Genomic DNA, 72089 nt, shown 5'->3' with positions numbered 1-72089 from the left:
GAAGTCCCGTAGTGCTTAGAGCCATTTCAACCATTTTTTAAAACTCGTGGTCAAGACGAAAGGTCTATTACATATGTAGTAAGCTTCTGCAAGAGGTAAAGAAGGTGAGGTTGAGGCCTTTCCAATGTGTAAAAGTCCATTCCTTGTAGCGACACTTAATTGTGTCTGACGGATATAATTCATAAAAAAATTTTCGCATAAAAAGTCATGAACGGAGCTATTTCGCATATAAAAGATATTATTCATCGGATGAAGTAGCTGCATTCTACATCAGAAGTATCGCGTGAACTAATTTGCAACGAACCGCTCATTAGACCATTATATAATAACAATGAATTTTACTAACAAATTTATGGGCAGCCACGCTAGGTCAGCAGTTTGCAACGGCGCCTAACGGTTACTGCTGTTTAGTTGTTCTAACTAGAAGTTCATACGAGCAAATCAGTTGCAACTTTGCCTGATATTGCTTTTACCTTAGATTTTTGGGCTATACACGCTTCTGTTTAAATCGAATAACTCGATGTAGTCATATGGTCGAGCCTCGAAGTGCTACTTTTATGCCTCACAGCTAATTCGCTGCAGATAACCTTTAGCTGTGATCATGCAGTCGGATGTCAATGCTCTGGCTAGGAATTACGAGTTAATGAAGTACACATGTATACAAAGTGAAAGTTAAGTGAATAATTAAATAACAAGCGTTCTATTCTAACGTCTGTAATTGATGTAGGCAACAGATAATTACGTTGAATAATGTTTCTTCAATAAAGAATATCTGAAACATGAAGTGGTCCTACAACACTCACTTAAAATATAGACAGAAAATAACTTTATCATATGCAATATAGTTACGATGAGAGCTTTATGTGAACAGTAGCAAAATCTAACTATTCTCAAAGATACGCGAAGTCTAAGTCCATTTTGCAATCATAATATATGAAATATTCATTTGCTCAAGACAGTTCAGAGTTAAACATGATGATTCACAAATTTACATAGTTCTGTACAAATGCAGAAAGTTAAGAGTCCTACACAGGAGCCTATTCAGACCTCTCGAAATATAGAATCCCTTGAGAAATTAAAGTATTTTAGCGGCTATCATCGCCCGAAATCTATCAGCCACACGACAGAATAAAGCTCTATATATCAAAGACATGTCTGTCTTTTTCAAGAATGAACATAAAAGTGTCCTGAATTGTTACCTTGAGCTCTCCACTCCGAAAGTCCCAGTCTCCTTTTGATTCATATAGTGTTCCACTACTCTCTGGTTCTCCATTGGCTGAAGGTTGTCTCCACCAAAAATGTATCCTTCTTACGTTTTGCATTAATCATTTGACTCAACATTGCCACTTCCTGGGCTAAACTAACATATTATAATAATATTTAAATGAAGAACTATTATAAACGTTCCGCAACACTCACACAACCCGCAGTAACTACAAAGAAACGAGCGTTCAACAATAAATAAGCTAGTATTCTTGCGTATGTCGACTCGCGTTAAATGACAACAAATTAATCGTGGTCTTATTTAAACAATTATTTATGCCTTCTATACAGACAGATCTTTTGGTCAATGTTCCATTGTGGTGTATGCTTCCAAATGCGATTCACCGCTTTAAATTAGCACAGCTTTTTAATACCACATGCACCATACATTTAAATAAAGTTACTGGGAAATTGTAAACTGTTCACTAAATAACTACTCGGGCGTAACACTATGTGAGGTATTTATACTGTATTCATTGGTTGTCTCATTGTGGGGTATATAATGTCCTGACGAACATTTGCATAATAAAAAATATATAAAGGACATTATAAACGAATAAATAAAACTGGTACCGATGGATAGCTTTCTGGGACGAGGGGTATTCTGCAACGCTATCATCTGAGATATCATTTGTTAGAATCGCATGAAGCGTTTAAAGTGGTTAAATCAGAGGTTAATTGTGAAAATGAGTATGAAATATTAATAATTGTAGTTTTAAAGATATTGAAAATATTGTTGTGTCGTTGGATGTGCCTCATTTTTCTAGGACCACAAATGTATTCACATTTGCATCAGTATTTGACTGTGAGTTATTGCTGCAACTTAAAGAGCTGCAGCTTAACCTTGTTGAAGATTCTCTGACACTCCGCCAGTGTTTATGCATCTCTCGAACAAAGTCCATGCAAGCATCAACCATCCAAATACCTAGCGTTGGAATTTAGCTATTTCCGGCAACGCTGCTTGTCTCAGTACCTGAATTCGCCAGGAGTGGCCGCGTGGAGTCATTCTCCCACCGACTCACACCCAGCCAAGCAAGCTAATCAGCTGACCTGAATAACAGTCCTAGATGGACGAATAACTAGCCTGCATGCTCCTAACACTACAAGTTGACAACTTAGTTACTTTTGAACAGAAATATGTTGTCATGAAGGAAAGGGGGATTTGGATGTTCATTTCTTGTAAGGCCCGACTGTTTTTCTTGTCCTCTTTGGTACTGCGTTTGTATTTATGATGGTTCCTCTCAACGAAGGTGTTTCATACACAGCATTTTCCTGCCAGATATAGTAGCTTCATTTATTTACTGTCTCAGTACAATCTACTTGCGGTGCAGCAATGAATTATACGAGCAAATTGACTGAGTGGCCTTGGCAACCTTCTTAGTGCGGTTGTCGCTAAATTGTTTATCGATGTTTTCTAACAACCGGTGCTGCACACATCCAAAAAAGAACGGCTAAGTGGTATTGTTATGAGGTTGAGAGAATTCGTAGAGCCTGGGTTTTGCGCCAATTGAAATTGACTGTTTCGGCATAACTGAAGGATAAGCCATCTTCCTTTTTGTAATGAATTAGTAGGTTGCCTTGTCGGTACATAGTACTGGTATATTTCAATAGTATCAACCTAAAACTCAACTCGTGATGCAGAAAGAAAGCAATGGACAACTTATTTTTATGGATATATCTGTGATCAAAGGGGTGGACTATCATTTGAAGCTTTTGTCCTAGGTACAAAAGAAGGGAACATTTCAAGCTGAACTTCTAAATTTCACCTTTAATGAAGCATTCACACTGAAGAACGCTACAGACACACTATCGTTTCGCCGCCGCAAAAGGTCCCACCTGGAAGATATAGAAACAAACATTCTCGACGTAGAAAAACTTAAATTGTTGAAAACAAAGAAATCGACAAGGCTGGAGCGAATAATATTTGAATTTTGTAGAGGGTTACCATCGGTTTGCTGTAGAATTCTTGAGCGTTTTCTAAATTCAAATACAATAAATTTCCTTGAAAAGACGAAAGCTTCTATTCAGAAATCATGTCACATTTACTAAACATCACTCACGTGGAACTCCGAACTTATCTTGTTTAATATCCTGCGAATCATGAATGAACAGCAAGAGGGCTGTTTAATTTTTCCGGAAAGCGTTTTATACACTGGCCACACTGAGAACTGTTACAAAGAATATGCTAAATAAGTTACCACATACACTGACGGAAAAATAATCGCAGCACCAAGAAGTAATTAACGTAGAATAATGAAACTTCGGTGATACACTTGTCTACGTAACATACCTGTCTATGTAACATACCTGTAACATACCAGTTTTTAATACTGTAAGATTAGACGTTAATGTAAGCGCAGGAAAAGCCATTGCTAATGTGAATGGCTGGTACATCAATAGCCACTATCATGTTGAATGCAAGCATGCAAACGTCCATACATCGTGTCGTACATGTGGATGATGATAGTTTGTGGAATGGAATTATGTGCCTGTTGCAGTTGGTTGGTCGACACAGGGACGATTAATGCAGTTCGTGCTAGAAACTGATGTTGTTGTCAGATGAAGTCCCACACATGATCGATTAGAGACATATCTGGTGATAGAGCAGGCCAAGGCAACATGTCGAAGCTCTGTATAGTATGTTGGATCACAACATCGGCTTGTAAAACACCACCTGGAATGCTGTTCATGAAAGGCAGCACAAAAGGTCGAATCACCAGACAAACAGAAAAATTTGGTGTCAGAATTCATGGGATAATCAAGAGAGTGCTCCTGCTGTCATACGAAATGGCATCCCAGATCAGGTGAAGGCCCAGAGCGTATAGGCCCCAGAGAGATCGCTTGCAAGCTCTCACCTGACATCTTTCTGATCAACGCAAGGCCATCACTGACACCGAAGCAGAACCGCCTTCCGTCAGGAAACATAACAGACTTCCACTTCACCCTGCAATAAGCCCTCCTTTGTCACCACTGAAGTCGCAAACTGTGGTAGTTTGGGGTCTGTGGAACGCACGGTACAACCGATTTAGGTGGTGTCACTGTGGGGCACCAAATGCCGCTCGAGTTGCTGCTGGAGACGCAGTAGGGAGCGCCACACTCATGCACCGAACACGACGTTCCTCCCTCCCGGTAGTGCCGTTCAGTCCGTTCTTCTTGCGACTGTAGCTTCCCGTGGTCACCGCTGCCAGCAATCATGAACAGTGGCTACGTTCCTACCAAGTATTTCTGCAATAACACGGAAGGAACATCAAGTTTCTTGCAGTCCTGTTATACGACCCCTTTCAAACTAAATTTACTTCTTTGACCGGGAACTATGAATCAATTCTATTGATTAGTTTCCTGACCAGTTGTGCGTAACTGATTCTGTTTTCTTTTTATTCTTATTTATGTAATTTTTACTAGCATCAAGATTATTATTACAATTTATTTCATTGTGTAATGTAATGTTCTGGAGGTTTATTATTCCGCTTTGTTTTCTATTAATACGGCCTGCCTTTCGGATATTTTATGATACAATGGGAGTGACTCAGATCTCCAGCTGAATACAAATATTATATAAATAAGAAAAGATTTGCGTTAGAAAAGGGGAAGAAACAAACGTCTGGTTTCAATGACATTTAATGAACAATTACACTACTGGTAATTAAAATTGCTACACCAAGAAGAAATGCAGATGATAAACGGGTATTCATTTTACAAATATATTACACTAGAACTGACATGTGATTACATTTTCACGCAATTTGGGTGTATAGATCCTGAGAAATCAGTACCCAGAACATCCTCCTCTGGCCGTAACAACAGCCTTGATACGCCTGAGCATTGAGTCAGAGCTTGGATGGCGTCTACAGGAACAGCTGCCGATGCAGCTTCAACACGATACCACAGTTCATCACGAGTAGTGACTGGCGTATTGTGACGAGCCAGTCGCTCGGCCACCATTGACCAGACATCTTCAATTGGTGAGAGTTCTGGAGAATGTGCTGGCCAGGGCAGCAGTCGAACATTTTCTGAATCCAGAAAGGCCCATACAGGACCTGCATCATGCGGTCGTGCATTATCCTGCTGAAATGCAGGGTTTGGCAGGGATCGAATGAAAGGTAGAGCCACGGGTCGTAACACATCCGAAATCTAACGTCCACAGTTCAAAGTTCCGTGAATGCGCACAAGAGGTGACCGAGACGTGTAACCAGTACCACCCCATACCACTACGCCGGGTGATACGCCAGTATGGCGATGACGAATACACGCTTCCACTGTGAGTTCACCGCCATGACGCCAAACACGGATGCGACCATCATGATGCTGTAAACAGAACCTGGATTCATCGGAATAAATGACGTTTTGCCGTTCGTGCACCCAGGTTCGTCGTTGAGTACATCATCGCAGGCGCTCCTGTCTGTGATGCGGCGTCAAGGGTAACCGTAGCCATGGTCTCCGAGCTGATAGTCCGTGCTGCTGCAAACGTCGTCGAACAGTTAGTGCAGATGGTAGTTTTCTTACAAACGTCCCCATCTGTGGACTCAGGGATCGAGACGTGGCTGCACGATCCGTTCCAGGCATGGGGATAAGATGCCTGTCATATCGACTGCTAGTGATATGAGGCCGTTGGGATCCAGCACGGCGTTCCGTATTACCCTCCTGAACGCACCGATTCCATATTCTGCTAACAGTCATAGGATCTCGACCAACACGAATAGCAGTTGTCGCGATACGATAAACCGCAATCGCGATAGGCTACAATCCGACCTTTATCAAAGTCGGAAACGTGATGGTAGGCATTTCTCCTCCTTACACGAGGCATCACAACAACGTTTCACTAGGCAACGCCGGTCAACTGCTGCTTGTGTATGAGAAATCGGTTGTAAACTTTCCTCATGTCAGCACGTTGTAGGTGTCGCCACCGGCGCCTACCTTGTGTGAATGCTCTGAAAAGCTAATCATTTGCATATCACAGCATCTTCTTCCTGTCTGTTAAATTTCTTGTCTGTAGCACGTCATCTTCGTGGTGTAGCAATTTTAATGGCCAGTAGTGTACATGTAAGTGATGCAAAGAACAAAAGAGAAAGAAAAAGCGGTGTTTGGTAGGCAGTGTCGACCAGAGGTGACAGTCACCAGGAATGCAACGGGATTATTTGCGTAGGTGGTTTCAGCGCCGTGGGAGTGGCGGTAGCGCGGTGTGCGGTTTGGGGCAGGGAGAGCGCAGCGAGCGAGCGAAATGGGAGGGCGTAATGCATTGCCGGCGGATGGCTCGGCCATCAGAGAGAGAGCTCGCTTAGCAGAGACCAGCTCCACGTAATTAGGCCAGAGCCGCGCCGCTGCGAGTGCCTAACTCACTTAGGCGCGTGGCGTAGAAAAGGGAATGAAGTTACTGCCGGCGGAACAGTGAGACTCTCCAGGTGAGCGACGAACCAGCCGTTCACTGGCGGATTATCGTTCTCAGCGGAGACTACTCGGATTACGCCTGTGAGCTCGAAGATGGCATAGATAAGCAAAAAGATAAGTAAATAACTCATAATACGATACACAAAATAATAGATCTCCTCACATTTCTAGCTTGACAACCTGTCATAAATCAGACCAGTAAGGTGAATTAACTTAATCTTGAGTTCCGAAAAACACTTGGTTCATTACCACACCATGTTTGTTAAATAGAATATGATCATTTGGGTAACAAACGAAATTGGTATTTGAATTTATTCGCTCAAAGGATGCAGTGCGTTATTTTCAATCTACACACTGGCCGATATATGGCCAAGGATGTGTATTGCGACTAGAGTTGTAAGACTACCGCAGGTAGACTATCGTGAGTAAGAGTAGAGTACGGTAGTTTTCCAAATATCAGAGTCAGCTAAAATCGTAACCGCGTTACCTGAACGTTAAGTGTGTTGTATACCTATCGGGCGTTACCTCATTTCGTTAGCTTTGTTTGCATATGAGACGGCTGGAACTAACCATGAATGCCTGTGAGCGTTACACCTGCAACATTCGCCGATATGATCATGTTAGTGCTTCATACTCCCAGGTAGGGTGGCTGCGGCCGGACAAATTGCGTGACTACCACACTCTATGTCTACTTCACCGACTCCTCGTCACGTAGGCACCGCAGTACCTTGCTTCAGAGATTAAACACCTTTCATGCCATCATAAACGAAACACGAGGTCACTCTTATTTGGTATCCTAACTGTGCACACTCACAAAACAAAATCTTTGGCAAACTCCTTTTCAGTTGCCGCTGTTCGCCTCTGGAACTAACTGCCCCTTGCCTTGCGCAAAATTCAATCCCCTGCTGCTTTTAAGAAGAAGTTGAGTCATTTTCTACTATCATCCTCATAACGTGTTCCACAAAATTAATGTACAAGCCCAATCCTCTCCTCTGTCAAATAGCAAAGCTAGTGTCTCCTATCTTGCTCCTTTCTCTTCTTCCTCTTCATCTATCTCTATTAGCCATGCAATCTTCTTTTCCTTTATATTTCCTTAATTATGTTTCACCATGTCTCTATTCTTCTCCTCCCTTCACCATTAGTCCTCCTCATACTCCCTGCTGTTAGCACTCGTATTAAAATCTGTCTCTTTCATATTGTCTAATTACAACAGTACTTATCATCTACGAATATAAACTCTATATCTATTTATTTTTCCATGTGTTCCTTTGTAATTGCTTATTTCAATTTTTCACTAGATGTAGTTTAACATGCCTACTAAAACATATGAATGTAAAATAAGTAGAATGCCTGGTTAGATGTAAGAGAGGGCCTGATGGCCCTAATCTTGCCAGGTTAAATAAACCAATAAATAAATAAAATAAATAAATAGAAATGAGATCAGTGTCTTTCCACAGTCTCCTAGAAACCGAAGGCGGAGTCCATCCAGAAACTAAGTGAGCATATATAAAGGGCCGTGTAACCTACAGAATATTTCTGTTCTGCATAGCTGTCCTCCGATGTGTTACTTAAAAATAAACAGTATTTATAGCAAAATTGAGACTGTCCATTTTTAATTCAGATTTTATTTAAAAAATGGGAATATAGCAAATCTCGTTTGAACACTCCATCGAGCTTGTATACAAAACGTTTTCTGTTATTTATAAACAACCTTCACACTTATCAATAATAACAAGAAACTCTTGTATTTGATCGCGATGAAGAACGCTCTATTGAGTACGAAATACCAACAATATTTATATAGATTTTTTTTCATATTTGTGGATGTAAACTGTGCTTGTATCAAAAGTAATTGCTCTGGTTACATTAAAGCGCAGAAGTCGCGTAATCAACTACTTTTTATTATATTTTGTAAGGACATAAAATTTTAAAATGGAAATTTTCACCACCGGGTCTGACAGTTAATAAAATATTCCTGGCTATTACGTCGTGGTCTAAGAAATTTCACTTCAAAACCCTAGGTTTCGTCCACATCTGTGGAGGACATTTTCAAGGAGGACCGTAGCTTTCTTCAATGTCCGACTCACACCCTGCCTCGCTACTGTGACAGGGTGTGAATCGGACATTCAACATAGCTAAGGTCCTTCTTGAAACTGTAAGGACATAAAATACACGGTGGACTAGCAATGAACGATATGTGGTTCTAATTATGAGCAAAAGAAAAAAAAGAAAGAGAAGTCGTCGACTCACTGTTTCTCCCTCACACATTGATTTATGTTTCGTTCCCTACCAATGCTACCAATACTACCAGTAATCCTATCATTTACTATGACATACACCTAGTGTACCAAAACTACGGAGCCGAAGTGTTACTTGAGCGCCATTCCAATCGTTACACTTGCTATTAATGTTCCGTATTAATGACCTTTAAAAACATTAAAAGCAACGTCAGACATTATGCAGTTTAGTTATCTGCTAATCTAATTTTCATGTCACCCGACCCGCACGCATCAACATTTTGCGTCAGCCCTCTATCTCCCATGGGAGATCTTTCATAGCACTCCTGAGCGACTCAATACGTGGTGGAAAGTCTCCTGGCTCTGATGCAGGCTTAAATACGTCGTGGCATACCATCGACGAGATAATCAACATACCTCAAGTCCAAACTGTCCCATTCATCAATGGCGACTATGAGGAACTTGCGTACAGTATGTTGTCGATGACCAAAAACAGATCGTTTAAATCGATCTCACATGTGTTCGAGTGCCTTAATCTTCACGGAACAGGCAGTGTCAACTCTGGTGATACCAGCATGCTGCAGGAACGTGTGCACGAGAATAGCACGATGTGCATGTGAGTTATCATTCTTCAGGATTAAATTGTCACCTAAATGTGGGCGATATGGTCCTAATACTGGTGGTAGAATCTTGTCAACAACCACGATAGGTGTGTGATTGCCCAATGTAACACCATCCCAGAACATCCCAGAACGCCTTGTTGTACGTGTGGGCCACTATGTTGGGGACGCTGGATATTCTCGGATTGTCCCAGATCACGGTGTCTGCGTTTATCAGGGTACAAACCGACCCGAGTTGAATCCGTAAACAACACCAGACACCAATACTGGAGCGTCCATTCTTGCATGATTTCTTGCCTTTCTGTAATGCAGTCTACGGTACTGTAACGTATAATCTAAAGCTCGCCATGGTCGTCGGAAATGGAGACTGACATCATGCAATCGACTCCTAACGTTTTCACTCTATATATGACGTCCTGCAGTCCCTTCGAAAGCCGAATTCATTTCTGGAGCACTCAGCCCACAGTTCCTTTGACTCAGAAGTTGTAGATATCCACCATCACGTGCGCTTCTCGAATGTGGACGGCCTCTGCGGAGTAAGTCATGAATTCTACGTCCGCACCACATCGGTTTGACTCCATGTACACCTCAAGCAAATCTAGTGGTTCAGAAGCCTTCGTCGAGCAACGTCATGATCCTGACCAGTGAGTACCCTTGGTGGCATGAGGGATGTTTGCTCTACCGTTCCACAGACGTCACTAACGCTTACACATTGGTTCTTTACTTTCAACTGGGACGGAGCAGTCTATTCGAATGCATTCCAACCGTAGGTTGTGCTCATTGTAATTATGTATATGTTTACAAACATCGTCAGGGGTGACCCTCCGATCAGTATAGGGTCATTCACAACAGCAATACATCCGCATGACATATCGGTGTGATACAAAGCATTTGTTGATATGCGTAATTCGACTACATCTCATTAAATGTCTTCTTTATTTCGATGGTTGTCGTATTACGGCTTTTTCATTCTCCGTGCTTTCTACATAGCGAATCTTCCAAGTCCCATGTCGTGTCTAACTTAATTACAATGTTATCGGCCACACTTAAAGATTTTATTTCTTCTCTCTGAGCTCCAATTTTTTCACAAATTCCTCATCGTTTTTCAATAATGCTTACTAATATAAAAGTTGATTGATATTGTGACAGGCTACAATCCCATCTAAGTCCTTGTCCTTCGACTCTTAGTCCTGCTGAATGGTTTCTGTTCAAGAAGTAGATTATCTTACGCACCACATATTTTATCACTTTTAGCTTCACAATATGAAAGAGTGTATCCCAATTACTACGTCAAAAGACTTTTCCTAATGTATAAATGCTGTAAACGTCAGTTTGTCTTTATTTACCCAATTTTCGAGGATAAGTACTAGGGCCAGTATTGCTCATTCTCAGGCTCCAATAGAAGCTGTTGCTTATATCAGTGCGTATCTCCAGTTTCGTGTCTATCGTCGACGGAATGATTCCCCATTCACCTCTCGTCCGTTCATATGGAGACCTCGGTAATACAGAATGGTAACAGAGATGCTAATGTCACATGAACATGCGCAGCGAAGTTTCAGTAACATGTCATACTCAAGACAGTTCAAGTACATACAACACGATTTTTTACCCAGATATGTAATTGTTTCCAAATACATTTACAGTAACGACACATTTGTAAAACAGTGATTTCCATCTAGAACTTTATATTTAGAAATCCATCATTGAACATTGCAACTAAACAAACTGAGTGCATTTAACACGGGTTATCATTGACATGCGAATGTTCACTTTCAGGGCGAATTAACGAAGCTTTACTTAGAAAACTGTCAAAATTACAAACTTAAAAATTCTCAGGTCTTTCAATATCTGACACTAAGATGTGCTTTAACAATTTTTCACTCAGAACTATAACAAGCTTAGAAAGTAGTTTCTGATTCTCCACAATATAAAATTAATTTAGCAAGCACCTCACTACAGCATATAAGAAATGTTAGGGATGACCTTCAACGGTTCTGCTACAACCTGGTCAACTATGGTAAGGGGCACAACATTGTTTACTTGACTAAATAAACTCCACATTTATCTGATTTGCAGCAAGTTTTTAAGTGCATCTGCGTTGAGGAACGTATTGGTTACCCTTTTCAAGGAATCCACATCGCCCTGAGATTGATTCAAGTCTTTCCTGAAAAGTGTTTTCCTGGTGCGAGCGCTATAATACGATATTGTATTTAGATGTGTCAGTGCTAAGCCAATTAGCTAACGGTTCAGCGACCTTGTTAAGGTGAAAATTCGTAAAATGCAGTAATTAACACATTTAACCTGGGAGAGAAATGCGTTTACTTCGTGATGTGCATATTGGTCCAGGATATAAAAAAAATAAAAAAAAAATAAAAAATAAAGGTATCCGCGAGGACCCTGTTACCAAAGTTTGGAGCTGAATTATCTGACGAGAACAGAAAGAGATAGAGGACCCATTGGTGATTCTGCAATAATATACTGATTAATATACTGATACGTTGAAAGGTAATTTTACCAGTCTTAATTACTGCCAGAATTTCAATTTGTGGAAAGTGGATTAATGCCAAGATTCTGTAAAGGATTCGGACATTTGGTTAGTGATGTTTGTTGGTGAATTTGCAAGCACAGTCATGAACATTCGGGTAGTGCTTTCCTGCAATTAATATAAATCTGTTTTATGGCTACGCATCATACAGGGTGAAAAGTATTTAAACCGACAAACTCAGTGAGGTTGTAGGAGACATCAAAACAAATATGTTTCCCTAATGTCATTTTTTCCTATGAGGATTATTTAAACCGGTGGAGCCCGTATTACTCTCTTTTGTTGTTAGAGGCCGTATTACGATCTTCAGCTGTTAGAAGGCGTATTACGCTCTTCAGTTGTAGGCAACTGCTGTCCACCTGTGTAGTAGTGCATTGTCTCTGTTTACTAATGGAGTGATACACCTGGAGTGAGTACACTGATATGGTTGGTGCGTACTACGTAGCGCACCACAACGGACGAGCTGCACAGCGGGTTTATCAACAAAAATATCCTAGTCGCCGTATCCCGCATCATACGACCTTTGCTGGTGAGTACCAGCGTCTGCGTGAGACCGGGTCATTTAGCAGATTATCTGGACAGGGACGCCGTCGCACGGTAAGAACTCTCCAATTTGAGGAAGCTGTCTTGCAGCATGTGGAGCGGGATCCTTCAATCAGCACTCGTGCAATTGCACGTAACATGGGGAAGATTCAGACGAATGTAAGAACAGTACTTCGAGAGCAATTCTTACGTCCATTTCACGTACAGCTGGTCCACAACCTGGAACCAGTTTATTATCCACCCAGAGAACAGTTTTCGCTGTGGTACCTGGAATAGTGTGAAATGCATCCTACATTTCCATCCTCTGTGCTGTTTACTGATGAAGCAACGTTCGGGCGTGATGGAGTCTTCAACATGCACAATTCGCATGTTTGGAGTGAGGATAACCCACATGCCACAGTTACTAGCGCTCATCAAGTGCGGTTCTTCTTTCATGTGTTGGTCAGTGTTGTTGGGGACTGTTTAATTGGGCCATATCTGCTATCTAGGCCATTAAATGGTAGGCAATATCACAAGTTTCTCGCCAGAGCATTACCAGAATGGCTGGAAGAGGTCCCGCTCTCGGCAAGACAACGCACGTGATTCCAACATGAGGGGGCGCCGGCACATTTCAGTCGTCGTGTGCGTCGATTCCTGGACTGGCGGTTCCGAGAAAAGTGGATTGGCAGAGATGGTCCTGTACCATGGCCTGTTCGATCCCCAGATTTGTCCCCTCTGGACTTTTTTGTGTGGGGAGAGATGCGCAACCTTGTTTACGCAATTCATCTTGCATCAGAGGAGGACCTGGTTGCCCGCTTAGTAGCAGCAGCAGGAAAAATTCAGGATACTCCTGGGGGTTTTTGCCCGTGTCAGAACATGATCCGATGGTGTAACCTTTGTTTAGGTGTCAATGGAGGCAGTTTTGAAAATCTACTGTAATTTAAAGTGGGTTGTGTTAATGTGTTGTCTCCTAGTCATAAAAAACTGGAAAATTGTTTGCTGGTTTAATTAATTTGCCGCCAGAGAAATCTTCCTCTACCGGTTTAAATACTCCTCATAGGAAGAAATGACATAAGGGAAAAACATTTGTTTTGATGTCCCCTACAAGCTCCCAGAGTTTGTCTGTTTAAATACTTTTCACCCTGTATAACCAAAAATCAACTGAATGAAACCGAATCAGTATCCAAGGATTCAATGTAACTTCCTATGTGTGAACAGGAGATTCACATGCGACCAGAGATAAACGACGGGTGTTTCTCACTATGAGATCGATGTGTTTACCTAAACCCAGTTTTGCTATTAAATGGTTCAAATGGCTCTGAGCACTATGGGACTCAACTTCTAAGGTCACCAGTCCCCTAGAACTAATTAAACCTAACTAACCTAAGGACATCACACACATCCATGCCCGAGGCAGGATTCGAACCTGCGACCGTAGCGGTCTCGCGGTTCCAGACTGCAGCGCCTAGAAACGCACGGCCACTTCGGCCGGCCGTCCTTAGTAATCCAAAGTTAAATTAGTTCTAATGTATCACTCACACTGCATGGGACTTCGTACGGGCGCTGATGACAGTGCAGTTGAGCGCCCCACAAACCAAACATCAGCATCATCACATACATTACATACGACCGTACATCTATACCAGCTAGGATGATATTTTAACAGTCGTGGCGGAACTAGAAGCAATGGTTTTCGTTTTTCACGTTTACAGATTACTTAAACATTTACATTATAGTATTATGTTTTGTAAATCATTGTGGTAGTTGTATCGTGAATGTGTTGTGTGTGTATTAATCCCTGTCTGTGTACAATTTAAAGTATAATCGTGGGAGGTACCTTAAATCTGCGTAAGCTGCATACGAGCTTTCTAGCCAGCAACGTGGAAAAGGATCCATCAGTTTTAGAATCTGGCCCCTGCAGCCTGAGACTGGTCATGTGTGTGTGTGTGGGAGCTGCGTTTGCGTCCGTGTGTATGTTTATTTAGTCAGTTTCAGAAAGAGGCTATCTGGCAGAATGCTTACCTGTTTAGTAGTCTTTTCGTTGTGCCTATCAGCGACTCAAAATCTCTGCTATATGTTACGTAACAACCTACCCTTTTCATAAAACTATCATTAGTTAGAGAGGTGATGTTTGTTGATATAGTTTGTAGACGTAACTGATATGGAAAGTTGGTGTTTTTAGTAATCCTAGGTAAAGACTAAGGGAATTTTGTCATCTTATGGCGAAAAGCAAATCCTACTATAAAATGCAGAGGAAATAAGAAGCCAACGGTCAGAATATTGGTGTGGAACACAGCTCAAAGCAAGCAGCAGATACAAAGCAGGGAGAGGACGATTATTCTCTGACGGAGCTATTGCAATAGATGAAACACTTAATGCCACCAGTAACAAATTTAGCTACCGAGCAGTCGAGTATTTCGACTGCAGGAACAACTTTAGCTACCTAGCAGTTGAATATTTCGATTACAGTAACAAATGTAGCCACTGAGCAGGCAAGTACGTTGGTCACAGTACACAATATACACTATGTGATCAAAAGTATGCGTCCATCTGGCTGAAATTGACTTACAAGTTCGTGGCACCATCCATAGGTAATGCTGGAAATCAGTATGGCTTAGGCCCACCCTTAGTCTTCATCAGAACCTCCACCCTCGCAGGTATACATTCAATCAGGTGTTGGAAGATACATTGGGGAATGACTGCACTGAGGAGAGGTATCGATGTCGGTTGGTGAGGCCTCGCACGAAGTCGGCGTTCCAAAACATCCCAAAGGAGTTCCATAGGATTCAGCTCAGGACTGTGTGCCGGCCAGTTCATTACAAGGATGTTATTGTCGTGTAACTACCCCGCCATAGGCCATGCATTATGAGTAAGTGCTCGATCGTGTTAAAAGATGCAGTCGCCATCCCCGAATTGCTCTTCAAGAGTTGGAAGCAAGAATCTGCCTGTAACATCAATGTAAGCCTGTGCTGTGAAAGTGCCGCCCAAAACAACAAGGGGTGCAAGCTCCCTTCCATGAAAAACACAACCATACCGTAACACCACCGCCTCCGAGCTTTACTGTTGGCACTATACACGCTGGCAGATGACGTTCACCGGGCATTCACCATACCAACACATCGGATCGCCACATTTCGTGCCGTGATTCGTCACTCCACAAAACGTATTTCCAGTGTTCAATCGTCCAATGTTTACGCTCCTGACTCCAAGCGAGGCGTCGTTTGGCATTTACCGACGTGATGTGTGGCTTATGAGCTGCTGCTCGACCATGAAATCCAAGTTTTCTCACCTCCCGCCTAACTGTCATAGTACTTGCAGTGGATCCTGATGCAGTTTGGTATACGACCCTCTTCCAATATCGGCGGTCTCTGTCAGTCAACAGACGAGGTCGGCCTGTACACTTTTCTGCTGTACGCGTCCCTTCGCGTTTCCATTTCACTATCACATCGTAAAGAGCGAACGCAGGGATGCTTAGGAGTGTGGAAATCTCGCGTATAGACGTATGACGCAAGTGACACCAAGTTACCTGACTACGTTCGAAATTCGTGACTTCCGTGGAGCGTCCCATTCTGCTGTCTAGCGAAGTTTAATGACTACGGAGGTCGCTGATATGGAGCACCTAGCAGTAGGTGACAGCACAATGACCCAATATGAAAAACTTATGTTTTTGGGGTATCCGGATACTTTTGATCACATAGTGTACTTTTGTGCAGTGCAATTCTAAAATCATCCTACCTGCCGGAGTGGCCGTGCGGTTGTAGGTGCTACAGTGTGGAGCCGAGCGACCGCTACGGTCGCAGGCTCGAATCCTGCCTCGGGCATGGATGTGTGTGATGTCCTTAGGTTAGTTAGGTTTAATTAGTTCTAAATTCTAGGCGATTGATGACCTCAAAAGTTGTCGCATAGTGCTCGGAGCCATTTGAACCATAAAATCATCCAATAGATGCATATCCATGCCAGAATCTCTTTGTTGTTATATTACATAGGATATATAGAGATTTGTTCGGCTGTTGTAAGTTGAAAGAATTATCACGTGGTTCGTACGGCAGTAAGTGATAAACGGTTTGCTTCGTCAACTGCTAGGTTTGGTTTTGAGTTCGAGGGGGTGGGGGAGGCAGATGTCAGATAGCTGATGTTCTCTTAATTAGCTGCTGGGAGAAGCGATATTATTAGAAAACATATCACTGAAAACCAATTACACGAATAAGCTAGATGCAGTATTTCGAACAGCATTGCAGTTATGGATTTTTATACTAGTGTTTAAATTTCGTATAGTCACTTCGTTGTATGTTGTTTGACAGTACATAATTATTTATATTGGGTTCAATGTGAATATCCCAGCTGCTACTTCTTCAAATTTTTGTGACAAAAATTATACTTTTGACAAGCAATTTAACAAGCGAAGTAAGAAAATGAGCAAACATTTATTCAGAAATTTTGCTGTGACTTCGACTTACATACAAAAAGCTGCTACGCTGTTCCCTACCCCCTTCCGATAACGATTTAACGTCATTACGAAGACCTCGAAGAAGCGTTTTCCTTCCATCTTCTAGAAATGAACTCATTAGTTTGAATATCTAATGAGACATTTCCAGTGGGAACGGAAATGTCTTGATTGCGCTTTCTTTCCTTCGTCGATCGTACTGGTGGAAATATTTCTCCTGAGTATTGGCCTCAGAATTTTGTCAACTGCGTAGTTTGTACTGGGCTTCACTCGGTCTGCTTCTGAAGACAGCGCTTGTCATTCAGTAATCTTCTATTCAGGTTTGCGTACGATGTCGAATGGTCATTTCGTTGCAAGTTGCAGGCGGTTTACGATAACATGCGCAGTAATTTTGAGATAGTTCCCACAAATAAGTCTTCCTGTGTGTTGTTTAAAACTCTTACTCTTTCCTAAAAAATATATTTGCTCGGCTTCTGTCACTTAAGTAAACGCACTAAAGGAAAAACTGCCATGAAAATCACAGAAACGGTGATAATATTTGTTTTTGGATGGGATTCGCCTTGAATAAAAAGGGGTTTTTGTTTTCTGCCACTGCAGCTATGTATGATTTTTCACACTGAGAAATTTATTCGCTCTATAATTTATCACTGTTCAACTTCTAGGACACACAAGACGAAACCAGATAGCAATATGTCGTACAAACAGATGGTTTTCAAATACTTCGGTACAAAGGATCTCCGACAGGAGGTAAAACTGATCATAAGTACACTTTATCCAATGTTTATTAGTTGGATGTGGCAGATGAGATGTAGCTCATTGATCTATTTGGCCAGAATTCGTCCGTGACAGATCGTTCTTTGATAGCGCGTAGCCAAATTATTAAAAGCGGCAAGCACTTCAGAGCGCTGAAGAAGTTTGTCAAAAGGAATTGTATATTGAATTTTTGATACATGACGGGAGAACATTATATAGCCTATCTAATTAGCAGTTTCCACAACCACAGACTTTGGTGGCTGTCATTCTCAAACAGTCTGTACTCTTAAAGAAATGCAAATCTTTTAAAGTAATGCACGTTTGCAAAAGCTTCCTTATTTTTATGTCGTTCCTTTTACATGTGAGTCCATAATAAGTACTAATCTGATGAGTCACTTGACAAAATGGAGAGGTATCCAGATACTTGGTTTGGAGATTGGTAGAACGATGCCTGAATTAACTCTGCGATCTCGAAACGCTATATAAAAAATTGTAAGAATTACTGATTTAGAGGCTATAAAAGACGTCTTAGACGACTGTAAAAGGTGATCGTGGCACTTGATAAAATGGAGAGGTATCCAGATACTTTGTTTGGAGATCGGTAGAACGATGCCTGAATTAACTCTGCGATCTCGAAACGCTTTATAAGAAATTGTTGGAATTACTGATTTAGAGGCTATAAAAGACATCTTAGACGACTGGAAAAGATGATCGTGGACCAGGTTGCTATGTTTTCTGTATCATCCTCGGTTAATGATCTCGGACCTTTCACAATGTCGTGGTAGGTGAATATTTTGTAACCGAGAATCGTGCGATAGGCCTGAACAATCAGAACGTCATCTGGGTTGTTAGGCCACGTCATATTTCCTTCTAAAATAATCGACGTTTCGACCCCTCTGCTGGGACCTTCTTCAGGATGTTTCGGTGTCCACTATTGTAAGAATATTCTAGCAATAGTGTACACCGAAAGATCCTGAAGAAGATCCCAGCACAGGGGTGGAAACGTGGGTTATTTTATAAGGAAATATGACGCAGCCTAACAACCCAAAAAATTTTAACATTAGTGACAACGGCCACGAAAGCCTGCAGACTTACATAAACAGAACGTCGCTCACATACGCTTCCCAAAGCACAGTCCTCCTAAAACACCTCACCGGTTATCCCGCAGTGTCTAATACTCTTATGTAGTGTTGAACGAAGGAAGTAGGCTGTCACAGGTCATTCAGTAATAAAATCCGACATACGTTCAAAAATCATTGATTAATTACTCTTTATTCATTGCATCAAAACGGACTTTTGGCCAGAACCACATTCTACTGTGCAGAGTGCCTGCCTACTTAGTGCATCTAAACGAAGCAATATCAGAGAATTTACACAGGATTTATAGTAGTTACGAGCGACGGTCAGTTAGGAATTCAACACATTTCCTTCTCGGCCCATTTCGGTTTAAAAAATGCGGAATTTGTTGTGGGATATCATGGATTATTCCGGCTTCAGCCCCTATTGTTTAATGAAGATCCGATAGATGGTGGGAGGGGGGGGGGTGGCTATACGCATCCGTCAAAATAGCGCCTGTAACGGAGGAACGTCTACTTTGGCGGAGAACCAGAGCATAGCAGGTATTCATAGGCGCTTGCCGAATGTATACGGAGCCCCGGCAGAGAACAAAAGCCCGGTGAGTCGTTGGGCAAGGCGTCCGTCATCATTGCAGAGGTCAAGATCTCCCGATCGCCCGCGTGCTTAAGTGGTTCTAATGGCTCTAAGCAATATGGGACTTAACATCTGAGGTCATCAGTCCCCTAGACTTAGAACTACTTAAACCTAACTAACCTAAGGGCATCACACACATCCATGCCAGAGGCAGGATTCGAACTTGCGTCCGTAGCAGCAGCGCGGCTCCGGACTGAAGGCCCTAGAACCGATCGGTCACAGCGACCGGCACCCGCGTGCTAGTCGGCCGAACACATCTGTGAGTCCTGCAGTGTTGGAACGTGCGGACTGTCTCATTCAAGGCGCTCGACAGATCACAATCAAATTCTTTGCTGCTCAACTGGATGTCTCTGTTGGCAGTGCTGACACACTCGCCCACTAGTTAGGGTTCTCAAAGATGTGCGGCCTCTGGGTTCCTCGCAGCCTGACAGAAGACCATAAAGAGCAACGAAGGATCATCTGTGGAGAAATGCTCCGTTGGAATCAGTACGTGAATAATATGGAGGTTATTGATGCAGGTAGACCTTGACTCCGATGTTGACAGTACAGTGGTACTTTGCGGGCCTACAGGCGCTGTCAGTAAGATGGTGAATGGTCGTCGTATTGAATGGAGATTTTGTTGAAAATTATGTTTTGTAGCCAAACGAGTGGGTAAAAACGTGATGTATTGGAATCCGGAATAAAACCTACCTGCTTCCAGCAAAAATTTTATAAAGTTTCTTACAGAACGCCCTTCGTATGTCCTATACCAGTACAGGCCCTACAGTAATGTTTGCTAAAGCAGGGAATATATAAATCGCAACCCCATAATGTATCAATCTCTAGATGTCACAAAAAAAGCCTTTACATCGATCTCACAAGAAGTTATCGGCTATCAGAGTTTGTTTTGGTTATGGCATTTTGTCGTATCCAGTAATATAATATCTGCATGGTCAGAAGAAGAGGTTATTGACGACATAAATAAATACTGTACATAGTCTACTAACACTCTCTGTTTCACTTTTCTACGCTTGTAAACTCTCTACAGTCTCGCATGTTCTGCCCAACAATTGGTAGTGGTGGATGAGACTGGCTCGCCGCATCTAAAACTTGCTATATTCATGTCACTACTCCACACTGCCCTGAGCTCTGAACATAATATTCTACGCAATACCGCTGAAAGGCAATTTTAAACCTTACTGCATAAGACGATCCCTAACATTTAAATGAAAAAGAGAATAAATAAAAGTTTCTTACTAACTTTGCTACTGAGGTATTAATGAAAATAATTAGTAATTAAGTATGTATTCCAGAAGGAAGCTACAAGAGACAGAATGAATCAAGAGGAAGGTAAATGGAACAGTTACAGGAAGGAATGTTTGTCTAATTTTTTACAAAGTCGAAGGTTCGCTTATTTGCAATATATTCATAGCACTGACTTGGTAAGATGAGTACAGGTAACTCCTATATCGTTTTCCTCCATATTTCCCTTAAGGAAGTCTGCAATGGGCCTGAGGCGGTAACCTACAACGAACTGGGAAATAATAAATCACCTCTCCTTCATCCTTCCTCGTTATATTAATAATTTCGATCCTTGCAATGTTCAAAACAGTACAAAATTTTGAAAATTTTGTAGTTACATTGTTTAAAGTGAAGCATGGAAGGAGATAGCTAAGACTCTAAACATTTCCACAATGAATAAGTATGTCGATGTGATTTTTTTCCCAAAATTGTAGTGGACAATACGGCGAATTTCCTCTCGTTCGTAAATAATTTTTAACGTTCTTAGCCGCCGATAACGAAGTGCGGTTTTCACTAAGTTACAGTGGACAGCATGGCGAATTTCGTGACGTTCGCAACTTATTTTTATCGTTTATAGTCACCAAATTACAACATCGCCTTTTTTTCTAATGCAACTATGTACTTCTTCTATGGCATTTGAAAGAAGCTTCTAAAAGAACTTCAACGACATAACCTCCATAGGACTTGATCAAACAACATCCAGGTAATAGCGCTGCAAACCATTGACCCACCGTCAGCAGACGAGGTTCCACGAATGTCTGCCCTATTACACCAAATGTACTCACACACTTAACTCAGGTGCAGATCGTCTGTTTTTATCACGGCTCTCATACCAAGTACTCAATAGGATGACCTTGAGCACTGCTATACGCTATAAAGTGTTCCTTGAGAAACAGCACTGCAGGTTGAAAGTCATCTGGAGCTAACGGCAGCACGGGCCCGAGTTATAAGACATTTGAAGCCTTTGAGAGTCGTCGGTGTCCATAACAGCGTAGACCTCTCTTGTTAAAGCTGTCGCCAAAGATAAAAATACAGAAGTGTTAAATCTGTTGGGTGTGCAGACCATTTTGTGTTTCGTGATCGACGGTCCCAATGCTTTCATATGTTCTCTTCGGACTTTCCGTCCCTACATGTGCGGAATGGGAGGGACATCCGTCGTGTTGGTACACAACTGATCGCCTTGTGTCCCGTGGAATGTTTTCCAATAACTGCGGCAGCAGCGTATCTTAGGAACCAGAAATACTTAAGTGAATTTAGATTCCCTTCAGTAAAATAGAGGCCAATAATGCGCGCCTCGAGGAACACGAACCGAGCGTGGATAGATCAAGAGCATTGTTTTTGTTCTCTTCTTTCAGTCAGCGTAGGTTTTTAACTTACAGTTACTGCATACTGCGAAGATAGATTTGCCTATGGTTTGTAAATGATGATTGTTTCTCAAACAAAATGTTGTACAGACATGACAAATTACTTTGCACTTTTGGTGGATAACATTTGGGAAACTTCAACCAATTCTTGAAGTCATTGCCATTAATCTGTAGATGTAGTTAAACGTGAAGAGGATGAAATGCTATGGAATGCAATGCTCGCAGATCACTCGTTTGGTTGATCCGTCTTGTAATTCCGAGATGCCTTTTAAGACATTTGCGTTGTGTGTTACTGCTGCTAAAATTTTAGCTTCATTTCTTTCATTAATTGCTCTACTCTTTACTCGGTGTATTTCATTGTCCACACTTGCAGTTTATAATTTTAGTAAAGACAGTGCTTGGCACGATCTGGATACTCCTCAGCCTACAACAGCATCGCTGTTGTACTTGGTTGGTGAAATTCGGCATAATCGATACTCACTTTTAAGACGGTCGTGTGCATCGTGAATGTCTCAATAGCTTTAAGATCAAGTTATCTGATTGCAGTAACAGCATAACACAGACTCATGGGCTACAAAAATGCATAGATAAAGACAAGAACCATATCAGAGATACGTGTTCGCTTACATTTAATATTCGTATAATAGGGCAGAAGTATGTGCAGCCTTCTCTCTTGACAGCGGGTCAGTATTTGCCGCGCTGTTATTCGATCTCGTTCCATACGCTGCATATCGTTAAAATTCTCTTAGAAGCGTCTTTCAGTTAGAAAAAAACAAAAGCCAGTGTCGAAATTCATGAACTTTGGATGAAGCCTGACCAACAGGCATTACGTGTATTGAGCAAATATAATAGTGCATTGAGAATGGCTAGCTTCCAGACGAAATCTAGATCTGTACAATAAAATTTAGAAAGGACTTCTGATACCTGGAATCTACAAATTACAAATTTGTGCAACTATTCGTCTCCGCAGTCTCCGGTTCAGAGATGTCGGGTCGCCGATGGGCGAGAGTTACCTCTAGTAGGGGAGGTGCGGGGGTGGTTGCAAGTCGATAAATTCTCATGACCTCATAGACTTTTCATAGCTAAGAATTTGAGGGTCCCTTTGTTCGGCGGGTGTGATTTCATCCAGCATGCCGGTATGGTATTCGATTATGCCTTTAGTGTCTTTTATTTTAAGTTTGCACCTCACCACCGTCTCTCTCTGTGTTCGTGCCAGCGGTCTTGTGCAGGGAATATGAGCTACGTGTGCAATGTGCAGGTTGACACGGGGTGTCTTACGGCGCATGAGGTGCAAGCGCCGCGCGGGGTTAGCCGAGCGGTCTAGGGCGCTGCAGTCATGGACTGTGCGGCTGGTCCCGGCGGAGGTTCGAGTCCTCCCTCGGGCATGAGTGTGTGTGTGTGTTTGTCCTCTGGATAATTTAGGTTAAGTAGTGTGTAAGCTTACGGACTGATGACCTTAGCATGTAAGTCCCATAAGATTTCACACACAGTTGAACAGTTGAAGTGCAAGCTCTCAAACAGTTCTTGGAGCGCTATCCTCAGTTGTTATCGGACAAGTTGGGGGAGACAGAGATTCATAGGTATGACATCCAACTAACCGATAGTGTGCCCGTCCGTCATACCCCTTATAGGCTGTCTCCACCGAAGATGCAGATTTTGAGAGCTAAAATAGGTAAGATGCTACAAGAGGGGGTGATTAGACCATCAACTTCGCCTTATGCTTTGCCTGAATTTCTAGTGCCAAAAGACCAGGATTGCGATTTTAGTATGGTAGTTGATTACCGGAGGCTTAACAAAAAGGTGATGTTGGAGTCGGTTCCCTTGCCCGATTTGCACAATTGCTTTACCTGGTTTGCTGGTGCTAATGTATTCAGCATCATAGATCTCAATCAGGCATATTACCATATACCCTTTGCCGAGTCATCCAAGCCTCTGACAGTGTCTTGCACGTATTGGAATTTGAGTTGAACATGGTCCCTTTTGGGTTGGCCACTGGTGCCACTGCGTTGTCCCGCTTGTTGTATGTGGTCTTAGGGAACTTGAAGTTCGTCTGTGTCTACAACTATTTAGATGACGTAGTTATCTACAGTCGCATCTTTGAGAAACACCTTGTTCACCTGGAGCAGGTTTTCCTAAGGTTGCGTTCGGCTGGCCTCACCGTCAAACCATCTAAGATCACCTTTTCTTTCTTAGGCTATGTGGTATCGGCAAAAGGCAGAAGTATCGACCAGGATAGAATCAAGGCCTTACGGGAATTTCCTCCTCCCCAGAATAATAAAGATATCACTTGCTTCATTGGCTTGGCGAATTTCCTCCGTATATTCATTGCCAATTTCGCTCACCTCGCAGCCTCCCCTTAATGATCTTCGGAAGAAGAATAGCGATTTCGTATGGGAAGAAAATCAACAGCGAGCCTTTGCACAGATTAAGACTGGAATTACTAATCCCCCGTCGTTGGCTGTGCCGGACTTTAATAGTACGTTTGTGGTATAGACCGATGCCTGTCATACCAAGGTAGCGGCAGTTTTACTTCAAGAATATGAAGGGGAGAGGCGACCTCTAGCTTATGCCTCATGGCGACTGACTGCTCCTGAATCCAACTATTCTGTATATGAATTAGAGGCTCTTGACGTTGTTTTTGCCTTGGAAAAGTTTTGTTCCTATTTGGAGCACAAAGAATTTCTATTAGAGACGGACAACTAAGCATTAGGTTGGGTCTTGGCGAAGCCGAGGAAGACTGGCCGAATTGCACTTTGGGCAGTCCGTATATTTGACTTTCGCTTTCGAGTCAGACATATTAAAGGCTCGACTAATGCAGTTACCGATGCTCTGAGTCGTATATTTACACCCGACTACCAGGAACATCAGGAGCAAGGCGAACCGGACATTAGAGTTGGGGCGATTTTGTCGACCTTCCTGACCTATTTGGTGGGCTTAAGGAGAAGCAGGCTGCAGGACCCGTGTTGTGGTCCGATTCGAGAAAGGGTCACGGTTGGGGTTTCGGTGCCGGGTTATTGCCTCCAACAAGGGAAATTGTGTAAGCAGGGTGTTGGCGATCGACAATGGACGGTGTGTTTGCCAATTGTCTTAGTACCGATGGTTTTCCGGTATTATCACGATTCTGTTCTTGGCGGCCATTTGGGCCTGTATAAGATCTTGGTCAGCATCCGCGAATGTTTTGTGTATCCCTCTCTTCATCGCGACATTAGGCGATTGGTTGCGCAGTGTGATCTCTGCAAAATGGCGAAGCCTGATTGCGGAGTGTCTCGTGGGCTTCTACACTCGCAGAGGGAGCAGTAACCACTCGATAAAGTTTTTATCGATTATATTGGACCGTACCCCGGACAAAGAAAGGCAACCGTTACATCTTGGTTGTCGTGGATGCTTCCTACTGGAGGAGGTCATTGTGGAAATCACCAACCATTTGTCGAAGGTCATATCGTGGTTCGGACCACCGAAATCACTGGTACGCGACAATGCTCCCGCCTTTTGTCTCGTGTGTTTAAGGCCTTCTGCTTCAATCATGGTATAGACATATTACCACCACGCCTTATTATCATCCTAAGGCGTCATTTGCCAAAAGAGGTAATCGGAATTTAGAAAGAGGCCTAACCATTTTTACCATGTCCGGTCACCTGCTAGATGGGATATCACCTCGCCCTGGTTCAATCAGGCGTTTGATACGGTCAAACATGAGGCAACTGGGATGACACCCGCGGCGTTAATATTTGCCTATACCATTAATTCTCCGTTATCAAACTTGTGGAGTATAAACAACCTCTTACCAACGTCCATCACCCCTCAGAGCCTCAATGAGAATTGGCAAAGGGCCACACGGAATACCGGGGCAGCCCACCGGCAGCTCCGATATAACAAGGGTCGTAGAGCATTTTCGGGAAAGATTGGTGACCTGGTTTTTATCTGAATCTTGGCGGCAGGAAGGTCTCTCAACAAGGGAAGTGTCCAGGCGTCTCGGAGTAAACAGTTGTGGACAGTGTCGATGAACTGTAAATAAGATGGCATCGCTCATCAATACGCCGTGTACCCGAAGTCCAGCCGCGAACGCACGGAAGGCCTATAAAATTGGAGGAAACGTGCCCTGTCCGCTCTCTATTACATGTGGCTGAGGCACTTTAAGAGATACAGTGTCTTCAGGGTTCTAGCTTTCACCTCGCTCGTATGTGGCAGCCACGATAGTTTCGCGTCAGAAATGAGGCCCAAAAATCTCACTCAGTCTCTATAGTGTAGGATGGTATCTCCCATATGCAAGGCAGGCAAATTAAAAATGCTACTGGAACGATTGAACAAACACACTCATCCGCAGAAAACTGGAAACTCGTCTTTGCAGTAAGCAATGTTAAGTTGCAACTGAGGAGCAAAGGTGCCCTTAATCAGGCGTATCATACCTTACCTCAACGATAAACCCGACGTGATTGGTCAGTAAACTGGTAGCTGCATAAGGCAAGGCAAGAAGAGAAAGATCCCCCACTAAGAACAAATTAGCCGACAGACTGACTTTTCATTATGGGGGTATAGATGACTGAAAAAAGTACCTCCTTATCCAGTTAAATCCTTCGCACAGACGTAGTCTCCAACCTGATTTCAGAAGGTAACGCTAAGTGATATACTGATAGTGATGGGTAGAAGATCCAATTTACTGTAAAGTACTACGTTGTTAAATTATTTCGAGTTGCTGTTTTCAGTCCTGAAGATTCCATACAGTTTCATGCGGCCCGCCAAGAAATCGTCTTCCGAGGTAGCCTCTTCGTCTCATAGCAGCACACTCACCAAAAGTTCACGGCTATTTGTTGTATATATTTCATCTCCGTCTTCTCCTACAGTCTTTAATACTCTACAGCTTCCTCACACACCAATGAAGTTATTCCTCGATAGTAAATGAAAAGCATTAAAATGATTATATTCTATATCAGCAACAGATTGCTTTTCATTTATTATGTTAATGTACCAAACAGCGTTTGAAGTTTCAGCTAAAGTGACATTCCGTGGACCGTAACAAAGCCCTATCACCCTGCCCGTTCTTCTTGTCAGTGTTCTATCCAGATTTTGTTCTCCTCGCTGATTCTGCAATGAACCTCCAGATTTTTTTTATCAGTCCTAGTAATTTTCAACATATTTCCATAGCACACCAACATTCTCCCTTTTTTGTTGTTGTCCATGATACACTTCAAAACAAAGCTGTGCTCGAAACGCTCAGGAGTATCTTCCTCGGGCTGATCGGGCTGATCGTTGTTCCTAGTGGGCTTCTGTCTGACAGGACGGTCGGTTAGCCGTGGACGCTACGTTCCAACGCAGCGTCCGCGGCTAATGGACCGCTTTCCACGAAGTGGGGCCGGGGCTGTTTCTCAGCTAAGTAACGTAGCTTGATATGGTACCACGGTACTTTAGCTTTTTATATTTGACCGTGCCTTATTCTGGCATGTAATAGTTTATTTTATGACTCTGAAGAAGGCTACATTACTCTAGTTGAAACCTGGGTAAAGACCAGTAACATTTCGCAACTGAAGCGGATTTTCGAAATATTAATTTATCACAGTTGCTGAAAGGGCTGCAACATGTTGAAAATTCTTAGACTTCCTAATTATCACCAGATCCAACGTACTTCACCGAAGAGAATGTTTACAGTATATTTTATAGTATTTAATAAGCATGGGAAACTATAACTTTAACGGAAGTATTACGACGTTACACACAATGCGCTCTACTTTTGTATCTAATACTACGTTGGTGTGCAACACGTAAGGACGAAAGTAAATTTTGCGTGACCTTTCACTACCATTTCACATAGCTCGATGAGACCTGAACCATGCATAGAAATAATTGCTACAGTGAGAAGGAATTAAGGAAAACGTGGAAGGGAGGACCCACGAATATACCTTTCTTTTCACACAACCTTTTTCTTTAACAATATATAACCACAAATTTTTGTTGTTTTTACAAAATGATAAATTTTACAAATTTATTTTGACGTTGAACCTTAAGATGAATAAGCTATTGCAAAAGAAATCAGAACAGCAAACAATATGATTAAGATTACGAGACTGCCGGACCTGCAGCCCGTTCGTTATCGGGTGAAACAGCGGTGTTTACTACCGTGCTGGACACAGTCTTTCTTATTAAATGCCCTTCTGAACCCATGAAAACTATATAAGCACCATTGATGACAAAAGTGATTCAGTTACTCAGTTAATTTGAAAGTTGTATGTCGGAAGGATCGGAGTTAAGATGCGCACCAGTGCTTAAAGGTTAAACAGATTAGGAAACAATATAACAGTGATAAGGCTAGCTTTAAAGCCACCAACCTCTTAATTTCAATTGGCAACCAAGGTGCGACTGGATCCCAACCCGTCCATTTTGACAACCTTAGTTTGACTAATGCCCTGGTGACAGTTGGCTGTTAATGTTTTCAAAGTTAAACTAATTGTCAGTTATTATGATCGCTCTGAAGGAGCTTCTTAAAGCATTACTTATAAGAAGAGAACTCACTCGATGGAACCGCAAGATCCAGTTACAATACACCAATAAGACACGGTCTTTCAAACACAGCAAAGCACAGCTTAGTACAACAGGTTGTTCAGACTGTAACTAATGACTGAGAAATGCAATTACAATCACAGAATTGGACCGATTAACGTCAAAAACCTAACCACAGGAGCCCTGTTTGTTTAACGGCAACCTGTGCCTTAGTACAATTGTTCCGGCTGTATTTACGACCCGGAAATGATTCATTAGAACATTAATGATCGGGTATAAACCAGAAAGGAAAGGCAGTATAATAGCGGAACTAATTTTCAAACTTCTAGTGTCTTAGTAAAAGCCGGCCGAAGTGGCCGTGCGGTTAAAGGCGCTGCAGTCTGGAACCGCAAGACCGCTACGGTTGCAGGTTCGAATCCTGCCTCGGGCATGGATGTTTGTGATGTCCTTAGGTTAGTTAGGTTTAACTAGTTCTAAGTTCTAGAGGACTAATGACCTCAGCAGTTGAGTCCCATAGCGCTCAGAGCCATTTTTTCTTAGTAAAATACTACAGCCTATATTTACGACCAAAGAGTTGACCGAGTAAAACTCTGAGGGTGGGGTACAAACCAGATAATAATGACGGCAAGTAGAGTATGAAACAAATCAAATAGAGGATCACAGAATGTTACTCCCCTGTATCAACAATCAAATCCATGGATCCACGGTGCGTCGCAACGGTTACTGAGTGGTGCCGATAAAAGCCAGATAGAAGAGGATAGCTAGGCCACGAGAGGTCGTCAGACACAAATGTTTCCAACCATCCGACGGGATATAGGCTTGCTTCTTGTACTCGACGTGCCCCGGTGTTGTACTTCGGTATCTTCTCTCTACGCAGGCAGTCCTTGCACAGCTCGTGGCTTTGGCCACTCGGAACTCGAGACTGCCTCTTGTCGCGACGCTATCACCCATCCTCAAACATCGTGTCTCACTCTCGGCCCAGCGAACCCCGTATATGTATCAGTAAGTAAAAACCTTCTAAGGACACATCCCACAGATACCAGCTCCTCCTCATAGATATTTGCAATGGGGCGGAAGAGGGCTAGTCGGTATTACACCTGAGCCAGTGGTGCCCGACAGAACAGTCTACTAATTCAATGGTGCCACGGCTCATAAAATACAATCTAGAACAAAAGGTGGAAATGAGTGTTTGGGGTCACTGGCCGAGAGGACACTTGCGGGGCAGGTCTGGCCGCCTTACTGCAGGTCTTATTACACTACTGGCCATTAAAATTGCTACACCACGAAGATGACGTGCTACGCACGCGTAATTTAACCGACAGGAAGAAGATGCTGTGATATGCAAATGATTAACTTTTCAGAGCATTCACAATAGGTTGGCGCCGGTGATGACACCTACAACGTGCTGACATGAGGAAAGTGGCCAACCGATTTCTCATACACAAACAGCAATTGACTGTCGTTGCCTGGTGAAACGTTGTTGTGATGCCTCGTGTTAGGAGGAGAAATGCGTTCCATCACGTCTCCGACTTTGATAAAGGTCCGATTGTAGCCTATCGCGATTGCGGTTTATCGTATCGCGACATTGCTCCTCGCGTTAGTCGAGATCCAATGACTGTTAGCAGAACATGGAATCGGTGGGTTCAGGAGGGTAATACGGAACGCCGTGCTGGATCCCAACGGCCTCGTATCACTAGCAGTCGACATGACAGGCATCTTATCCGCATGGTTGTAACGGATCGCGCAGCCACGTCTCGATCCCTGAGTCAACAGATGGGGACGTTTGCAAGACAACAACCATCTGCACGAACAGTTTGACGACGTTTGCAGCAGCATGGACTATCAGCTCGGAGACCATGGCTGCGGTTACCCTTGACACTGCGACAGGAGCGCCTCCGGTGGTGTACTCAACGACGAACCTGGGTGCAAGAATGGTAAAACGTCATTTTTTCGGATGAATCCAGGTTCTGTTTACAGCATCGTGATAGTCCGTGTTTTGCGTCATCGTGGAGAACGCACATTGGAAGCGTGTATTCGTCATCGCCAAACTGGCGTATCACCCCGCGTGATGGAATAGGATGACATTGGTTACACGTCTCAGTCACCTCTTGTTCGCATTGAAGGCACTTTTAACAGTGGACGTTACATTTCAGATGTGTTACGACCCGTGGCTCTACCCTTTATTCTATTCCTGCGAAACCCTTCCTTTCAGCAGGATAATGGACGACTGAATGTTGCAGGTCCTGTACGGGCCTTTCGGCATACAGAAAATGTTCGACTGCTGCCTTGGCCAGCTCATTCTCCAGATCTCTCACCAACTGAAAACGTCTGATCAATGGTGGCCTAGCAACTCGCTTGACACAATACGCCAGTCACTACTCTCCATGAAGTGCGGTATGGTGTTGAAGCTTCATGGGCAACTGTACCTGTACACGCCATCCAAGCTCTGTTTGACTCAATGCCCAGGCGTATCAAGGCCGTTATTACGGCCAGAGGTGGTTGGTTGTTCTATACTGGTTTCTCAGGACCTGTGCACCCAAATTGCGTGAAAATGTAATCACATGTCAGTTCTAGTGTAATATATTTGTGCAATGAATACCCGTTTATCATCTGCATTTCTTCTTGGTGTAGCAATTTTAATGGCCAGTAGTGTACACTCGATGCCACATTGGGCGATCTGCGCTCCAGATAGGGATGAAATGATGATGAAGACAGCACAACACCCAGTCCCTGAGAGGAGGTAATCGAACCAGGACCCGTAGGACAGCAATCCGTCACGCTGACCCCTCGGCTAGCGCGGCGGACAGTGTACAACGAAATACAACGGAAAGAAATGCGCCATGAGACGAAGACAATTGTCGCTTTTGTTCAAAGACGATAAGGGGAGTCACAGAGACTTATGGTCGATGGTTTCCTGGATTACAGAATGTCGGGAGATGGTTCTCAATATGCTATGTCATCAGCTCGGACGGAATGTGCGCTCATGCTGACCACAATGTTGGGAGGAAGTTCTTGTGGTAGGGCGTTCCATACCGCCGACAGCGTGCTTGACAATTGCTAGGTGGTCGTTGCCGCATGTAGACGAGCTGCACTAAGCCTCCTCAACGCATCCCACACGTAGCCGATGGACAGTATAATCCATTCCCTGAACTCACACCCGTAGCAAGAGCTCCCTCACTTGCACTGTTAGATACTGTCGTGCATTGCTATTCTTACAAATGTGGTCAAGGCCTAAAGCATTCCTTACAAGACGAACATGGAGAAAGAGTAGCCTGTCATAATAACCAGCGTAGGTGCACAATGTTCAAACATTTGGCCGTCAGTACACCATGAAACATTATGCCTCCCGACACCATAACGACTGGATTGCCAAACGTTACTGTTCGAAAGCGTTTCTGGGTTTTTTACACATTTCCACCTCTTGGCATATAATGTTACTTCCAGACTCGCTATTAACACTGAATCTTCTCTCATTCGAGAAAAACCAGCGACTCCTCGCTGGCCCAACCACTATAATCTTGGCAGTATCACAAACGGTGTCGCTGAAGACCGTGTTTCTGCAGAACAAAACATACTGGTAGTCGGGCAAAGAAAGCATTCTTACACAGCCGCCGTGCCCTGTGTTGCGTGCCTTGGAGTCCTCTTAAATGTTGTTGCAAGTGCACCCGCTGTTTGACGTTGTTCTTGGTTGCCTGCTGCAAGTTATACCGGCCATCTGCTGCTCTAGTTCACCACGGCTGAATGTCTCATCTCCTTCGGGTAGCAGGTGCCTGTGGTTCTGAATGCTTCCCAAGATGTCAGCAGCACCAAACTCCTGGGCTACACTTCGTCCGCCTTCCAGTTTCCCGATGAATCTTCCCCACGTGAAGTCATCGGGATGTTGTCTCTTAGCTGTGTTGTAAGGAAGACAGCACTACACCGTAAGAGCTCGCTGATTGACGTACTCTGCCTTTTCGCGTTCCTTCGTCTGTCTCGGGTTGCAGGACCAACCCCTTTTGGGGCTTAAGTTACACTGGCATGACGGAAGGTGACGTTCAGCTTCCTGTGTACGACTGGGAGACCTCTGGCAACATTCTTCCGCAATTTCATTCAATTCCACTGATTACTTAATATGTTACGTTACTTCATCTAACTTCTCTTAAGGGGACCTGGACATCCAGAGGGCTCAAAAAATCGAATTTTGTATTTAATAAAAGTCTGTAATTTTGATTATAAAAATATATACTTTACGTATAGCACCTCATCATTTTTGTGTTTAAATTCCTTTGTAACGCAGACGTGGCGCGTGAAAGCTTAGCTGTCACACTACTGTCAAACACAAAACCTTGCCAAAGCTGCATCGTTACTTAATTTTGACGCCGCTATTTCCATAGCAACTCGTCTGTGTAGTATCGTTGAAAAACATATGTACTGTGCTATGAGCAAGGATTTATTTTAGTCGATATTTCTGTCAATACAAGTCGATTATTTGTGCTTGCTTGTGTTCTTCGAGTATGTTCGCGTTGCTGTTACTGCATATTTCAACCATTTTACATCGTCAAGGGCCAAAAACTAAGACGTTTATTTGCAGTCGCAAAATTTGCAGCGATCAACACAAGTGTATTGTTGGAAATCGTAAACATGAAGAAATTGTTATGCAAAGTCAAGTTAGGCATCAACGTTCGCCAGGTGGGCCTTCAAAACGCAAATTGAAACACCTCGCCGAAAATAAACAAGTTGTTTATGTTGTAAATGGTAAAAAAACGCTTATATTTCAATTAGCAAGCAAAAGTTTTCATAATGTCTGAGCCTAGTGCGGCTCGTGTTGATGCCGTTCATAGCCCGGCATCTTTTAATAACGACAGTGGCGTTTCGTTTTCTTAGTGTGTTCACTGGCCCCACTACGTTTGCTTGACTTCTCTGTCTGTGACTAGCAGCACCAACGCTTATCGATAGCGCATACTGTGGTATGATATTTGGACTGGTCTCTAGTATTTCCGGGTCGTCGTGTGTCGAGCTAGTGAGTAGGGACGGAGCAGGAGTGAGGTCCGGACAGCCAGTACTCGCCTGACCGCTGGCGACACACATGCACTGTCCGACGGAAGGATGTGGTCGCGAGAGTGCACAACCACGTCAAGGACAGGTTTCAGCGAGTTTTAGTTGAATGGATCCTGATATTCGAGTAGTGACCGTCGAAGTGACCTCATGGTATTAAGTTGTCAGTCAACGATTCATGCTGGGATCTTTCCTTTGCCTGACTTGAGTGGGGACGACCGTTGGTTGGTCGTTCGGTCGGTCGTCGCAGCGGACGACGTGCATTTGATCTTTCGATCACTTTTGGCTTCTGTATGTTTGTACCGACTTATAATTCGACCGTGTTGTTTCACAGTGACTGGTTTCAGTAACGTGAGTTATTGGTAAAATTGTTTTCCCAGATCCGTGTTTATCTTGTGGTTTTGAATCAGCAGTTATTTTCATGCTGTCTGCGTAGTGGATTTGGTGAGGAGTTGCAAACGGACATCAATTCGGTTGGTGGCGCAGCAGCGAGCATGTCCATGCAGCGCTTGGACAAGTCGGGGCTACTGGTAGCGTGCTGCCACTACCGGATCGAGAAGGGGTAGCTGCAAGAGCGACGACTTCGTTGCACACCGAACCCTGGACGAAGGAGTTAACTGATAATGCAGTCTCGACTATTCTGAGTTCTCGCCTTTGGTCGACGAGTTGTTGCTCCCAGGGCCACTGAGCCTGGCGGCTACGAGTGAGGTGTTTCGAGGTGGTGAAATATTGCAGCCGTCTTTCTTTCTCTATTTGTTATTCATCATTGAATGTAGTATTATTCTTATTATTGAATTGCAACCAGCGGTATTTTCTGCCTTGTGGCCGCTAACAACCCAGTTACTTGCCGTGGAGGTTACCGTACTTTTCCAGCAGTGTACCTTTCCTCGTCGTGTTGATGTCGTCCGACACGGTGTGTAGTTCGATAGCCCCTTGTATTGTAATGTGCTTATTTTTTGGGAGGTCTACCTTGGTTCTACTGTTTCCTTCGGCCTTGGGTGTTTTCTGAAGACATAGTGCTGTCTGCCTCTGCGCCGTTGCCTAAAGATATTCCATCGTTGTACCGGTGATCGGACATTAGGCGGATTGGTTAGTCGGTCGGTCGGCGCTTAAGCTGCCCCTAGTTTGAGTTGCCATCCATTTACGTGAGTACAGCTCTGCCTGTCTCACGTTACCTTATGTTTGAGTTACCTTCCCAGGCTGACCCTTGGAACATTTGCTGAGAACCACTTGTCCTGATTCCTTAGATTGTGATGTTTGTTTTAAGGATATTTGTAATTTTGTAATTATTGTTGGTGTGGCCTTCAGCTGAGCAATAATTTCACCTTTTCTTAATAAGTTCCTTCAGCTGTGTTACAATAAGTTTTTTTAAAGCAAACATGTTTTAAAAGCTAAACATTTGTTGAAATGTGTGCTATTTGGAATTGTTCTTCTAATTCAGGCCTTCATCCACTTGTTTAAGGTTATTATTGGTGGCCTTCGACCCTAAAATTGTGGATTTTTTTTTTCTCTGGGAAGGCCTTCAGCCGTCATACAGTCAATATTTTTTTAATAGATTGTTTTAAAATTTAATTTCTTTAAATAAGGTTTACGTATTTGTTGTGCAACCGAGAGTAACTGATTACGGCCCCATCCACAATCTTACCTTATCCTGTCCCATCCCGAGAAACCAGCTTTCAATTTCTTTTCTCATTTACTAAATGTAAGTACTAAAATAGAGAAATACACCTTACGTTTAGTGAGAACGTAACTTAGAGAGCAGACACATGAAGCGTAAAGTAACGAAAAGTACAGTGAATTCTCTTGTGACATGAACAAAACATAGTGAAGAGAATGGTTTCATTGCTTATGCCATGAAATCTGGTGTGAAGGGAAGAAAAGCAGCCCGGATAATATGTGCTATGATGGAACTCCCACACTCACTTACAGAATTTGAGACCTAATGGAAATGGTCGCACAATACACCAGCAAAAGTCAGTAAAGCATCTAAGTAGAGGGCAGCGAGAAAAACTGTAGATATTTCTCAATCTACAGACATTGCTGCTGCATTAGACGGTTCTTTGCAGAAGAGAGGCCATATGTCACTCAACGGAAGTGTCACTGTTACCTCTGTAGATACAAGCACGATGCTAGACTGTGAATGACGAAACACTGTCAAGGCTGTGCCTGTAAGGTAGACGACCACAAATATGACAAAACTTTAAAGATTTCAGTGGTAATATGGAAACCAAGGGGACAGTCTCAGTTTTTAGTAGGTCAGTTGCTAGATCAGGTGTGTGATGCCCTGACAGCCTTGCTGACTTTAAAGGCTTCAGTAGTATTGTGGCTGCTAAACCATGTCGTGAAACTGCAATAGAAAAAAAAACGGAGTGCATGGGACACATACAGAAGAGAATGGGGACATGACTTGGGAAACTCTCCAAGGTCAAGAAAGGAAAAAAAAAACTCTCTGTTGCCAGAGCAAGTGGTGGAGAAGGCAGTCTCACTAAATCAGAAATAGAAAACCTCAGGAATCTAGAGATACAGCGAAAATGTCAGTGAGATGCGAAATGGGCAACTGTCTTTCAGAGAATATCCACTGACGAGCATCCACAACACGATCTCTGCCCAAATCGAAACACTTCATTGTGCAAGTTCAATATGTGTGCAGCAAATTGACAATGCACACCCCGTGCCAGAACCTGTTATGTTAGAACTAAAGCCAGTACACTGAGATCTTGCAGAATGTAAACTCCTGAAAAAAAAATGTTTACATTCCAAAACACAGAATCAGAATGAAAGTTTCAGTAGTTGCATTTGGAACGCTTCCAGAATACTGTTTTCTTTTGGCATGCCCAGCTTTTCAGATTGGTGTGATAGATGCAAAATGTGTTTTAATGATAAAGTATCAAGCAGATTAAAAATCGTGAGTAAAATCGGGGACCATATCAAAATAGGGCTACTACGAATGGACTGACGACGTGTCACTGATCGTGGAAAAGGTGGACAAGCGTGACAAACTAGGTCACAATAACAAAGAGAAGAATTAGAACTGAAGAAGACGGAAAGGATAGCCAGAATCAACAATTATGGAGATGGAATGTTTTGACATGTTATCATTGAGAAGAAATACGACCCGCAAATCTTTAGTTGCAATTTCCTGCAATCCGAATTTTTGTATATTTTATTACCTTCACCAGTGATAAAACTAGAGAAACAAAATTTTTCATAAATAATAATAAGGGGCTCTACCCTATACAGCGAACAACATTATTCAACCATGTATTAAATATTTTACGCTAGAGCATGTCTTAACTTCTGATATTAATAGGAGAAAAGCATTGATTTCTAAAAATCATTTTTGAATCACACAAAAGAACAAATTCGTAAATATTCCTTGTTTAATGTTTTAACAAGTTCATAATTAGCAGAATCAAACTCACTTCGACCTTTTATTTTCAGTAATGTGGAAGTACATTTCACTTAAAATAAAAACAACGTCAAGTTCAGTAAGTAGGAATAAATCAATGTTCACTGCACTACGCATTCCACAGTTTTCTAACTTCTTTCACATAGTGGTCACAATATACTAATGATGTTATTAAAGTTTTATTCCCATATCTTTTAAAGTTTGTAAGTTATTAAATTCCAGAATATTACTAAAAACTTCAGGCCATGACGTCCAGGTCCCCTTAAGTTTTACAGAGCCGTGTATTTCGCCGCAGACTTGAATAAATACCGACTGTTCGTTGTGGCAAAAAATATAGTTCCATATTCAATGTTTCAGTGTAATAGTATTAGCACCGGTGCTGTATATTAAATGCTTACATATTCAGTAGGGTAGAATGACATTATGCTCACAATGTTTTGGTCTTGCGAGAAATTAGAGTTCTGTTTCCTAAAAGTCGATGAGAGATTCTAGTCCATTCAGTAAGCGAGGAAATAAAAAAGTGGATTCATAATACTAACTCACTCTTCACTTTTGGTATTTAATGAGAATCATTGATAGAAGACTAGTACCTCCCTACGTTTGGACGTTGTCCGCTATGTTTGTGAAGCCATTTCGCCCTAACACTACCAACGATATCACATGTTACCATATTTTGTTGGAGTAGGACTAGCAGTAGTAGTAGTAGTAGTAGTAGTGGTAGTAGTAGAATTGATGGAACAATTTGTGAGCATCAACATCAGTAGCCTGCAAAAGGTATCGATAAACACAGTTTTAAAAAGAATGTGTACTGACAGAATGTGGGACCTGTCACTGAAAAGTGACATGACGATCGAAGCATAGGCAATAAAAACCCCGATCCTGCCACGATTCGGAATTCTGGGCGACGACTCTCAAGAGGGTGCTGATAGTGAAAAATGACTGAAATACCAACAAAAGGATAGTATTCTATGAGTTGAGTGTATGAGATATGGAAGCTAGTACACCAGAATGGAAAGAAATTAATGCAGTAAGGATCAGTAAACTGAAATGGAACGTACATAAAAAGACGAATATAAGGTATTGTCAGCAGGAGCGGAACATGGATCAACAATAACATGATTCTTTATGAAATGGAAGGTGTGCCGAAGAGTAAGTTCCGCGTAATGTTCAGTGAGAGGATTATTTTCTTCTATTTAAGCAAAACAATCGGTTACTGGATGTAGTGTGAAGACTATAGTACAATGGGGCACAACACCGGAATTGAGAATTGGTGCACCTCGAAAAAACCGTCGAATGTGTTAAATCCCACTAGATTTTCGAATCCCCAGGAAAGCATGCATGTGCCATGGGGAATGACGGGCAATTCATTGCATGTACAAGAATCAGAAAGAAACAGTTACAACGAAAGGCAAAAAGTATAGCTGTATTAGGAAGAGAGTGATACAAGGATGCAAACTTTCTCTTCTACTGGTCGACCTGTATATCGAAGAAACGATGAAGGAAACACAGCTTAATCCATCTTGAAAGAAAGTAAGTGAAAAATTTCAACAATGACATTATTATCCACTATGAAAGTGAGAAAAATTTTACGGGATCTGTTGAGTTTATTGACCAGTCCACAGAATATGGATTGAGATGGAACCACTGAGAGATGGAAATGTACTATTATGTCCCAGGAGAAGTAAATGACAAAACACGCCAAATGATTCTGTTGGTAGAATTTTAAACCTGGAGATTCATTAAAGGAGGAAGTATTACGTGGTATCAGGACTGAGATTAATAATACATTTAAAATGAAAGTCAGTAGAAGTAAAGTAATGCATGACGAAGGATATATTGATGTGAGAAACAGACCAGCAGGACAGAGGTGTCATTCTTTCCAAAAAGGTCTACTGATATGAAAATTAGACAGCAATTTGACAAGGAAATTTCCGATGATGTACATGTCGTGTGCAACATGTTCGTATGTGGGCTGTTGGAATACCGGAAAAGAAGAGTATGAAAACGTCTGCGATTTGATCTTACAGAAGGATACAGAAAATTTGGCGGACTGATAAGACAGACAATACTAACATGAAAGAGGGCGAGGATGGCTGGACGTGTGTGTGAATTCCTAACGGACCAAATTGCTGAGGTCATCGGTCCCGCTCAAATTGTGTTAATGCATAAGAGAATGTTTCATAGTCACTAGAAGGAATCAGAGAGAGCAAAAATATTGCACTAAGGATACAGCTAAAACAATTAGAACAAATAATTGCAGACTCGGGTTGTAGATACTGATATGAAATCAGAAGAGGGGAAATCGAACCAGCCCCCACACCCACTCCCGAAAGATGTCCTTCAATATTCAGTTATACTTCAATCGAATATCGTATGGCGAAAATGTATGTGGAAATAAAACGCTCTTACCATCCGAATTACACATCCAGGATATAATTAAGGGTCTGTCGCCTGGGTAAGGAGTCATTGACTGTCGTGACATATTACCAGCGCTCAGAGATGTGAAATATTTTTTTTTTCACTTTTAATGACAGATATGATCAGATCCTGCCTTTAATTACAGACTGTTTCAAATGTGTGCGCAGAACCAAGTGAGCCCTAATTATAGTATAACTCGAAACGCCTACGAGAGACAGAATTCGTCTGATATCATTATATATTTCCAACTAAAAGAGTTTTGTATATATCGTCTACGAAATAGTCCTGGGAGTAATTAGTCCGACCAGTAAGTTGTTTTTCAAATGTGGTATCACTCATAGGTGTTATGTCTCAGTTATCTATGTTTGTAGGGTTTCGCTTCTAAGCTACGCCACCAACAAATGTTTTACTTATTTTCATTCAAGACGTCCATAGCGACAGCTAACTCTCTCTAGAAAGCCATGTACTGTTAACGTTCCAGAAAACATGTCTACCAACGAGTGAGTGATACTAAAATATTGTCGAGTTAACTCTAATTTGGCTGATCTGCAGAACCTCGGAAGGTCGCTTTAGTTCGTCAAAGGGGAAATGGCAACGAAAAGAGTGAAAATCACATTACTGAACCGATCCTGGAACCCATAGCCAAAGCATGAACATTGTCGTTCGTATCGAAGTCAGTTTTACGTACGTACCTCTAATGTTTCAACTTTTCACAAAGCAGATACCGTGGACAAACATTCATTTAACATGCAAGACCTCAGGGCCAAAACTGTTTCTGTTCCACTCATAATAATTCATATCTGAAGATATCCTATGAAAGAAAAGAACATATAAACTGAGACTGAACTATATCGAAGGGACTCCATCTAAGCATAATTCATGTTTTTTATTTCTCGAACAAAGAAGTACGAGTAAATTTAGTCCCACCGATGTGGATTTTTGTCAAAAACGTCCTTGTACAGAAAGATGACGCTCCCCCAAATTAAGTTCTTATAATTCGTTATTTGATTAATGGAAGATAAATCAAGACAATCTGTTATAATCTAATTCGGTATTTTGAGATTATTCCCTATTTTACATCGTAATGACACATAAGGAGTTGACGTCATTACTTTTTAGAATAAAACCTGAAACTATATCATGGTTTTCATAGCAGTAATCCTAAAGGCGAAGTTGGTACGCGACACCTAAAGAGGTCGTGACTTTGAGGTTACTCTAATGGAACATAGCACTTGTACATACTGTACATACTGTCTTGTCAATGATACATCCCCATGCTACTGAAGTTTCTCATTACGAGAAATGAGAAGGAGCGATCTGTACGTCCTTGAAAGGAATCAAGACGCAAATGGATTAAAGACATTAGCTACCATTGGGCACTGATTTCAGTCAATGACGAAAGTTGAAAATTTGTGCTGCACCGGTATTTGAAGCCAAGTCTCCTGCTTACTATACAGTTGCATTGACTACTCCATCCGGATACCATGGTCAGCCCAACTGCACAGACAGAGTGCATTACGTATTTCGAGGGAGAAGGTTCCAAGATGGACTTCACTCGTCGTGTAAATGTAAACATTGGGATAAATATGCACTTTTACGATATATTGTGCATTTTAACAACTGACAACCATCAAAGGAGTGCTACATATGTAGGCATGCAAAGTTCCACAAGGTACATTTCAGCAATGTACACTCCTGGAAATGGAAAAAAGAACACATTGACACCGGTGTGTCAGACCCACCATACTTGCTCCGGACACTGCGAGAGGGCTGTACAAGCAATGATCACACGCACGGCACAGCGGACACACCAGGAACCGCGGTGTTGGCCGTCGAATGGCGCTAGCTGCGCAGCATTTGTGCACCGCCGCCGTCAGTGTCTGCCAGTTTGCCGTGGCATACGGAGCTCCATCGCAGTCTTTAACACTGGTAGCATGCCGCGACAGCGTGGACGTGAACCGTATGTGCAGTTGACGGACTTTGAGCGAGGGCGTATAGTGGGCATGCGGGAGGCCGGGTGGACGTACCGCCGAATTGCTCAACACGTGGGGCGTGAGGTCTCCACAGTACATCGATGTTGTCGCCAGTGGTCGGCGGAAGGTGCACGTGCCCGTCGACCTGGGACCGGACCGCAGCGACGCACGGATGCACGCCAAGACCGTAGGATCCTACGCAGTGCCGTAGGGGACCGCACCGCCACTTCCCAGCAAATTAGGGACACTGTTGCTCCTGGGGTATCGGCGAGGACCATTCGCAACCGTCTCCATGAAGCTGGGCTACGGTCCCGCACACCGTTAGGCCGTCTTCCGCTCACGCCCCAACATCGTGCAGCCTGCCTCCAGTGGTGTCGCGACAGGCGTGAATGGAGGGACGAATGGAGACGTGTCGTCTTCAGCGTTGAGAGTCGCTTCTGCCTTGGTGCCAATGATGGTCGTATGCGTGTTTGGCGCCGTGCAGGTGAGCGCCACAATCAGGACTGCATACGACCGAGGCACACAGGGCCAACACCCGGCATCATGGTGTGGGGAGCGATCTCCTACACTGGCCGTACACCACTGGTGATCGTCGAGGGGACACTGAATAGTGCACGGTACATCCAAACCGTCATCGAACCCATCGTTCTACCATTCCTAGACCGGCAAGGGAACTTGCTGTTCCAACAGGACAATACACGTCCGCATGTATCCCGTGCCACCCAACGTGCTCTAGAAGGTGTAAGTCAACTACCCTGGACAGCAAGATCTCCGGATCTGTCCCCCATTGAGCATGTTTGGGACTGGATGAAGCGTCGTCTCACGCGGTCTGCACGTCCAGCACGAACGCTGGTCCAACTGAGGCGCCAGGTGGAAATGGCATGGCAAGCCGTTCCACAGGACTACATCCAGCTTCTCTACGATCGTCTCCATGGGAGAATAGCAGCCTGCATTGCTGCGAAAGGTGGATATACACTGTACTAGTGCCGACATTGTGCATGCTCTGTTGCCTGTGTCTATGTGCCTGTGGTTCTGTCAGTGTGATCATGTGATATATCTGACCCCAGGAATGTGTCAATAAAGTTTCCCCTTCCTGGGACAATGAATTCACGGTGTTCTTATTTCAATTTGCAGGAGTGTATATTTTTACTTGTAACTAACCTGTTTTTAATTTAGCTTTTGACATACCTGCTTGGAATGTGCAATATACTATGAACTTAAATGTTAATGTGGTATGAGTAAATAACGTACAATGGGAAATGACCTAGAACCAAAAAAAGATTTTGGAGTATCTGAAGATGAAAGTTTTACCTGTCGAAACCGATCAATGAAAAACAGCTTCGAAGGCGATTTCGGATGTAAAAATATAATCAAATCCCATTTAACTGTTCTCCGTAATTTAGGTGGTATATATCTGAAGGAAACGAACGAGGTGATGCAATGGGGCCGCATTTGGAGCAATCAGACTTGAAATTTCTGTCTGGGTGTAATGAATATGCGCATTCCATTCACGCGCTTAAGCCAAGTGTTATGCATGTTTATGCGATCGCGAATGCTCAGTAACAGCCCGGCTACATGTACGTTCAACAGTTAAGCGTCAGCAAGGAGCATTAGTGATGAAATGATAGGAGGCAATGTTGTGCAACCTTAGTAGGGACAAGATCCGACTATTCAGGAGTAGGATCCTGAGAGAGTGATCCGATCTGAACGCCCATTGGCTGAAAGTATATATATATATATATATATATATATATATATATATATATATATATATATATATATATATATATAGGAAACGAGAGAAGTGTCCTTATTGGCTGAGGGAGAAAGGGGGGAGGTCTCTCTTGTCCCTTGGGAAAGGCAAGGCGAGTTAGTCGCGACGAGCCACTCAAAACGCACGATCGAGTAACCGGGGCGGCTCCAAACGAGCGGTCGCGAGTAAATATTTCAGCTGTTAAACAATATAGAGAGTAAAGTTATTAGTTATCAGAACGCCACGTGTCGTAGGCAGTGTCTATCATCATGTTAAGTCAGAAAACTGTGTTAATGTGTTGTAAAGGTTCGAATATAATGGCGTAGCTTAGAGTCGCCATATTGCAAATTGTGATTCTGTGACGTGTGTGACAAAGCAATGTCTGTATTAATACAAGTATAGTACAAGCGTTGTTGACAATTAACAACTGGCATCCCTAAACACTCCACTTCAGCAGGATCACCACCTACATGGAACCTGGCGGCTGAGTTCTACTACTGTGCGACAAGAGACTTACCGAAGCAGCAAGACACCAGATTAGTGAAACCGCCGACAGAAGTATTTCCTTCTCGCTACAATGTCAATCAGAGTATTGTAAGGACAAGCAGATTTAATTTATCTCCGTAATTTTATCAAGTCAAATACCAGAATGGTTTCCTTGAAAAGCTGTCGCCGATTTCCTTCCTTATCCCTCGAAAATTTGATTTTCACAAACGGGCTTTTAAGACTTAGGTTCCCTTCAGTTCACTAAATCACTGGTGCATGGGACAAATTCCGAGACTCATTGTGAAGTCGCATTCAAAAAGATGACCCTATAGGTCACAAATCGCTATGACGACCTTTCGGTGGGGTTAGGGATACGTATAATCCGAGCAATATCCCGTTTGTCTGATATTTCAGTTACGTATTATCTTCTCACAAATATGTACATACAATGCCATGTAAATCGAAATATCCGCTGGAGCTTTCTCTTCCCAAACAATCAATGTAAACAATGTTTATTTGATTAAGAGGAAGCGTTCTGCAGCCAGATATGACATTGTAGCTTTAAGTTTCGATTCTCAGAACAAACCAGTTTGTTGGAGGCGAAGTCAGACGTTCTGGGAGTCAGAATTCGTAAATATTGAAATATTCGGCTTTAATCTCGTTTTTCTTTGTGCTTAGATTCCTGAAAAAATCCTTAGGTAATTGTTACACTGATAAACATTGAAACGTAGTACCATAAGAGAGCCTTGTTCCCGGAGATATAGAAGTTTATTTATGCTACATTATGATCTGATGCTCCTGATTAGCCTCTACCATGTGTCACGTTTTCGTTAAAACAACAAGAAGTACAAACTTAGACAATAATTACCAAATGAAGACCACAATATCGCATATGCCCTTCATGAATCCTGTAGAACATAAGCGAATAGTGGTTTTCATTTATTATGGTGGTCTACCAAGAACCGACGGAAGAGTCTGTTAGCATGATAAACTATAATTACAGTTTCGTATTGCTTTGAATTATGCATATCTTCGCAACGCAGAACACTATGACAAAAAACGCACATCTGCCTTAATTTGTGAAGTGCATAATTCTCAGAGGATTGACAACACAAATTAACGTATAACATCCGTGCAAGGACAGAGAACGGCGCATAACCCTCACCATGTCCAATGACATATTGCGCATATTATCCTGACTAGAATCCACCGCGCGTGTCTTGTGATTTTTACGATATGTCCATGTCCAGCGAAGGTACCGTTAATGGTAAGAAATAAATTAAAATATAAACCACAATTGTAGGTAGACTTTATTTGATTTTCAAAAACATATACCTACGCAGACGTATTATATCGCCGAGTAGAGATTTCTGTTATAGAGGAAGCATTTTGTGATAAAAATGTCTTAATTAGCAATATAAAAAATTTCAATATTAGTTAAAGTGAATTTTAAAGCTTTTGTGAATTTGTGTTTCGCAGAAAAAAAACCATATTATTGTTCTGACGCTTAGAGTCCAAAGCCTTATTGATGTGGTTCTCCTTGCTAGTCTAAATCTGAATAGCTGTTGCAGCCAAAACTCACTTTTACTGAAGCCTTTCTCACCCTCTGAAATTTTTACCCAACTCCTCCCTTTACTACTAAATTAAATTTTCCTTTATGCATCAGGATGTGTTATATTAACAGGTCCCTTGCTTTAGGCAAACAGTGTCAAGTTTCATTTCTCCAGAATCAATTTAACATATTATTTATTCGATGTATCCATCTAAAGAGTGTTATTCTGTAGCAGTAGATTTTGGAAATATCTATTCTCTTCTTGTCTGTACTTGTATCGGCCACGATTCAGTTTAACACATGACTACGTCATACAAAGGCTTACAGAAAGTATTCCCTAACTTTTTCGGACTGAAAATCATTTCTAGCAATTGCAGCTCTGAATTTAAACACTCAATACTTCTGCCATCGCCAAATATTTTGTCTAAACTAATAATATATCTACACTACTTTCAGTGTCTCATTCCATAGTCAGATTCTCTTGGGATAATAACATTTAGTTTTTCTACCCGTTGTTTGTGTGTTTATAGCTTATAGGCGCTCAAAGGTGAAGGTTATCAGCACCCTACATTCTGTTACCTTGTTTCATTCCTGCTGATGTTCACCTTGTAAAATTATTTCAGGACAGTATCCATGTTGGTCTTCCAAATCTTTTTCAGTCCATCAGGATCCGAAAGTCATCGGAAAATTCGACGATTTCTTTCTTTCCACGACTTTACATTCTCTATACAAATTCCTCGTTGAGTTTCCTTATATTGCCAAAAGTACAGACTGGATGACATGAGTCTATAATTCTGTCCTGTCTCCCTACTTAACTAGTCCTGCCCCTTTGTGCATATCGACATTGTAAGCATATTTCTCTAAATCTACAAATATTATATGTATGTGAGTTTGTTTACTTATTCTACTGCATGTGTTAAATTATATTGTCAATATTGCATTGCTTGCTCCTTTTATTTTTCCAGAAACAAACTGATCGTCCCCAAACTTAGCTTCCAACAGTTGTTCCATTCTGTAATTAGTTTATATTATTGTTTTGGTACCATCGCTTATTAAAATGATGATTCGATCATATTCCCACGTGTTGACGCTTTTCATATTTTTTCAGTCCGTCTTGAAGTTTGTGGGTCTCATATGTCCTGGATAAAACTGGAATATAATTAGGATTTTTTAAGTGCTTCTAAAAATTGTAACATTTCTCAGGTAATTATTTCTACTACACGGTTCAGATCATACATTTTTCGGGCAATTTCTTATCGGATTGTTGCATCCCCTACCTAATTTTCATGTACTTCTTCTTCACCCATAACAAAGTGGTGTGCTAAACTTAACAAGAAAGTCAATTTCACATGACGTGTCACTCTCAAGTCACATACTCAATGAAATCTGGACGATACACAGAACAAACTGCTACCGTATAGTACAACACTGAAGCTAAATGAAAGAAGTATTAATTGAGATGAACATCAGAAATGGCATTTATTCAATGATATTAATTACAATGAAGTCCCCTGGTGGTTACAAAACGTTAGGTGTGGTTCTTAAAATGGTGTGCGTTCGCCATGGATAGCAATGCATGCTCCGCAGTGCAGCCCTATGTTGACCACAAGGTAGGTCAGGACATCTCATTGTACGGCTTTCCGTTTCTTCACCACTGCTGTTGACTTCTGCTGTATAGTCGTTGGTTTGTGTTGACTGAAATGTGGTTATTATCTCAGGAAAGCTTGGTAACCTACACTGGCCCAATTAAGAAGACACTCAGCAAACAAAATGTTTTGACAGGGAGAGTGGTTAAGGTAACTACACCCACACCGTTGCAAACTAGGCTCTCTGCCAGGGGTCACTGCCACAGACACTAATGCCATCACTTCCTCAACAGCTGATTTGCATCCTCGAGTATCGACATATACATGAGGGGGGGGGGAGGAGAGATATATGTCAGTCATATGACTCCAGCAGGCCAGTTCATCAGCTTATCTGACTGCGGTAGCACGTCTGATCGCTGGTGTATTGTGTCATTTAGACACTAAGAAACAGCTGTACACCTGTGGACTTTTTGATCAATACCAGTAAAGTTATAAAACCAATTAATATTATCACCCACATCGTCTCAACTTCTACACTACTCATATTTCTTGTAAAAACTCAAAAGCCAGGATTGACCACATAAAGCATAAGTTGTCATCATGACATTGCAAATAATAATGGGCCTTTTTCAGCTCAGTCCCTTGGAGGAGGGACGTAGGATGACACTCAATTTAAAGGCTCTAAGACCTGTGACTTATTGTCAAGATGACTGACTCGACAGAGTTACTTACCAGGCCCTCTTTCCTGCATTTCAGAAATCTGGAACTGTATGACACTCGAGGTAAGGTCATTGAACCATATAGCAATTTAGGTGCCCTGTAATACCATATCATTCCCCCACCTCATAGATCTCTCTTCACTAAGAAGCCATCATGTATTGGGGATGCACAATTTCGCAGAATAATACTGCAGTACAGTTCACAGCGATATCCTACAGACAATTAACAACTTAACGAAGCTCCATTTCCAGACTGGGTGGACATGCATTTAGGAAATGGAATGTGTCTTGGTGGCTGACTGTACTACTGTCAATATGGGAATACGAGACTGTAACCTCAAATGCACCTAAAGATTACAGGGCAAGGTGACTAATCTTTTGCCTGTCTGCTCTAAAAGGACAGGCTAGGAAATTGTTTCTGGTTAGCTCTGTAACTAGTGGAAGTTGCTTGCTGGGGTGTGCATGATGGTAATGGTAAGGCAATCATTATGGACCAAGCCATTGTCATAGAGCTGTCTACAGACTAGGATGAGATGACTATGATAGTTGAGGTGTAATTAACCTAAGACTACCTCCATACGATTTAGATATTCCTCTGGGAAATGAAAACAAATAACAAATGCTGTGTGGCACTTCTGAATATGGTAGATAAGAATCGTATGCAAGTGTAAAAATTTCTTATACTTATGTAGGAATTAATCTGCATCAGAATTACTTAATTCCAGATTCGCCTTCTCACCAAGAGGTGGGAATTTTGATATACTCTGAAAATTTGATTCAGTTTAGCAAGTACGTCCTCGTCACACACAGCGCAATGTCATAATTCAAGCTGCCATTAAACAAAACATTTGACAAGCGAATTATGCAAGGAAAAATTATTATTATGGGAATCTCTTGTATATGAATTACCATTTACATATCCTGTCCTCCAGTATTGGAGTCCATCCCCGAGAACGTAGAGCTTAGAATGGCGTCATGTATTGTGTTGTCACATGTTCTGTATGAGTGACTATGGCATCAATCCATTAACACTTTGCGTTATGGTCGTCGATTGGTCAGCAAACGTGGATAACGTCTGATAAGAAATACACTCCTGGAAATTGAAATAAGAACACCGTGAATTCATTGTCCCAGGAAGGGGAAACTTTATTGACACATTCCTGGGGTCAGATACATCACATAATCACACTGACAGAACCACAGGCACATAGACACAGGCAACAGAGCATGCACAATGTCGGCACTAGTACAGTGTATATCCACCTTTCGCAGCAATGCAGGCTGCTATTCTCCCATGGAGACGATCGTAGAGATGCTGGATGTAGTCCTGTGGAACGGCTTGCCATGCCATTTCCACCTGGCGCCTCAGTTGGACCAGCGTTCGTGCTGGACGTGCAGACCGCGTGAGACGACGCTTCATCCAGTCCCAAACATGCTCAATGGGGGACAGATCCGGAGATCTTGCTGGCCAGGGTAGTTGACTTACACCTTCTAGAGCACGTTGGGTGGCACGGGATACATGCGGACGTCCATTGTCCTGTTGGAACAGCAAGTTCCCTTGCCGGTCTAGGAATGGTAGAACGATGGGTTCGATGACGGTTTGGATGTACCGTGCACTATTCAGTGTCCCCTCGACGATCACCAGTGGTGTACGGCCAGTGTAGGAGATCGCTCCCCACACCATGATGCCGGGTGTTGGCCCTGTGTGCCTCGGTCGTATGCAGTCCTGATTGTGGCGCTCACCTGCACGGCGCCAAACACGCATACGACCATCATTGGCACCAAGGCAGAAGCGACTCTCATCGCTGAAGACGACACGTCTCCATTCGTCCCTCCATTCACGCCTGTCGCGACACCACTGGAGGCAGGCTGCACGATGTTGGGGCGTGAGCGGAAGACGGCCTAACGGTGTGCGGGACCGTAGCCCAGCTTCATGGAGACGGTTGCGAATGGTCCTCGCCGATACCCCAGGAGCAACAGTGTCCCTAATTTGCTGGGAAGTGGCGGTGCGGTCCCCTACGGCACTGCGTAGGATCCTACGGTCTTGGCGTGCATCCGTGCGTCGCTGCGGTCCGGTCCCAGGTCGACGGGCACGTGCACCTTCCGCCGACCACTGGCGACAACATCGATGTACTGTGGAGACCTCACGCCCCACGTGTTGAGCAATTCGGCGGTACGTCCACCCGGCCTCCCGCATGCCCACTATACGCCCTCGCTCAAAGTCCGTCAACTGCATATACGGTTCACGTCCACGCTGTCGCGGCATGCTACCAGTGTTAAAGACTGCGATGGAGCTCCGTATGCCACGGCAAACTGGCAGACACTGACGGCGGCGGTGCACAAATGCAGCGCAGCTAGCGCCATTCGACGGCCAACACCGCGGTTCCTGGTGTGTCCGCTGTGCCGTGCGTGTGATCATTGCTTGTACAGCCCTCTCGCAGTGTCCGGAGCAAGTATGGTGGGTCTGACACACCGGTCTCAATGTGTTCTTTTTTCCATTTCCAGGAGTGTATGTGGAAGTGTAAATCATTATTGTAGGAGCACTTTTACGTGAATTGGCACTTACATATCCGGTCCTGTGCTGTCATTCAGCAGCATTAGGGCTAAAAAAACCGTCATAGTGTGTACCATCAGTTGTACCAGGCAAATATCCATGACTTGATTGGTCCTAAGTATTTATGAAATGAATGATGATGGCAGCATATAAGTATTGAGTGTAAATACAGTCAGCCACATAGACGTGATTAGAGAGAACCATATTCTTTACATACTCGTACAACATTCTTGCAGGTGGCTGACAGGGCTCGATTCTAATCGATGATTTACGTACAGCTGATGGTCTGGACTCTGTCAAATGCATTTCCATAAGAAGTACAATGAGAAGCCAGTCCAAAGTTACAAGTTTCTCTTTTGTCATTCACTCGATGACTTGTTTCAGGCTGGGACCCATCTTCAAGTCATTGTAATATAGTCAAAATGGTATTACAGAAAATGCAATATCCATGTCAAAAACGTGCAAACAAACAGTTACAGTGCGCACAGATAACTGCATAATTATAGAGTTAACATTCAAATAACTGTGTATGGTCATCTATATGCTCTGTAACAGATCTTTTGCATGTTTTTGCCGCCATTTTTGCATTTTCGGAAATACCGTTTTTGACTATGTTACAATGATTTCAAAATGGGTCCTGGCTGGAAACTAGTCATGGAGTGAACAAAAAGAGTGAAACAAAAAAGGGAAATACGCAGCTTTGGACTGGTTTTTCAATGTGTTCATCTACAGAAATTGGTGAAAAAAGCTGTTCCAGCGTGCTGGTAGTTCGCATTTCCGTAAGACAAACAATGTCACATAATTTATGTACCAAGTATAAATATACACATAGAAGCATTGTGAGTGCTATTTATGTATTTGATCATAGGCAACTGGCAGTTTGGCCTCGCCGGCCGTTCGGGCCGAGCAGTTCTAGGCGCTTCACTCCGGAACCGCGCTGCTGCTACAGTCGCAGGTTCGAATCCTGCCTCGGGCATGGATGTGTTGATGTCCTTAGGTTAGTTAGGTTTAAGTGGTTCTAAGTCTAGGAGACTGATGACCTCAGATGTTAAGTCCCATAGTACTCAGAGCCATTAGAACCATTTGAAGGTGGGCCTCATTTGGGCTATGAGTAAATACAGGTAGCAGATAAGAATTGGTAATAACGCCTTCAGCCATCTCCATCATTCCCACATCATTCAAAAACCCTTCTGGGGAATTGGGGTGGGGTGGGGGTAGCATAACATCAGATGGCCATTGTAAAATTTTTCACATTTACATTTACAAAGACAGACCTCATCAGTTACTGGGGCAGGTCCAACCATCCCAAACCAGACACATCCGTCCAGAGGGCCTATAACTTCCAGCTGGAGGTCTAAAATAGCGTTGCCCAGCAGTGGTGATGGGTTGCTGTGAGATATAAAAACAACAGATTCGTCAGATCTTGCATTTCCGTGAACAAACAAGCATGACAAAAAGTACTTTAGATGCCCACACTCACTGTATTCGCACCTTCATCAGATTAATAGTTGAAAGAATGCTTCATAGTTGATGTTGTTGATAGTAACTCTAACACTGGAGCTCATTCACTTAGCACAGTGTTTCCTTGCACGTGCCGGCCTGGGTGTGAGTGGAGGGGGTAAAGCAGGATGTGTTCACTACCACCAGGGTAACATACCGCCATTTTTCTCTCCCAGTAGGGCGAGAGCCAGACGAAATTATATCTGGCAATCATAAGGCTGTAAATTATAACAAGAATCTTGGAAAGATATGTGGTAACTATCAGAGTGAAGAATATTAGCATGTTCGTGGAGACATATGTGGCAACTAAATTGGTCTCTTTTTGGGCTAGGTGTGAACACAGCTAGCGGATGGACGTTGGTAATAATGCCTTTATGTGTCTACATCTGCCTGGTTCAGCCTAATTGTGTATCAAATTATGTTGAAAAGGTACAAAGTTTTGGGAACCAAAAATTATAACAATCATCTGTCAACCTTCTGTGTTAAGAACGTTAACGATATTCTTGGAAACTCATGTGGCAACAAGGACAGCTAGTAGTCCTACTTGGCCAATACATGATAAGGATGAAGGACAACCATGTGCTTAATAAATTATAACAATAAAGAAGTGTCGCTCTCCGCTAATTCGTAGTTGTATCTGCATTTCTGAGGGGATGGATGCTGACCTCAACATTACACAACACTGGATCACATTGAATGCCCTGGAACGTGACTGTAGGGGTGGAGATTATGATGTAGAGCAAGCCAGAATGTGGTGTGTGTGTGTGTGTGTGTGTGTGTGTGTGTGTGTGTGTGTGTGAGGGAGGGTGAGGCTCCTATGTCTCATGTATTCATGTCTTCCTGCCATCTCTGAAGTGGTCGATGTGTGAAGGTTTGAAACATTCACAGAAGCTAAATAAACATTTGGTCATGGTATTGCTGGAGTTGGGCCTATTATGTAGCACGTACTGGCTTTGGGAGCAGGCAGCATGTGACATACCTCTTTCCAAAGATGTGATGAAGACCTGGTCAAAATTCTTTCTCCTGTATTGGATGAACATTACACCCAGAAGAATATGTACGAGGGTTGGAACTTAAATAGTGGCAACTATTTATTCACAACCGATAAAAAGAGTTACGTGTTTGGACCTGTTACTGTCCTCCAAAGTAGTCACTAGCGTTGTGTAGAACCCGTTGACAGAGATGTGGGTGTACTATACCGCTAGCAGAGCCTGTTCAGTTGATGGTGCGAATGGAGCGGTGTATTGGCTGTCGATCTCGGGAAGAGTTCTGAAGTGAACGCCACGAAGCCAAAAATGAAACGCCAATACATCGAATGGCGTCATCATGGGTCGCCGCGAAAGTCGAAAGTGCGTCAGAGCTGCAGTATGGTGAAACTTATGGTGATTCTCATGCACGACTGTAATGGTGTTATCGTAACGTATTACGTTCTTCCACGGCAGAGCGTCAGTGCACAGAATTACATTTCGTTTTTGGAGCATCCCCTTACGACCAGCTTTGCGATGAAACGGCGACACCTTCTGCGCAACCCACCCATCATTTTGCACGACAATGCACGGGCGCATACAGGGCAAGCTGCGGCTGCTCTATTCGGTCGATAGGACTGGGAGGTACTGTACCATCCCCAGTACGCCCCGTACTTAAGTCATTGTGACAGTGATTTGATTCCGAAGATAAAGGAACACCTCGTGGTATTCGCTTCAGAACTGTTCCAGAGATTCGACAGGTAGTAGACCGCTCCATTCGCACCATCAACAGAAAAGGCTCTGCTAACGGTACACTACGCCTTCCTCATCGCTGGCAACAGGCTCTACACAACGCTGATGACTAGTTTGAAGGACAGTAATAGGAGCAAACATGTAACTCTTTTGTGACGGTTGTGAATAAATAGTTGCCACTGTTAATTTTCCTACCCTCGAACACATCCAGTGAATAAATTTGTCACCATATAACTTTGCTCCGATTTACAAACCTTACCTGCAAACCTGTAAGGAACCTTGTTCAAACATATCAGTGGTGCTTGTTCTGAACTTACTGGCAGAGGGGAAGGGGACTGAAGAACTAGGGAAATTACTATAATAACACAATTCTTATTTAAAATGTGTGAAAATGGGACTTAACTGCTAAGGTCATCAGCCCCTAAATTTACACACTACTTAACCTAAATTATCCTAAGGACAAACACAGACACCCATGCCCGAGAGAGCACTCGTACCTCCACCGGGACCAGCCGTACAGTACACGACTGCAGTCCCCCGAGACCGCTCGGCTAATCCCGCGCGGCTCTTATTTAAAAAAAGAAGACATAATTTGTCACCCAACTTAGAAGGAATTTTACGTTATCTGAAGTACTCATAACACTGTTTTCTTCCTCATTTCTTCTTCTTCTTCTTCCTCTTCCTCTTCTACATACTATTGCATGAGCAACCAGAGAGACGTCGCTGATACAATTCAGGTTCTTAATTGTTGCGTGCTTCTAAATAGCAAACATCCACAAAGCCTTCTCACTATCTTTCATATACACTTTTGTGTCTATGTGATCAAACATTTGAAGTGCTGTCAGTATTTCTCCGTATTCTATTCAGGGTGAACGCAGCATATTCTGCATGAACTATGACATAGCTTCTTGTGTCTTGGCACATTTGACATCTCTGAATGGTTTCGGTGATGCACTGTTTGGGGAGAACATTGAGAAAACATTTGTGAATGTCATGAAGGCAGTATCCTTAAACATGACCTGTCCTCATTCATCGTAGAAACCGTGAATGGCTGTAATGATGTTTGCACTTTGAGGTGTCATCATGAATTGACTCAGGTGAGACATGACATCTGTAAATTTATACAGCTCTTTGCACAATTAATGTGAGTGATGAATCATGTAGTAATTATGAGTATGCGGCACTTCCTTTGAGGAAATTCCTTAGTGATTCTCCGTTACAGATATCTGTCGTCCATTATGTCACAGTTTCATTCTCCTATGAGGAATTTTTTTTCTCTGGGGTAGGTATACATCATCTTTAACACCTTCATAGCAAGGAGGGAGGAACCTTGCATTCATGCCAAACGGTAGGCTCTAAATGTTATTACCCCACTCCAGTAGTAAATTATCTTGTGGCATTGTTTAGTTTACAACTGTGAAATTTGCTTGAATTCTTTCTCAGTCCCCCTTTCTTGTTTGTTTGCTGTGCCTGTGTAATGAATCGAGGCATTTTATAATTGAACAGCTGTTCCAGTATCTCATATCTGAGTGCATGTAATAAGCAGTACGGGATATTCAAAGAGCTTCCATTAATTGGAAGTTAATGAAAGATGAATGCCAGCATTCAACGCCTTTAAAAATATTGATAGTTCCTTATTGGTCATAAAATTTGAGACGTTTTCCATTTTAATTTCTCAAGCACTGATTTATTCTTTTTGTTATCAGTTGCTCCTTATCAGAGTTATTATCCGTTGCACTTAATATAAGCATTACATTAAGTGCATTCATTATGCACTTCATGTCCTTGATGTATCCCATAGGCATCTTGGGCAGTATATATGCGCTAAAGTGCTTGCTCTTACTTATAAATCTATCTATTAAACATATTATACTTTCTAAACAATTCTGGTACAAATTTTATGTGGAAACGTATGTTTTAATGATTGGCGTGAATATCAACGTTCCTTGTGTGGTAAGTTTCAACATCATTCTGATACTACCCTGTTTCTTGAACCAGGAAAGCCAAAGCATTATGTGTACACTGCAGTGTCGAAGTAGGCGTCCATATCTTTGAAATATTTTTCCTTCCAAGTATAGGTACCTGTTGCATGGAATTGTTAAAGCATTGTGTTGTTGAATAAGAATCATAATCTCATCATTATTATTAAATGTTGTATAGGCCAAAGGTTTGTGGGAGAAGTATTCCTGATGTATAATTGGCTCAAAATACCGATGTTTTTGTATCGAATGATGCCATTGCGTGATTTGAACCCTATTAATTTAAGGAAGTTTTAATTCTCACATGTTATCACAATATTCGTCTGCTGTTCAGTGATATACTGTTGGCTGTGTGCATTGGTTTCATGTCATACACCTATCACGCTACTGCTGCTGCAAGGGTATACATATCACAATTTCCTCGACCTGAATGATGACTACATGCCCATCTTGCGTTATTCGACTACAAATGGTCTAATATTTCGACAGTCACTGGAAGGTATAAGGCATGGGTGTGCACAACTGTGTTTTCTGTGGTGCAACTATGGGGAAGAATCTGTAGCTCTGTGAATCAGTTTGTCGTTGAGTTACACATTCATTGTAATATTCACTTGACTCAAATTGTACTAACAGGTAGTATACACACTGGTTGAGGTGACTCATAAAATTTATCAGCAATCTTCACCAAAACTTGATTCCTAGAGAAACCTCGTAGTGGTCCTGTTGAACTTCCGTGACTGAAATCTGTTGTTTGTTCTGTCGTTGTTATTTCCGCTTTAACTCTTGAGTAGGTGCACATACGTATAAAGAGAGCAATCACAAATAACATTGTTTTGGATCATCCACTATTATTTTACAATTGGGGGCCCATAACTATTTCCTCATTATTACTTTAGCTAACACATTAATAAGCTGTGTTGTCATACATCGAAGTGAGCAGCAGTAATACAAAATAAACAGCGAGATAGGTAGAAAAAAATTATGATTCAGGCAAGAGAATGACCCAGATTCAAAGCTAGCCTCACGATCCCACTATGAGGTAGTTATCTATGAGATAACTGGTTATCAACTAAGTGGTTGACAGGGATCTGATGCAATTGTGCTGTTTAATGCTTCAAGTGCGTCATCACTGTTGGGTCATAATTGTATGTAGCAACAGAGTGATATGATAAGAGGTTATTTCATTATTGTTTAGTTAAACAGTGATTTAGCTGATGTAATGTAAGTTTATTTTGTCATTAATTAGCTAAACAAAGAGCAAATTATGATTTGCCTCACACTTGAGTACCTCGGTAACATAAATATAGCTATTACTTACATGTGTGCAAAATGTGCTGCACGCCTTTTTGTGTTGTGGAAATCTGCATTCCTCCTCGAGGATTAAACGTCTTAAAGTTTGAATGTAACGCAAACCAATTTACAGATTGCTTTATAAATGCGTTTAATTCATCAATATCGTATGCACGAGAGGGTATTTCCAGGAAGTCTTTACCTCTTCCTAGACGTACTTTATTCTTTGTGTCAGTGACATTAGGAATCCTTTTGGCTGTTTCCAATCTGATCAATGGAATATTCCACTGCGTCTTGCTTAAAGTACCTGGCGGAAAGTAAAGTGCGTGTGGAACTGGCGGCCATCTTTTAAAGTTAGAGTGTATGATATTACATCTTAACATAAATTGATGTAATGATGTGAAAAACGAGGCAAAAATGTCCACACCAATATCTGTCGAAGTTTTGGTATTGCTGAAAATTGTAGAATACATAGTCGTTGATAAAATAAGGTATAATTATTCTGGTGGGTGAAAGTATCCGAATGAATCATTGTAATTAAGGTATTTTTAATTTTTTTAAATTTTTTAACAGAAGTCACTCAGTGACGTGCAGGTTCTCCTGCAGCATAAAAATTTAGAATAACTCTTTAGAGTTCCTCTTGAGCCTAAGCATCGTGTTCCACATAAACACTCCATGAAATATAGGAATGTGAAGTTTTTTGACGAAGTTATGTAGATCACTATTTGTAAATGCTTTATACATTAGTACAGTTAGGAACATTTTTTGTGAAAAATTCAGGTCTATTCTTGTACTACTATAAATATAGTCCTTTTCATTATGCGACAGATTCTGTCATTACACAGTATCATTCTTTCCATCATAATGATTATTTTCGCCTCAGGCTGTTGTTGAACACATTTAGAATATTTCACTATTCGGGAGATGGCTGCTACCCTCCTGCCCAGTGATCCAATAGGTGGAAGTGCCTCCACGACAGGAATTAGCATTTGGTTACTTCCAACTGATGTTTCAGGAAGTGGCAGAACCCCTGGTGAAACTGATCCTCCCCTTCCTTCTCCTTTCCGCTTGAGGGTATTTCTAGTTGCTCATACTGTCGACTGTATCCAGTTTTTTAGACATCCTATGGATTCTTTATTTAAGTGCACAATGAGTGGTATTCGTAATTTGCTCGATATTTGTGTCAGAACCGTAATTAATCTTGGTATACACTGACTTACCAACTGCCATGAGGAAATTTCTAGCCCTATACCGATCTCTTTCCCTGGAACATATCTGCATAGATTCATAAGCCAAAATTCGATCTGCGTCATAACATTATGCGAAATCTTTATTTGCAGTGTATGCAGTTTCATAATTTCAGTTGCAGCCTTAAAGTTTCTGTGAGGAAGTGATAATCACACTGCCATAATTTTAACAAATTTTAATTTGACTGGAATGGTCTTCCACACCACAATAACTTTGCACTATGACGGTACCCTTTTACGCACTAAACAGGCTTTGAAAAACTTACATTACCTCGTGGTATTTCTTCGGACTTGTAAAATTTCGTCAGTGTCTGGCTTTGCGTTTAATATTTCGATTAACTTCAGAACGTCTTTAATATCCTGAATACTTAAAGTGTAACGTTTTTTAAACTGCGTCAACCATTCTCGATAGTGTCTTCATGCCACCCGTAAAAGCTCTACTATTGTTCTGTTCTTGAGGATTTACTCTCCTAAGTCCATCAATGACCAATGCAAGTAAGCTTCTACGATTTTTGAGAATTTTTTGTTCATTTTAATTTCCATAGTGCAATGGTTCAGATTTTCGTCAAGAGTTTGAATTTTCGTACTATGTTTCTCGATACTATCATTCAATTAGGAACCCCCACGGAATGAATTTTTCAAAATTTCGTTGTTCTTTTCTATTTATGTTGTATGACATTAAACTCTTTCGTTGATACATTCAATTTTTAAATCAACATACGTATGCTAGGCACATGTATGATTCCCTTGGAATGAATGCGTGTCATGCAAGCAAATTTCTCTGTGGTATGCAATATACTGAAACATTTATGTATTATTACAGTATCTTCTAAGAAACAAACACTCGAAAATTTCTTATATATCATCTGACGTTTAGTTTTCTTGTTTTATCAATAACCATAAACCTGCACTGTGTGTGACCCTAGCAATCTCCACGTTCAATAAATGCCATGTCAGTTTTACAAGCGCTTCATGAATGTGTTTTAATTTTTTGCTGTCTTGTATGAAAGGGATATTAAGGTGTGCGTTATTCCTCATCAACTGATTCAGAATCCTTGAACATGTTTGACTCAAATGAAAGACATCCATACCCATGTGATGACCGAAACATAAACATTTCCGTATTTGATCCTGGTGTTCCACCACAACATTGTCAAATATATTCATACAATTCGGCTCTGCGCTTTCTGTTGCTGAGATATCATTGCTTTCACTCAATGTCTTGTAAGTTACACCATCAATGCTCAGCAATATATGCCCTAATAGTTGGTATTTGGGTTGAAATAGTGTTTTAGAAAATATTTACTCATGCTCAAATCGAATCCCATCAGAATGTGTTAGCACTGGCATATAACATTTGTTTTGTAGCAGCCTAATCGACCTAGAACTCATATATCAGCAGTCAGGACTATCCGATTCTTCTTATTCTTCTGGTCATTGGTGCCATTGCAGGACCAGTCAGTTACAACGAAGCCCTTCAAATAAGGATGTTTCGTCAATTCGGCCTTGATGATACCAATATGTCTACAAGGGATACAACGATTTTCTCTGAAGAAAAAAAGATACATTCGTATGTGTTTAACTTACATTGTTTGTTCATGGACTCAGTAGCTGGATTTATGTAAATCTATAAATAAGAATGTAGTTCTACACCTACATCTCGCATCCAGTTCATACATTTTTCCACATAGTGATGCACAGCCTTTGTCATAAAACTGAGCAATTATCATTTCCAAATGATGTAGAGTTAATTCTGTTGATTGCACCAAATTGGTGGTGGTGGTGGTGGTTAGTGTTTAACGTCCCGTCGACAACGAGGTCATTAGAGACGGAGCGCAAGCTCGGGTTAGGGAAGGATTGGGAAGGAAATCGGCCGTGCCCTTTCAAAGGAACCATCCCGGCATTTGCCTGAAACGATTTAGGGAAATGACGGAAAACCTAAATCAGGATGGCCGGAGACGGGATTGAACCGTCGTCCTCCCGAATGCGAGTCCAGTGTGCTAACCACTGCGCCACCTCGCTCGGTGCCAAATTGGTCCATATTTTCTTATAGACCCTACACACATATGGCTTCTAGCTTAGCAGTTTGTCTGTAGCATACTGGATCGTGTGAGTGGCGTACATTAAATTTTTAAATGTATGCTGTTGCACACTAGTGTACTCTCACCCATTAAAAATTTAGTACTTCGTGGGAAGTCCTCTGCGTGGATTATATGATGTCTAATATCGCAGAAGGAGCCTCAGCATGTCCACTCTGAAGATGGCAGTAGTTTTCACTGTGGTATCATATAGACAAATCCTCTCATTCAAGGATAATGACACTTTTATGTCACTACTCCCAGGATTTTGGGAATAAGCACTACGGTGAAATTGCAATGTAACATCATTCCAACTTAAATGCGTATACCGTCACTTCTGTTTGAACTGTATGTTGACGTAAACAGAATTATTTTAACATCTGCAAGAAAAAGAAAACACTGGCAATGAGTTAAACTTACGATTACATCCTGTCTTCATCATTGCTAATGCTTCAGTGACACCTTCACTGAAGTGGGGAGGTGCGCTGCGCGTTTCGACATTTTGATATTTTTTATGCCATTGGAAAAATGCTTTATCAGGTACTGCTAAGAAGTAACATCTGAAACAGCGTATGCAACTTCAGAAATGTATAGCTATATCTTCTATGCCCTTGGCCATACAAGAAAAATACACACCTATAAAAATGCATATTGATTATAGTTTAGCCAGAGTACGATGGTAGCGAAACTACCTTATTTCAGTGCAATTACGTCCGTGACTACGATACAACGACTGCACATCCTTACAAACTTTGAAATCGAAGCAAATAATGAGATGGTGAAGAAAATCAATTTTATCAGAAATACTATGACTTTGTTATTATATTTTTACACAGCCATCATACACAGCAACACGTATCCAGTCAGTTTCTTTATATTCCTCAAATTAGCTCTGTATTGCAGTCAAACGTATAGAGACAACCATTTACTTGGGCATTCCATCAAAAAGGTCTACTAGTATAGGTTTAATACCAGTGGGAGTTATGGTAGCAGAATTTGGTCCGGCCTGAATACATTACTTTATGCATTATTCTAACTCACCCAGTCAGCCTGTGCAGTTGAGGCGTCAGGAAGGCTGATTGCCATGTGGGGTAGCCAAATTCGATTCATGGTACTGCCAGGGATTTTTCTTTGGTGGGAGAACTGGTACTGAATGCATTCAGCTTTTTGAGGCCACTTGAGGCTCTGTTCCGCCGATTAGTAGTGGTCACAAGGTCAAGAAACGTAACAAAACCAGGAGAGCTGTGTGATAACCACTTGCCCCTCCATGTTGCATCTGATGACGCCATTGGCAGCCAGAATATGGATCTGTACCTGCCTTACCTGTTACTCATCCACACATACATTATCCTCAAGCAAATGGCTCAAAAATTCATAAAATCGTCCTTTGACATACAGTTGCTACCCGCTCAGCCTCCTGTCATAAGCGATAATGGCTTGTACAAAGCACACAAATTCACAAAGTTTGAGTGATGTACATAAATCCACTACAAACAGTCTCTACATGTTAACATCAGTGTTAGAGCTCTCATGTTCAAATCAAATTTATGTGAATTCCTGAGGAATCAAACTGCTGAGGTCATCGGTCCCTAGACTTACACACTATGAAAACTAACTTACACTACGGACGACACACACACACACACACACACACACACACACACACACACCTATGCCCGAGGGAGGACTCAAACCTCTGATGGGGAGGCTCTCCACATGTTGATGGTCAAGGCCTTCTCGGTAAAAATGTAGATGTCTGCAGGGGGATGAGATAGATCATATTGTTTCATTATATGACTCCCAATGTAATCCATTGTCTTTCATAGATAGTCCGACTGTGTCCATGTATATTGTATTTTAGCACTGTGTTTAAGATCGTAGATTTAAATTATTACTTGGCAGTCACTATCAAAGTGTATGCCTCCATTTACACATTTAATTCATTCAGTTGACAAGTAGTGGTGAAGAGAAATATATTGAAAACCCTTAGATGCCTCTCGATGAGTCATGGAGCTGCAGACATTGGAAATTCGAACAGGTGCGTATCATGCCCCAATATATCTGGTAGCTGCCTGAACCACAAAATATAATCAAACATAAATTGCTTCTGAAGACACCGTGTGAGAATTCTAAAGAAAATAATTTAGTTAAATTCTGCGAGAACGTGATAAAGAAGAATCAATGCTTAGATAATTCATACAGTGATGGGGAACTAATGCGATTACGCACGATGAAACTCGCATTAAGGAACCAACAATCGTTAGCAGGTAGAGCAGGAGCTAACATGCAGATTTTCAAGGGAATCCTTCGTGAGTTAGACTATATATTCAGCGAGGATGATACACGTAAGTGAAGAAAGTAATAAGACAATAACAGTGATAACCAGTTGACAGGGAATGGGAACAATGGTAACAGTAAGGGGTCAAGGCCGAAATCAGACCGGAATAAATGACTAACTCAAGGAAATTTGAATTCAAATGGTTCAAATGGCTCTGAGCACTATGCGACTTAACTTCTGCGGTCATGAGTCGCCTAGAACTTAGAACTAATTAAACCTAACTAACCTAAGGACATCACACACATCCATGCCCGAGGCAGGATTCGAACCTGCGACCGTAGCGGCCGCGCGGTTCCAGACTGTAGCGCCTTTAACCGCTTGGCCACCACGGCCGGCAATTTGAATTCAGGTCGAAACAGTAATGTATACAACAGCCGATTTTACCTAAACAATAACAATAACAGAAATGGGAACTTTCTAAATGGTGACAATAGACCAAATTGTTTTCAGCCACAGAATCAGAGCTGCTCGTATTCGTGCAAACGTCCAGGTCCTGTAAAAGAAATACAGAATCCAAGTGCGTCAAATCAGCAAAGAAAAAAATTAATTACCTGGCGTTCAGATGAGACCAACTAACCCAGGCAAACGTCAGAATGAATTAGCAGTAGAAGTGGGGGACCAGGATGATAACGCACAACCCACGAAAAATTATGTTAACTGCAAACAAATTAATTGATTTGCGTATGATTCAGAACAAGAGAAACCAGTGATAGAGACAGAACAGTTAGGATCGAGAGCACAATCACCGTTTTGGAACACGATTGACTGGGTTCCGACTGATGATGGCGCAATAGTCCTGCCAATCGAAATAACACAAACAGAGGATGATGAGACATTATAATGTTTACACAGTATGTTTGATATAGAGAAAAGAGTAAATATGGATAATGAGGATAATGAGCAGTCAGGTGTCACGTCAGTTAGAGTACAATCTGATAGCAAATGTGATATAAACAATTCAAGGAAGTATGAAGTGATAGTGCGAACATACATGGAAGAGTATAGCGAAACTACACCAGCAAAGACTTTGAAAGCCATTCAGATAAAAGGAGATGAAGTAATCGATGTACCACCACCACAAAGTTTGGAGTTAGAGTACAAAGATTAATAGGCTTGTATCTGACGGGATCGAAGACATGCTGATGAGAGATGATAAAACTTAATTACCACTTGTGGAACACCCAATAATTAGGGCTCAGATTGGTAACACAACTGTAAATGCAGTAATTGACAGCGGAAATGAGATGACAGCCAGTTTAGAACACTGAAGATGTGTTTAAGATGCGAAAAGTGAAAGAAGCAATTGTTGGTCAGGATCCAAAGGTTTTAGGGATCCAGAAAAAATGGAAGGAAAAAAGAGAAAAGCCACTGGGGATGCACCAAGCCATGTGAGTCATTTAAAAATCATATTAGTGACAGATTGTGAGACAGAGAGTTCTAAAGACTGACTGAGCCGAGGTATATTAGTGATGTTTCGGATTATATGGTACTAATAGAGTTTTTAACTGCAGGTCACCTATACACCAAATTACAGGTGAACAAACAGAAAAACGATCTTTGAACTAATGGAAGAGGATTGGAGATATTAGTATAATTTATCATCTGAAAAGGTGATGACAAAGAAAAGATAAATGAGACCAGAAAGATGTCTTAGAGGTACAGTAAGAGTAGAGGTGTCCCCATAATTTGGTAGTATATTGCTGAGATTATTTGATGAAGATATATGAGTGAATCAGTGGGGGAACTGTTTCGGTAAGAGATTTTATGTTGCAGGTGTCAACAGCAAAGATGAGAGTACATAGGGTAAATAAGAATGATGAAAAATAATAATAAAACGCGTATTGATGAAAAACTAACGAGTTTGGAATCCTAGAAATAAGTCTCACTGTATGTGATAACTAATGCTTTCAAGGTATATCATCAATAGTCTACACTTTATCTACTTTTCTAAAAAGTTGAGGAAACTTGCTTAAGATTAAAGTCGAATAGCATCTGTAATGAGAAAGGAAATATAATTTAATTTAAATAATTGTTAAACACGGCCAAGGCCCTTTTAAAGTCTTAGGACAGCCATGGAAAGAAAACTGGAATTAGTTCACCATGGGTTAGAACGTTTTTATAACACGACTGGACATTAAGTACCGCAGAACGACGTCAGACTGCTCTGGGCCGTTGATCTGCTAATAAACTTAACAGTCATGGAAGTAAATATGGAGCTCCAACGCCACGTTCTCGTAATACTAACTCTGAGATGATTCCCTGTTTCCTTCATCTACACGGTGTCACACACCACGTTTCGAAGGGCTGTGACCTGAGCATTAATAGAAGATAAGGCAGGTGTATGATAAACTATGAACACCATTATGTCATACAGTATAACAAGAAAAACAAAGAGATTTTTCAATACATTATTTAATATGTTTTTGATATTATGTGGTTCTATACATGTGCATTGGTGTATATATAATGTGCATTTTGAATTCACGAGTGTTTCTAAATGCTGTATTTCCAGAAGTAGCTGTGTTTTACTATTTGTGTCTTTATGGATATAATATTAAAATATATGTATTTGTGTACTAGCTGAAAAAAAAAGAGATTGAGATACAATTGTTTTTGAAATGCTTTAATATATTATCTTCAGATGATAACTGATTGTCTATACAACTGAAAGTAGATAAAGTTATACAGACTGGTTGAGGGACATTTCAGTTCAATAAATAAAAGTTTCCTCATATTCCCGCATGTCTGTCATTATACTTAAGCTATATGGTTGGTGAAGGTAATTTATTGAGAAACATTATTTTGACATTTATTGTTGGAGAAGGTAATTTATTGAAAAACATTATTTTGATATCCCTGAATTCTAAGTTTCAGTCAATAACCTGCAAGACAGGATAATAATGTGTGTCATGAACATGTACCGAAAATCAATAGTGAAAAGGCATCAATTATATATGAATTCCCAGAGAATATATATATATATATATATATATATATATATATATATATATATATATATATATATATCAGTTTTAAGAGAGCTGGACAAAATGGATGACATCCCTCTTGGTGATGGAAGTTTACATTGAGAATTTTATCTAATTCTGTGCAGTGTTAATCAGTGCCTCAACGATTCACTCCAGCAAAACACTAACTCGTAAGGGGAAGGATATGTAAGGTGGCAGGATAATTTTCACCACCTAACATAATTTTTATGTCAAAAAATCAATGCTATTCAAGCCGATGAGTTTGATACCCCACAAGCCATACTTTGCCTAGAGTCACGTTATTTGCGTAGTACAGAGAGTAATTAATTCATGCATGGCTGTCATGAACTCAATACTAACATAATCCACCTAATTTGGATGTTGATAGACAACAATGTAACAATGAACAGAAATGTAAACGAGGCTTCCCAGCTGACCTTGGCACAGCGACATGGTACCCAACTTAGGAAAGCCATAAACCAGTGAACCAACAAGAGCAATTAGGGATACGACGCGCGGACCGCACCTGGCATTTTGAGCAGAGATAACTACACAATAATAAGTCACCGTTGTTCGTGTCATCTGATGCACACCTGCACTGAAGTAAAGATGTTAACGCAGTAGGGGTTCCATTTCTGGCGTGATGAACACAGTTCTTCCTTTTACGCAGAAACGTAAGAACACAGGAAGTGCACCATCAGCGTGACGTAAGGAAAAGTCTTGTGACACTCGCATGTAGAGGATGTGCGATTCACACCTGCTGCGCGAAAGACTTTTAATTTAAGGAAGCACTCAGGAACAGTGCAGGAAGTCACTTTTGAGATGCAGACAGTACGACAATAATGTCTTGGCTCCGGAAGAGACATTTTGTTGTGAACACCTGTGTGTTTTGGTAAACATTCGAAAATCACTTGATACTGGCGAGGACGACGCATAATGTCCACGTAGACAGCTTCTGTTTGGACAGTGCTTGTTAGTAAACGAAAGAACAGCGGGCAAGGAAACGACGAAGGGTGCAGCAAAAGCGCTCATTCGTCGAAAGTAGTTATGGCAAGAGACGAACCCACGGTAGGACAAGGGCAGTCTGAAACGATATAGGCAATTATAAGTAAGCAATCTGGGGGGCAATCTCTTCCTAGAAAGGCCTTGTGCTGGATGGAGGGCATCCAGCCAAGTCGTGGCTCCGGAAGAGACATTTATGTGTGTTCTTGAGGCTCTGATATCTCTGACTGGGGATTACGAGTTACGAGCTGTGCTAGTTAAGTTCTGTTGAACATTAGGGGCAACAGTGTACGCATAGCTCAGTGTTAGCGAGTGGACACAGCGAATTGATTTACCCAGAGGAAAACATAGTTTTTCGGCTTACGAAAACTTTGGGCAGATTACGAATGTATATCCAATTAAGGCCAGAGTAGAACTGTCAGGCCACCAGGTTCACAAGGTGTCTACGCATCACCCGTCGACACACGCCACAGCCGACTACGGCCGCCCTTATCGCCGCAGTCTGCACAAGGTAAATACCGCGTTGCTCATGCGCTACGTGTGCGAGCCACTAGAGTGCGTTCACTTGATATTTACTTTAGACTGGAGCTGATCTGCGTATTTTTCTCACACTCTCGTGTCCATATCACCCATTTATTGCACGTGTCTTCTTGGGGCTTAAATTCGAGGAAGGCATTCTGCAGATGGAAGATTTGTCCAGCTACAATAGAGTAGTCAGTGTACCGTCAATTGTGTGATTTCATAACAGTGTTACTCTAATGTTTTTGGAGTACATTTTCGTGTGTTCAGTATTACGTTACTATTTGTTTCTCTCTTGAGATTACACTGGTGTAACAACTGTTTTGATAAAGTTTCATTTGTTTATCTTGTTTGAACTTAAGTTCAGTAAGGTTCTTTTGTGTTATTTTTCCTTCATCGACAAATACGCAAAATGAAGGCACTGCGTGGTAATTAATATGATAAAAATACATAGTACAGGTAATAAATCGTATGTTGTTCTAAAGTAGAGGTTACCCATTCCTTGTTGACAAAGTTCAGGCTTGTCAGGACTATCTGTGCGTGGTAATTGGTAAGAACAGGCCATACCAAACCAGGCGAGTACATTAGAAACTTCTCCAGGCGCAAATTTCACTGGGTACACTGTACAAATCGTATGTCTACTCTTTCCAAACAGCGAAGCTTAATAACAGTATCTGTCAAGTGGGTCACCATCATGATGTCGTAGTCTTTTACTCCATGAAACAGTGCCTAGACCAGCCAAATATCTGTCACCAAAATTACCTACAGTGACAGTGTTGGAACCAGCTACCTCCAAGATAGTGTGCGTCATCGAAGGAAGGATTAACTCGCTATGTTACATAGAGTTTTCCATTGAACTTTCCACATATTTAAGAAAGATAACAATGTTTTCGTGGCCATTTACCACCCTACGATTAATTTGAAGTGCCATTGTTCGTATGCTGAAGGGTACTTAGCGGTCATTAAATGGTAAAATTTGTAATTCACTGTGATGGAGGTAGTTGACTATAACTGCTATAGCTATCAACCTCTTCTAGAGATAGCTGATTAATTATCCTTTACTGGAATCAGCTATGTCAAAAAATTAATTCAGTGAAACATTTCAATTAGACAGCTGTAGAACGACTACCTGGGTTTTGTCAAGGATTTATGCACTAAAATTTTTATACTGTGAAAGTTATTTATTCCAACTAACCACACAGTTTTCAGGGAGACGAGAGATATGGTCATGTACGCATAAGCTGTATGTCCTTTCATATGTCGTTAATAAACTGTATTAGTATTATCTTTTACATTGGATGCTATTTTTATAGTTAACGAAAGCTCACTTTTTACTTCATTTTGCGGAAATCGCCAAAAATTCAACTAATTTAAATTATAAGGAAGATAATAATTGACTTATTAATGGTCTGTCTGTACGAGGAAGATATAAATGGCTGATAAAGTTGGCACTCGACTTCGGATATTTCAACAAGAGTACCAAGACAACAAACAAAGAATGGATTGCTGTCAATATCATTATTGTGGCAGGCGAGGAAACTGTTCACGATTCTAGTAAGCGACTTGAGCTGTACAAACCCATTAGTTTCCGTTAATAGTTTTTAAAGATACTTTGATTTAGAATTTTCTCTCTTTGACAGAAGACATATTTTAGCAGTGTATATAGGACCTGTAAGGTTTTAGATTCTACCTATTTAGTTATGTAGATGTTGCTTCTGCATTAAGTAACTTGTAATATGAATAGAATGGTCAGCAACTGGTACTGTGATGTGGGTGCTGACGCAACATTTTTCTTGTAAGTCATAGCCACTGTTGCGCATCATGATCACTCCTACCTTGTGTAATGTCGGTGCCAGTGGAGGATCGAGAAGTGAATAACAAAATGTTTGAAGTGGCCACTGAGAGTGAGGAAATGCGTGGACAGATGGTGGAAGCTTCAATAGCACGGGTTGCTTTATGATAATGGTTGGCAGGGTGGGGATACTGAAGAGGATAGAAGAATCAGGGCTGTTGTTGGTCGCTTGATACGCAGAGAGCTTGGAGACTGTGATGAAAAAATAATAGGCGAATTGTTTGGTGCTGAGGGACTTGTAAAGAGTGGTAAAATACTGGGATTGCTGAGGGTCAAACCAAGCCAAGGAAAGGTCGATGAAAACTATTGACGCTGACCCTCTAGACCGCTTAAAATGTCTGGTAGTATTGGTAAAGGGCATAGAAGTCAATATAGTCGGCGTACTGGAGCAGTGAATGGGAACAGATGGTAACCGTCTATCCGCCGCATCGTCAAAGTAGATGGGTGGAGATGAAACTGATTCTTGCCTGGGGCTGACATCATTTCAGAGTAACAAACACTAGGCCTCCAATGATTTGTTGTATTACTGTATGTTTCTATGACTGGATTTGCTGGTTCACTTTTTTGTGTACCGTCTATGGCACTCACAGTGATTCATGAAGTCATTCCATTATGTCATCACTGAGCCGTGTGCGGCTCGCGTTTATGCCGTTCGTAGCTGGGCATCTTGTAATAGCGATAGTGGCGTCTCGTATTCTTAGTGCGTTCACTGGTGCCACTAAGTTTTCTCGCCTTGTCTGCCCGTGAGTGGCAGCAGCAGCGCTTATCGATAGCGCGTACTGTGGTACCATCTTTGGAGCAGCCTCTAGTATTTCCGGGTGGCCGTGTGTCGAGCTACTTGAGCTGTGACGGAGCAGTAGTGATGTCTGGACAGCCAGTACTCGCCGACCGCTGGCAACACACATGCACTGTCCGACGGAAGGATGTGGTCGCGAGAGTGCACGACCACGTCAAGGGCCGGATTCAACAAGTTTTAGTTGAATGAACCGTGATATTCGAGTAGTGCAACTTTCACCTGTGTGTGTGCCCACCTGTCGAAGTGCCCTTATGGCATTAATTTGTGAGTCGACGATTTATACAGGGATCTTTCCGTGCCTGACTTGAGGGGGAAGGACCGTTGGTTGGTCGTTCGGTCAGTCATCGCAGCGAACGACGTGCATTTGGTCTTCCGACAGCTTATGACTTCTCTGTATTTGTGCAGACTTATAATTCGTCAGTTTTGTTTCACAGTGACTGGTTTTAGTATTGTGAGTTGTTGGTGGAATTGTTTTCCCGGATCCGTGTGTATCTTGTGGTTTTGAATGAGCAGTAATTTTGATGCTGTCTGCGTACTGGATTTGGGGAGGGGTTGCGAACGGTCATCAGGTCGGTTGGGACCGCAGCAGCGAGCAGGTCCGTGCAGCGGGAGGGCAAGCCCGGGCCGCTGTCCGAACGAGGAGGGGTACCTGCGAGAGCGACAACTTCGTTGCACACCGAACCATGGACGTTTAAGTTGAGTGAAGAGTTAACTGCTAATGTAACCTCGACTGTTCAGAGCTCTCGCCTTTGGTCGGCGGGTTGTAGTTCCCAGGTCCGCTGGGCCTGGTGGCAACGAGTGAAGTGTTTCGAGGCGGTGAAATATTGCAACCGTCTTTCTTTCTCTATTTGTTATTCATCATTGAATTTAGTATTATTCTTACTATTGAAGTGAAACCAGCGGTATCTTCTGCCTTGTGGTCACTGACGCCCCAGTTACCTGACCTGGAGGTTAGCGTGCATACCTTTCCTGCAGTGTACCTTTTCTCGTCGTGTTGATACTGTCCGACAGGCGTGTAGTTTGACAGCGTCTTGTATTGTACTGTGCATATTTTTTCGGAGGTCTATCTTGGTTGTAGCGTTTCCTTCGGCCTTGGGTGTTCTCTGAAGACGTAGTACAGTCTGTCTCTTCGCCCTTGCCTAAAAATATTCCATCCTTGAACCGGCGTTCGGGCGTTAAATGGATTGGTTAGTCGGTCGGTCGGCGCTTAAGCTGCCCCTAGTTTGATTTACCATCCTGTTACGTGAGTACAACTCTTGGCTCCCTTTCTCACCTTACCTTATGTTTGAGTTACCTTCCCAGGCCAACCCTTGGAACACTTGCTGAGAACAGCTTGTCCTGATTCCTTAGACTGTGATGTTGGTTTTAAGGATATTTGTAATTTTCTAATTATTGTTGGTGTGCCGAGCAATAATTTCACGTCTTTGGTGATAAGGCTTTCAGCCATGTTACAGTAAGTTTTTTTTAAGCAAACTTGTTTTAAAAGCAACGGATTTATTTTGAAACTACTATTTGGAATTGTTTTTCAGACTTCTAATTCACGCCTTCAGCCGTTTGTTATTTGAAATTGTTTGTCGCCTCCAGCCGAGTAATAATTTCATCTCATTCATAATAAGGCCTTCAGCCGTGTTACAAATTGTTTTTTTAAAGATAGTTTTAAAATTTTAATTTCTTTAAATAAAGCTTACTTATATCTTGTGCAACCGAGAGTACCTGATTACGGCCCCATCCACAATCGTAGCCGGCCGGGGTGGCCGTGCGGTTCTAGGCGCTACAGTCTGGAACCACGAGACCGCTACGGTCGCAGGTTCGAATCCTGCCTCGGGCATGGATGTGTGTGATGTCCTTAAGTTAGTTAGATCTAAGTAGTTCTAAGTTCTAGGGGACTGATGACCTTAGAAGTGAAGTCCCATAGTGCTCGGAGCCATTTGAACCACAATCGTAACCTTATCTTTTCCCATCCTGAGAAACCAGCTCTCAGTCGTCATGTCCAGTAATTTTACCGATTCTTCTAGTTAGTGTTTTCCGTATACTCCTTTACTCACCGATTTTGAGTAGAAATTCCTCTTTCTTTAACAATCCATGGAATTTTCAAAGTTATTCTTTTCCAGTATTCCCATTGTCCATTATTCACTGTTACACAATGATATATATTCTCAGAAATTTCTTTGTCAAGTTAAGGCGTACACTTCTTATTAGAAGACTACTTTGGCGTTATGTTATCCTTTCCTGTACTACTCAGTATCTTATAACCTTCTTGTTTCATCCGTCATGTATTATTTTGCTTGCTAGGTAGCTGGAGTGCCTCAGTTCGTCCTCTGTATGAACCCCAATTCTAATGGTAAGCTTCCTTACGATATCATTTTTACTACCTCCCATTTATCTCTCTTTTTCTTTCAATCCATGTGCTGTTCTTAACAGAATGTTCATCCTACTTAAAAGATCCAGTAATTCTTTCTGACTTGACATCGGATAGCTAGGTACGTCATCCACGAATCACTTCATTGTATGATTTCATCCTGGATTTTATTCCCACTTTTGAACCTTCGATTTCCTTCATTGCTCTTCGATATTCTGGTTGAGCTGTAGAGTATAAATACTGCGGCCATGCCCAGTCTTCCTGAACTGTCAAAGACTATCTTTAAATCCCACACTTCCAACAATCTGACACTCTTCTTGTACCACT

Source organism: Schistocerca nitens, chromosome 7, assembly GCF_023898315.1.
Source record: "Schistocerca nitens isolate TAMUIC-IGC-003100 chromosome 7, iqSchNite1.1, whole genome shotgun sequence".
Taxonomy (NCBI): Eukaryota; Metazoa; Arthropoda; class Insecta; order Orthoptera; family Acrididae; genus Schistocerca; species Schistocerca nitens.
This window is presented reverse-complemented; position numbering follows the sequence as displayed.